Raw genomic sequence first — 72,089 nt, forward strand, 5'->3', positions numbered from 1 at the left:
CAATTATCTTTATTCTTTATTATATTATTTTGAGGCATATCGTCATCTGCCTTTTTTTAATCCAACAGCCGATAAGAAACAAATTTAAAACTGCGTTGTTGCGGCTTTGATGCAGCCACTCTGCTGTCTGCAGTCACTACTCAGTCCCCAGCACTGTCCCACCCACAGCACCATCTGATTGGTTACAAGCAGAGCTATGGCTTGGGAAAGAGCCAATCAGCAGTGCAGTTATTACAGTTATTGCAGTTACATTGACATTTTGAAAAACTTAATTTACTGTAGAAAACTTTAGCTTTTTTAAAATTATTATCTAACTTTATAAAACATGCTGCTAAGCCTGGGAACTGTCTAATAAACTCATGCTTAAAGGTATTTGAATGAAGTTAAGTGTTGGAGTTGGTATTGTTCAAAGTTTTGACACCAATATTTGCATTTTGACTGCAAATAAATATCTGCTTCAAATATCAGTTATAGGCCTCCTTAACTACAAATAATCGGTATTGGCCCGGAAAAATCCGTATCGTTCTATCTCTAATCAACTTTTTGATAACTTCAAAACATTCAACCTAAAGTTTAGCATGTAGGTCAACTTCTTCTCTTTTTCCAGGAGGAATCTATTGAAGCCTTTTTCCTTCACACATTTGAGGTGTTTCTCAGATTTTCAGTCTCCTGTTAACATACGAGTGTCATGCTATGATATTAAATCCTAAGGTATGGATAAGAAGTGGTACAAATCTGGTTGTAAATCCAGTAGTCAAAGAAACCTAAAGTTGCAGATTCTTTTGAAGGTTATTATCTTCGGCTCTTTGCAGAAACTGATTCAGACATGCTCTGATTCAGCTGTTAGTCATTTTGGAGGCTGTTTGTGGAGGTGTCAAATTATATGAGAGGTGTTTTAAAATTTGGTCCACCCTATTTTTATCACTGAGGGTGAACTAAATTTTTAAAAGTGAGCTGTTGTCCAAAGTTTCATGACCTGAAACTTGTATTTTAAATTTTAATGGATTTAAATCCTTTCCTCATCTTCATGACAACTATCCCAACACAGTATGCTGGAAATACATAAAGACACCAACCACTACTGGTCAGACTGGACACCAGTGGCATCTGCAAAGTTAATCATTACCCAACCAATCATAGTGCTTAAGCTCAAAGTGTAACATGAGTCACACTGAAAATCAAAATCCCTCAAGGTAGACCCAACGCCTGCCGGTTGACTTAACATGGTGGATAAACAGATTTTTTTTTCCTTTTTCTCGCTTGGTATCCAATCGTACCATGCTACAGAAAATCAAATGGGCATGAGGAAGGAGAGCAAATACACCTTGTTTCTGCAGAACAGCCTTGGCTGGATGAACAGGTGTTACAGCTGAATACCAATGAAACTTCAGAGAGGAAATGCTGCGAGGCTAAATCCCACACTGCACTGACTAATTCATTTCCAAATAAGCATTTAAGATCACTAAACTAAATCAGTAGTGAAAAATGCATCGGTGAAAAATTTGCATCCATAAGAACATAATTAAAGCGCAGCCTCTCACAGTGTACTAAATCAGTTTTACTGTCTCTTGAATTAAACAGAAGAGAAGGGCCCAGGTGGTGAATTTCATCCAGATTTTTCCTTCAGCTTTCAGACCCTTGAAAATTTTAGTGAATACTTTTTGAATGCTCTGTTTGTCTACATAGTTTATTGTCTGCTGTTAGTCAAATCAATGACATATACCTGACACCGTGACGGCATGCAAAAATCACTGTACCATTACAACCAATTTAATCAGAGTATGAAAAAAAGAAACTACGATCTGCTTTTTTCTCTCTTAATTTTTTTTTCTCTTTAAATCTGCAAGAGCATCTGAGATTACCAGGGAACACAAATATGAAGTTATTACTGCTGCAGGCCCAAAAACTGAAAGTTGTGTGCCTCTGCAAGCTTGTTGCAAAAATATTATTGTCACCTTGAAAACTCCATGTATGGCCCAAAATACACCAGATGTGTCTCTGGAACCTAATCAGAAAGGCTTCTATTTAAATCAGTGTGTCAGCTCACACTGGAGCCACTTTGTTGCAGCATGGCTGCATCCCTGCTCCGGCAGGTTGCAGCAGATACCCAAGCCTCCTAATTTTGCCCAATGCTGGAGCTGTGATGCAACAATTAACAATTTACAGAAAATGTGGATGAAGCTGGACAGGAAGTTGTGCAAAAAAACACCAAATGACACCAAGTGACTTTCAAAATAAAACTAACAGTTTTGAAAACAGATTGTTTTTAGCTTGACTACAACAACAAACCAACATAATAAGCGGAGCTAAAAAAGGAGAAAACAGGTTTGAGGTTTTACAGCCCAACATGAACAAAGAGAGGCCCAATAATGGAGTGGGAGGCACAGAAACTCTTCGGCCTTGTTACTCAGGCTGTTTGAGGTCCTGCAAGGTGCCGGACTGAATACACAGCCGGTGTGAGTTGATGGATGAAAGAGTACAATGGCAACACGCAACAGAGCAGAGACGGATGGTAGACGCATCTATTGTATTCCTGGCATGAGAAAGCCTAACTGAGCATTATACATTACAGTGCTCCTTTGAGCCTTCAGTGATCAGGCTCCTCTCCTTTGGAATCATCCACTAGTTAGTGTCCAGGAGGAAGGTTGTCTATCTACTTTAAGAGTTGGCTTAAGACGTTCCTTTTTGGGAACCAGCTCTTGGTTATGCTGCTACAGGCTTAAACACTGTGTCCACTGAGCGGTTCAGTTCGGTTCGTCTCAGTACGGCAAATATTTTGTAGTGTGTCCGCTGACTAATCCCAGGACAGATCCTCAAATAGCCATGACGAACCGCCCCACTTTTTGGGACCCTTCCATTAGGGTGCCAGACATACTGATCCCAGAAGGTGATCCTAGAAACACTGCAGTCTGTTGCTTGGTCGAAAAAATTGTCACGTATTTCTCCTGGCGGCACACAGTCTTCTCTGAAACAGCTTGATTGTTCTTGGTGACCAAGAGCCACATGCCAATCACGAAGAAGACGAATTGCTGGATGTGTTCATCGTTGCTCTTTGTTTGCTGTGTTGCATTTTTCTTCTTATTAGCGGGGCATACTCTGTTGCACTGCTATGGTGTCACGTTATAACGAAAGTGACGCAGCTATTGGCATCCGGCTTGCACGCCACCTGTCAACAGGGGGCATGGTTGGCTGTGGAAACATAAACAGGTTCTAACCCATAACAAACTGTACTGATCCAAACCGGACTGTCTGGTGGAAACAGGGCTTAAAACTGCTTCTGGACCAAGCACACTGCTCTTTTCTTCCTCTGCTTTAACTGCCTGCATGTCACTAACTTTAAATCCTCGTATTCTGCTACAGCTACGAGTAACAAATATTTAGTGATTCCCCTTGAATCACTAAAATTAGTCTAATCCTTAATCATGATTGGTATAATGTTGATAAAATGCTATCTCACCACTGTTATTACTAGGGTTGCACCGATATGAAAATTTTGGCTGATACCAAAATTAAAATTGCTGTTATGGCCGATAACCGATATTTAATGACATATATCGATATTTATCGTTATTCATTGATATCAATATTGGTTTAAGAAAAAAAAACAACCTGAGATGATGTGTCCAGGTAGTTTAGAGAGAAAGAGCGGCGTGATCGTAAAAAAAACCCACCATGGAGAGGATCAAAGGATGTAGCGCCCAAGATAAACACGATCAAAAAAAGTCTATTTTTGTCTGTTTTTTTTTTTTAACAAAAAGAGAAAGAGAGACATTATAAGAAAAGATTCCACTCTTCTTTGGTAGTTTTGGTGTTTACATAGTCAGAGAAGACAATATTATTTGTGACTTGAAAAATTGTTCAAGATGCTCTGAAAATGGCCGGTTGCTAATGAGTAAATATTGGCCCACTTTTACACATTAGCTGATTCGATATATTAGAAAAATGACCAACATCAGCCAATACCGATATATCGTGCATCTCTACTTATTAAACAAACAAAATCTTATCTTGATGTTGGATCTTGCAAAATGTCTTAAGCCAACAAACACTAAGAGAGTACAATCTAAGTAAAGTTTGATTGAGTGATCAACTGTTGACTTTTTAAAGTGTAAATCATTACATCCTTCAACACAGCTATCTTACATGAAGCTTAAGACTTTGCATAATCTGCCTCTTTATTACTGTGGGCCTGACATGTGGGTCAGATATTGTGTCCATGCTGGATCCAGCTCTGGTGTGGTTTGGCAGTGAGTTGATCCACCGAACATATGAAAGCTGTACCTTGTTAAACTGGCGTATAACCAGTTCAGACATGTGCTGTAGGTGGGACAGAGGGCTGGTGATGCTAGCGCTGCTAATGTGAATCACACCCAGCAAGCCAGGTTAACATAGTTCACCCACAGACTCTGTGATGCTGTGCTAAATGTGCTTAATTCTGACTTTTTTTTTCTGGGTGCAACCATATCTTTAAACGGGTCAATTAGTCTAATTTAAATTGCTCTCTAAACGATGAGGAAATTAGTCACTCCAGGATGTCGCTGTGTGAGGTGAGAATTTGATTGTAATGGTCTTCTTGCTAAGTATGATGGGATTTGGTTTCATCACTTCATTAATGAAGTCTTGTTCAGTAATCTCCATCAAGATGTTGTGATCACATCAACTGCAAATAAAATCAAAGTCAAGCATTCTGAAAACGTGTTACTCGTGTTTTCTTATAAAACTACTGGATGTACCAGACTGGTAGAGACATGTTCATATATAAATATAATCATCAGTACCTCACTATTTTTACATGCGAGCAAAGAACAGGAGCAATAGGGCTGCTAAGTCATTGCTGTTGCCCTTTAAGAGAGCTACACGGTGCTTCAGCATGATGTTCTATTTTTATTTTAATTAAAAGTTTGAGTGACAAACTGTTCACCTCAGGAAGGAAAAATGTAATTTCTTGAATTCTCATCAGATCACTTCCACAGAGACCGATTGGACTCATGCTGGCTCTTTAACTGCCGACACCGGTCAACAAGAAGACTTTTTTCCTCTCCATGGGTGTTTCTCAACTTGAGATGGAGAACATTGGCAGGACTTAAATTGGTGGCATTTTGTGGTCTTTAAAGAAAGGGGACTCATTATAAGTAACCCAGTGAAGCCTTCAAGTTTCCCTACATCATTAGCCACTGTAAGAGCAGATAAGAGAAATATAATTATAGATCTGGGTAACTCGTGTTGTCAATTTAAAAGTGACAGAGCAGCAAAATCCTCAACCTTGTAATTGGCTGACGGCCCCTGGATCGTTATCCTCCTTTTAATGAGTGTTAGCCTGCACAGAGGTATGCTCACAGCACCGGTCACTACTAATACTACCACTGTTGTGAATCACTTGTCACTTTCAAGTCTTGCTACCTATTTGTCTAATATGACTCACATCATATCATATAAATATGAAAATGAAAAACAGGGTGTAGGTTCTGTAAATGCAGGGGCGTCCTCCCAGAGTGGCCCTCCCCAGGCCCAGGGATGCTGGGGGAAAAAAAGTTATATATATATATGTAAAATATAGACAAACTATAAACGTGTACATTAACATTTTCTGTCAAAGTCACAAACCAAACCAAAGTCTATCTCACTATCTCATCTCACTAAACTACCTGTGGACTGTGCATAGGCTGCTTATATAAAGCTAAAGCTCTTTACATTCTGCAGAAACTCAACACCTCTTACAGCTGATGTCTTTAAATGAATGTTTTTATCATGATGTGAAAATGTAAGAGTTCAAAAACACGTCAGAGGACACAAGACAAGACACAAGACTAAAGTTTTGAAATGAAACATAAAAATAGTTCAGACTGCAGAATGCAGAATAAAAAATGCTAACTGCTGAAAATCAAAACAGTTTGAATATGAAAAACTATCCTGAAAAAATCCAGATCCTGATCCTGCCATAAAAACAATTCTGACATATTTCCCCATATCGCCCCCTAATGGAGAACATGTTTCTTGGTCAGGAGCAGAGTGTGCTGATGTTTACTCAGCACGTAACACTGCAGAAAACTGACCACTGATCATCTGGGATCAGAGACACCTAAGGGACAGATGAGCTTTGATTTCATCAGACTGAGATGATGGGACAAGGAGGTTTGGGCACTAAGAGACTGATTTAGCAGAAATCAGTAAAAGGGAAATAGTTAACAAAACAGGCATCCATGTGTTACTTTCACTATTAATTAATTTGCAAGTAAGAACTCTTGAATTGTTTCAACAAAATCAAACGTGAGCTGCTATGAAAGAGCAAACGATCCTGAGTTAACCTAAAATTCAGTCCATGTTGACTCATTTTTGCCTTTTTTGTGCTCTAAAAATGGATATGTATACTGCACAACAGGTATAGGTTAGAGGCAGACCGATATATCGGCCGACTGATATATCGTGCCGATATCTGGACATTTGTCTCTATCGGCCATCGGCCGTATGTTCTTTTAAAAAGCCGATTTTTGATCCGTTGTATAAAATGACGCAATTTTTTAACAGGCACAAAAAAGATGAGCACCTCAAACTTGTGGAACCACTTGGATACATTACATACTTTTGTTCAAATTATATTAATAAGTTTAAATTTATTTTTTGACATTTTAAGAAGAGTGTGAATGTTTACTACTGCTTGTTACATTGTGTGTTTACTCAGACAAAATATTTCATTGTTTTGAAAGCTGAATAAATGTTCAGAGGACTGGACACGACTTGTTGTCATAGATTTCTTTTAGTTGCTCAGAAATTGCTGCGTTTCACAAAAATGTGATAAATATATATTTATTTAACAATTGGCCTGAATATCAAATTGGAAAAATCGGCTATGCATATCGGCATCGGCTGCCCAAATTTGGAAAGCATCGGCATCGGCACCCAAAAAACCCATATGGGTCAACCTCTAGTATAGGTGCAGCCTTCTAAATTTAAGGCAATAAAAAGGTGGTGATATCTCACAATAATGGTACATGTAGCTGGCAGGGTGAAAACAGATAGTACCAGAAAGAGCTACACACCTGGATAGAAGCTGCACATTGCTGAATGGAATGGAAATCCTCATACATGACCCCTTCTTATGTTTATCCTGATGTGAGACTGAATTTGGAAATATGGAATCTGTTAAGATTGGAGACCATTCAAAGCACATTAAAGTGTTGAAACTAGAATGTAAATAACTTTAATTAGTGTTAACATGATATACATAAAATTAAATCCTTGTTTAATTTTTAATTGTTAAGAAAACTTTAATCTCAGCCATGAAACACATTTCTTCAGATTATTTGTGAAACTCTCAGAGTGATTACACATTAGAGGCTACAGCTCAAGTAGGCATTTTACCATAAAATTGCAGTCACCCCTTGAAAATAGATCAAAAAGGGAGGAAAAAAGGAGCTACACAGTAGCCCCACACATGTGGTCGAGGGTTTAAAAAATTAGCAATGCTCAACTGGAACGGAAGTGGCTCGGTGTGAGTGCCACAGCAGAGTTCCTCTAATCATATGTAACATCTACCTCTGGAACGGAGCGGAGGGAGTTTACAATAAGCTTAACCCCAACTTTTATATTGCACTCAGCAGGTTTCCCCCTCCATGTCGGGCACTTTGAACACTATTTTGTTATTCTGACTTCACTTGGTTTAATAATCCGCAGTTCCTTTTTCTACGTGGCAGGGCTTTGATGTTTTGTGGAAACCCACTGTAGCCGCTTTAGTCGGCCGGTGTTTGATGGGTTAACTATGAAAACCTCACAGCAGCAACAGCAGCAACACTTAATGGAGAGGTTAAACTTCCTGACTCGCTTTCATTTCCGACCAACGTTAAAATAAAACTAGAATGACGTAAGCGTGAAAACGGAAGTGTTTGTAAGGTCGGGGACGGTAATTTGTTGATGGGGAGCTGGTGAGAATTAGAAAAGTCCCCTCCCACCGACCCGTTTGATATCACACAACGGAGGTTGTATGAGAATTTGGCAGCCATCGCCGTACGGCGTGTTTAGCGAGGGTCAAACTTTCAGGAGGTCTGCTGGAAACGTGGGAAGGAAGAGAGAGCTGGAACGTAGACGGGGATTAAATGAACTCTGAACATAAATCTGAGTCAATGGCCTCCTCTGTCCCTGTGCTGAGGACTGAGACAGAGACCCGGTTCGATTGCTCAATATTCATCTACATTTTTTCCCCTGGATAGGCACAATATGGCGGGCTTAATTAACTTCTCTCAAAGGTGAAGCAGTGCGCACCATCTGCTGTGAGACAATCACATTTGTATGCCTCTCTGAATAATCCCGTTCCTCTATTAAAGGAAAGCAGAAGCGGGGGAAGAGAAGTCTGGGGAGAAGTTGTGAAACTTCTCAGTTTAATTTTGCTTTCACAACCTGAGCAGTCATTTAAAAAAAAAAAAAAAATCAGATTGTGGTTTTATTTTGTTCACACGTTACTAAGTCGAAATAATTGCTGAAAATTTGAATAACGATTGAAATCTCAAGAAACCAGATGAAATATTTTAACACGAGATGAGTTTCGTGATCCATCTCAGCGCCAGTCTTTTTTCACTGATCATTTCACACACATCACCGCGAGACAATTTAAATTCTTTAATACATCCAAAGGACCACACATCGCAATCAAGGGCCTGCTGAACTTGCCCCAAAGCCGGGTCATTATTTGATCTTTGTGCATCTTAATCTGATTATCTCATTGTGGAGGTAAACTTCAGACTCAATCTTGTTAGCAGCTGGCCAAGATGGATTACGACGGCCAGTGAGGTGGAAAATGAACTGAGCAGTTCAGCTTTGGCCTTGCTCTCTTTCAAGATCCTCGCCACCACTACTTCAGCTCCTTCTGCTTTTCTTTCTGCAGGCCCTTCAAACGAGATATTATCCTGAGGAAAAGCATCGGCACCCCCCTCATTCCTCCCACCACACACACACACACACCCTTTTCTTTACCTCTGATGCTTTAACCAAGTGAGGACAATGGTGAAAAATCCTGACCTCTCTTCAACATTGAGATTTTCAGACACACCGTGTTATGAGAGAGATTGTAAAGTGGCTCAAACCTCAGCTCCACAAAAAGACGAATCTCACCCTGAAAGGCTTAAATTCTCAGACTCAGTGTTTGAGCTGTTGTTGGGCCATTTTGACCAAAACACGCAGTAACCCGATAGGTCGAGAGAGGTATGCACTGCCTCGATTCTCATCTTAAATGAAGAGGGTTGGTTTTTTGCCTTTTCTTTTTTTCCTTCCCCTCCTTAAATTATGCAAATGCCTTAGATGTGTGGTCCCGCTTAAGACACTCAGTTTTGCTTGTGGTCTTATTGCGGTATTGAGTGCCTTTACAGTGAATGCACACCACAGTCCACAGCACAAAAAGTCCCCCTAAAGGCTGAAAGGAGTTCAAAGCATTGAAAAGACAAAAAAGACTAAGCTGGGATTTTTTATGTACACTGAAAAGAAGAATAAAATATAAGTTCCCCATTGCAGTGGCACCCATATTAAAGCATTATGTTAGGACATAAAGGCTGCATGAAATTTCTTCTTGCGCACCATATGCGCAGAAGAAATGGGGATAAGTTAGTCAGGCGGCGATTTTGTAACACGAAGCGCTGAATGCTCTTTTTGACACTCTATTGAGGGAACAAGGAATTCAAAAGAGGTTATATTCGATCAGGTTTTCTGCCTCAATAGGTTATAATCACTCCTAAAGTATTGAGCACTACACAGAGAAGAGAGCTTCTAAGGAGGCTAATCAGCAGGTTTTCTCCCTATTATCGTTTCCCATCTGAGGGTAACAGCGCACAGAAGTACCCCCTTCTATTGATTATCTGGACTGGAATTTAAATATTAATACACTGCCCGGCCCTGCTTGGCACTCTCTCCAGAGCTGGCCTGCATGGCAAAGCACTCATTCCCCAGATTAAAAACCCCCTCGTCTTTTTTTTTTTAAAGCACAATCCTGCTCTCTTTTCAGCTATAAGAGAAAAAAAAACTTCAAGGGGGAAGTTGAGAGGAGAAAGGGGCCAGAGCTCTGTGTCTCTGCAGTGAATTCAAAGACGACACTTTTCCTTCAGGCCTGGGTCTGCTGAAGATGCACGAATCACACAGCAGCCATTTAAGCACTGCTGTCTGCCATAGGAAGAAAAAAAAAAGAAGCTGCATGGCTCTGTCGTCTGTTTAGTCCAAAAAGTAAGGATTCAAGAGCATTTAGCCCATTTTAGCACATGAATTAGGCTGAAACATAAGAGTAAAATTTAGTCCAAGTTGCAGTTCTCTAAAGGAAAGCTGCAGACGCTGTAAAGAAAAGCTGGCAAAATCAGTTCAGAAGCAGCCAACAGATGTAATTTGATTTTTTTATTGTGTGTCCCGTACATTTCATCCCCTCGACCTCCTGAATGAGCACATTTGCCTTCAGGGCTGGCTCTACGCGGGAGGGGACAGAAGCGTGTTGACACCAGTATTGGTGGAGCCACCCGAACACACAAGTTACGGCCCCACTTGACACAAGAGAAGTGAGCCACGGCGGAGAATCCTCGCACAGCCTGAATGAGACTTGTGTGGTCAGAGAGATAAAAGGGTGAGGATGAAAGTGGAAGGACAATGGCTCCAAAAAGTTTCTGAAACAATCTCTGTTTGTCACTGAAAAGAAAAAAACACAGTCCAAAAAGTGTGTTTAAGAAATTTCTTGTCAAAATATCACTTTACTCTGAAAACATCTGCTCCCATTTTTTTCTTTGTGTCTTTTAACAGATCATTGTGTTGGATGAGTTAATTAAGTGAATTTGTGCTCCCCTTTTCAAGCAGAGCATTGCACTTTATATTTACTACATTTATATATTTACACCGTTAAAGAGGATCTTTTTTTAAACTTTTTTCTTTTTTTTGTGTGTCCACTGCTGCAAATGAAATTTTCCTTTCCAGGGACAATACAGATCTGAACTCAACTGAACTTTCTAGAAAATCTTTATGAATGAGTGGAAACTATTGTTGCAGGTGAGCACACACATTATTAGACATTTAGACCAAAGACAATGAAACACAATTCAAAGAGTTTTTTTTTCAATATGGCTGTCTGGATTTAAAAAAACAACTTCATTGTATAAAAAATTAGGTATATGTTCCAAGGATTAGTATCTGGATAGGAACACATGCATGTTCCTTTCGATTACAGCATCACTGAACAGTGAAAAAAACAGATTTTCTAAAGCTACATTATTAATTGCTGCAGAATTTTTGTGCCACGTTTAGTTAGCGAGTAAGTGCAAGCAAGCAAAGACCATAAGCACTGTTGGCTCCATAGACTGTATAAAACATGGACTCGACGCCACTCATCTGATCCTGAAACAGTGTAAGGGCCCATTTCTCCCCCCTTTATGTGCAAAAATGTATCCGTCTGTTTCAAACGGTGTTATCGTCACTGCTCACGTACTTCCGTACGTCCTTTACGTTGGCATTGCAGTTAACCAACACATCCACCAGGAGGGGGTTCAGCCCAGAGTCAAATTTATGACAACGAAACTCAAAGACAAGCATGGCAACTATGGAGGAGGTATTAATAGTGTTCCACTTGAACAAAAGACAAAAATGGAGGCAGCGTCATAGCAGGAAGGGTCGCTGATGCAGTTAAATACATCCCGAAAGTTCCGCCATTGTTATTTCTTCTTCCTGTCTCACAAAAGCCTTGTATCGGGTAGTAACAGCAACACTGCCCCAACGGTTTCCAGTGGTACTGCTCTGTTTGGTCCGTACCTGTAAGCTTCATGGAAATGTGCAAAATTACGAATGAAATGAATGCAGAGCATGGACACTGGCCAAACGAAATGGACTTTGGTTGAAGCATGCCTTAGCAAGGTAAGGATTGCCTGTGTCACCACAGCCTTGATTGAAGACACAGATGTCAGAAGCAGAAGAAGAAGCCTGCTATAGCCCAACCTGGTCTATTAAGCCTGTATGCTCTACCTCCCCCTACCTACCCTCAATAATGAGAGAAGAGATAAAAATTAAACAGAGAAAAGTTAAAACTGTCCTAAGATCTTCTAAACCGCAGAGATAGCTGCTACCCAGATGGACTAGTGAAATATTTCCGTGGCGGATATATGAAACTGTCTGTCTGGCATGTCATGTTAGGGTGTGAACGTGACTTCCAGTCTTTCTGCAGCCAGCTTCAAGCGGATTCTCGATGAACAGTAACTTTTTGCCATTCCACATAGGCTTCATTTTCTAAGCCAGATGTTGCTCCTTGGTTAGCACACGACATACAGAACAAATTGATATCAACCCTCACACCCTTAGTTACCAATTGTTGACCAAAATTTAAATGCTTTATGTCCACATTAGCTAACTGGTGCTGCTGCTTTGCTCTGTGGGGTAGCCCAGGAAAGGCAAGAGTGGGGAAGATGTGTGTTTCTACATGGATATGTATGTTAAGTCTTGTGTTATGTATGTTTGTGTCATGTTTTCTATGTTGTGATTAGAGCTGCTGGGGTGCAAGGTAAATCTGAATTTTTTATTTATGATGTTGAAGTCAATCAATCAATTAATCAATCATTATTAATAAACCAATCAAAGCCCAGTTTAACACCTTGAGGATCCCCATAGAGAATAATGGCAATTGTTTTTAAACTGTTGTACTGTTGCTGGTAAATGCAGGCACCACAGGGGCTTTGCTTACATCTAGAGTCAGCTTTTCATTGTTTTTCTCAGACGGAAATCAAAGTTACTTTGAGTTTTCTCTCATTCACTAAAAATCTCAAGGAAAAAGGTCTTCCTGCTGCATTTTTGATGTGCAAACTTGACAGCCTACTTTCTCAGAGTCACTTTCGTCATTAGCAAGTGTGATGTTTAGCTTTCAGTCACAGTATAAAAAAATCAAGTGCTATTTTGCGCGGGCTGCCAGGAAAATATAAGTTACTATGGGCTGAGATTTACCTCTGTCAAAACGCACAGCCACATCCAGCTACCAAAAGGGACAATGCCCTTTTATTTGGATGAGCTTGTTTTGGGAGATGCCTGTTAAAAAAATGTAAGATTAGGAGACAACTTATTTTAAAATGAGTTAAAAGAAAAAACAAACACACTGTTTTTGACTGACTCTTCTGCTGTTATACTCCACAGCACCCAACTGCAGCACCTTTAATAAAAAATATCCATTTTTCTCGGTGATGATGGTCAGACTTTGCAGATCTTAGCAAGACATCAGTATTAAACTAATACTTTATATCCTGTTAAAAAAATTACTTATAGTGGCTTTAAACATTAACAAAGTAGGTAACAGGTGCACGTGTTTTCAAAAATTCAAGAGATTTATTACCATCCCTTCATTTCATTTCCCCGTATGGCACTTCAATATACACCTCAGGGTTGTTTTCAGCATTCATGTTATGAGTCAGAGGGATCACCAAAATCCTGCAGTAATCCTCCATGAGCCATATAATGAAGAGATCAACCCAGAGCACAAGACAAACAATTTAGCATAGCGGTAAGTCCCCGTCTCATACAGTGAGAGAGATGTCCATTAATACACCTAGCCTGATTTGCATTCGCTCTCGCTGAGGTTCAGTGAGAGGAAGAAGAAATGGGCCCCTAAGTCCACCGGCTCTTTCACTATGAAAGTCGGATGTAGAATACATAAAGATTTGGCTCTCTGTATGAGCTGTATTAAGGCTGTAATAGAAACTGTTGCTGCATTTGTAATGACAGACACCTCTTCATTCAGACGGCAGCAGAGTCGCTGTAACATCAACTGGATTTAAAGACAAAATTAAGGAAGATAAAATAAAACAAACTCCTTTTAACCGGGAGCCTGTGGACTTAGTGTGTGTTTTATCGATGCTTAGAGCAGCTGAGCTGTAAAACATTTACAGAATGGGCTCGTTTGTTGGGTGAGTTAAATAAAAACATCAATGTTGCATCATTACAGAGCATGGCTTTTTAAGGAAAAACTGTTTACAGCCTCTGACACGGGGCCTGGTTTATTCTGGAAAGGTTAGAAACTACAAGAGAGAGTGTGTGACCGTTGAGGAAGTTGCTTTTCATCCAGTGTTTGATGTCAGTGAGGCAGTTTGTGAGGGTGGACAGAATAACAGGAGATCTTTTTTTGAGTAGATGAAGAGCTGGGTATCATCGACATAGCAGTGGAAGTGAACTCCATGGTAGTGTGTGATGTGGAAGGGCATGCAGAGGATGAACAGGAGGGGACCGAGCATTGAGCCTTGGGGGACACCATGTGTAATGGGGTTGGGATGGGGTTTGCAGGTATTTTTGGAGATGTTTTGAAATCTGTTGAAAAGAGAGGAGCGGGCTCTTAACATGTAAAAACACTATATCATGTTGGATTTATTGAGCCAAGCTTGGGAATTTCATCAGGCTAAGCTAACTATGCTATGACTCCAGCTCTGTACTGCCCAGAATTTTAATCTTGGTTATGTTTCCAATGCGTCTTTTAAACCTCCCCCAGATATACAAAGCTTAACCCACACATTACAAGCAAACAGGACTAATGTGCCACATCCGTAGCCCTAATAACTTCACAAACAAACAACCTCTTTGTATCGTAGGTGATTACAGAACTTTATTTTTGACAGAGCCACTGTGAAAGTTGCTTATCCCTGCACGTCCTAATTATCTCGCCTCATTCTGAGCATTAGAGGAGCTTTTCTGATTAAACTGTCTCAGAGAGGTGAGGACCTCTTCATACACCTCTGCCACATGATAATGTGACAGCAAAGGCCATTAATGCAGGAGCACAGAGGTCATTAGCATCGCTCCATGGTGTAGCATAAAGTAATCACCTCGTGAGATCTGTCTCCTGTGACTGCCGTACTGTCTGTCCTCCCCCTGTGGTTATTCTCAACACGTGTAAGGTCACTTAATGATGCTGGACAGAGATATCTGACCAGGGGAAGGCTCTGGCAGCTGATTATGCGCCGCTACCGACACTTCTTAACCAGCCAGGAGATGACAAGGCCGACACTGTTAAGGATTTTTAACATTCCCCGCTGCTCATCAAAGATTTGGCAATGAGAGCTGGCTGATCATAAATTGAGATTTAGCTGGTAGGTGTGAAACTCTGGCTTTCCTGCAACGTCTCTGCCTTCCAAAGAGCTTAATGAACGATGTCTTGGCACAGCAGAACATAAAAATAACATTTCCTGAATCATTTTTATGTAAAGCAGTAACTGTGAATTTTATCCCAATTTATCCATCCGGTAATTGCCCAATTTAATGACTCAACTTTGGGGGAATGAAAATATGGCACTGGAGTAATGATAGAGCCTGGAATCAGGGTTTACCTCAATTAGATTTAGCTATAAATGACAGTGCTAGTTTTCTCATAATTTACTTTAAAAGTTGCTGTTTTTTTAATACCAAACAATCTTAAGTCCAAACATTCAGACTGAAAAGAGTGAAGTGAGGCCTTCGTGGTTCGATGGTATGTAAGTATTTGGAGCCTTAAAGTGATAGATAGCAACCTGGCACACCAGACGGACAGTTTCATATATCCGCCACAGAAATATTTTACTTTTCCATCTGGGTAGCAGCTCTTCAGATTTGTTTTCAGAGGCAGGACCTCCAAAAAGAAATCAGCAGCTGGTGATTGGACAACCGTTCTGATTGACGCACTCACCATAGACCAATCCACATCAAAGCACGGTATGATGTAGCTTATGCACACAATAGACGAATGACCACAGGAACATGAGAAACAGCTGTGATAATGGCATTAGACGACTGCTGCTGTGTTTGTAAAGTTAACTTAAGAATCAAAGGAGCAATGACAAGTATGAAAGTCTGCTGACATCACATCTGCTCGCCACTCGCCTCCCTTCCCTGATTGGACTGTTAAGAATTTAGCAGAGTGAATTTGTTGGTCAATGGAGCCTGGCAACATAGATCTGCAGGATTTCAGAAACTGAATCAGGCAGGTCCATCTGCTCTGCAAGGTTAGATAGATAGCACAGCCCAACAGTTACTTCAGTTTTTGTGCTTGGCCTTTTGAGTTTGTATTTCAGTTTCCTTATGCACCCAGCCGATCCCAAACTGAATCTGACTGTGTAAACTGTAAACCTCCATTCTTAGATTGTCGCTTATTTCCCACTAAATCTTTCCCTGGCTCTAGTTGGGCAGATTTTTGTCTTGGTAAGGGAAAGGGTTCAATCATATTTATCAATACTGACACCACTATCAGGGCTCATTGAATGAACCCAGGTTTTTATCAAACCCCCCCCCCCCCTTTTTTTTTTTCCTTTTAGGGATGCACCGATCCTGTTATCGGGTATCAGCACTGATCCAGTCCCCCTGTTAAACATTTAAAGACTCATAATTTGAATCAACATAAACTTCAGTAGTTGCATGTGTACTCATTTTTGTCTTTTAATCAAAACATTACCAGTATATTCCCACAGTAGAGCATGCAGGTTTTTATTAAACACAGTGTATCAGATCAGGATCGGTATCGGTCGATATCCAAAGTCCAGGTATCAGTATCGGGACCAGAAAAGGCCGGATCGGCGCATCCCTAGTTTTTTTTTTTTTTTTTTTTTTTTTTAATCCAATGGAAAGATGACAAAACATTTTCGAGACATTTACATGTCATATCTCTCCCAAAACTAACAGCAACTCCCTAAACAGGGATCATGATGTTTTGGCGAGGAGCAGCAGCAAAGAGTGAAAGAGTAAAAAAATAACTACCGCGCAAGGTGAGAAAAAGTCAAATGTTTATAACAGAAGATAAGAACTAGTCCTACCAAAAAAAAAAACCACACAAATAACTTATTCAACCAGCTGAAAAACAAGACAATGCAGTTTGATGAGTGTTTGAGGCCAAGAGAAGCCGTGTTTAGACATAAAATAGCTGGCACATTACCCTTCCAAGTCCCTGAGACAAACTTATCAAAACAAACAAAAAAAACCCTGATAAAATCACTTTTCATTTACTTTGATCATGAAAAAGTTGTAAACAAAGCGGGCCTTTGGGAAATTGAAAACACACACACAACACACAAGAAAACTTTTTAGTATAGTTTAGGTGGTTTTGTTATTAAAGATACTCCTAATTTGAATTCACAACCCAAATTATTTTAAATTGATTTATTTTTAATGCAAAATTTCTACCTGCATGAGCTTAAAATCAATCAGACGGTGTTGTCCCCTTTATTCTAAAGTGAAAGTTCAAAACAAATGAGTCTTTAAAGTTAATAAATTAACTAATAACAGATAATTCTGATCTAAAGATAATCCAGATCAAAGCCTTGTCTATAATCATGAAGTATCACTGTATGAAAGTTGAAAAGAAGCTGGCTCAGTAAGTTAAATCTAAGGGTTAGAAAACTGCTCGCTCCACATCTGTGCTGTTGAATTGGATGTGTCACCTCATTGTGTTGACTGGATCGCCTTAAACCACCGGTGACTGATGTGTGCTTATTTAGCATTAAGTGGCTTGTTGTGAAGTTGGAATGGGCAGCCTTGGTGTCTTGTCATTCAGTCTTTTCCGAGTGTGTGGACTGAGCATCAAGGACGTGATTGGATCAAAGTAGACGAATGCTGCAGATCTGAAACCCCCGAGTTCCTTTAAGCACCTTCAAGAAACCCGGAGTGGCGTGTTAACATCCCTGTTGCTGCGAGGAGACCAAACAGAAGGAGACAGCAGTGACAGTTTAGCACGGATGACAAACAAAGATACAAAAGAGAACATCACACCAGAACAATATATCACTACAGCTGATGGTTCTCCTTCACACAAATGGCATCCCAGTCATTTTTCTTTGAGATGTGTGAATGATGTTTGCCACCATCCATCATAAAAAGACATAATGGAGGTTGGGGAAGTCGGAAAGAGTCGGGCACTCCAGGGAGCTCATTACTGGACCTATTAATCTGTTATTTGACCCCAGTGAGAGCTCCCTCCAATCTAAAAAAGACCTATGCTTCCTTAATCCAAAGATAAAAACAAAACCTCCACTGTGTCTCGGGGATCAACGCTCCAATTCAGACAACAAAGCAGAGAAATAACATCAATGCCTCAGATTGGTTTGTTCTCAGTGTTAGATAAAAGCAACTTGATACAGTTTTTCTTCATCCGACTGAGTGCTTTGAAAATGAACTCCAAGCAAAAGCTAAATTATTGATATTCAAGAGAAATCTTAATGTTGATGCCGGTGCTGAGCCGCAGTGCAAATATAAAGTGAAGCAGGAGAAACAGAGCGAATGGAAACAAGTGTCCGGTAAAGCTTTGTTATCACGGCGGAGTTTGTGACCGGTGGAGTGTCGGGTGGTGAGTGCTCAACACTTTCACTTTAAAGAAGAGTCCTGCTGCCATTCTGTGCATGCATCCTCCCTTCAGGGGTGATTGTCTCCTTGTTAGTGGTCTGCTGTTGAGCTCAGCACTTTGCCAAGTCAAAAACAATGTCATGCCTTGGGGGGCTGTGTGTGTCTCTCCCTGTCCTTTAAAAAGGCTTCTGCTCGGCTCAATTAAATTCCCCATAAACAGCAGACCACAGACACAGGTATCATCAGGAAATCCCCACCGTCTGTTATTGTTCCTTTTTCCTCAGAAAGACACTTTCATGTACGCCTGTAAATAATTTTGTTAAACAGGACAGTTAAACAACCGTTCCCATGTATTATCATTCTCAGCCTGTCACTTCTTCCACTTTGATGTTAAAAATGTGTGACAGAGACTACATCCACATATACTCTCTTAATTGAACCCATTTCACTAATATCCTAGATGCTCAAACAATGATTTGGAACCCAAATGACTGACAAATCAAAACAACAATTACAGAAAACTTGAAGAAAGCTGTCAAAAATTAGCACAGTTATAACATCACAGCTTAACATACGACCTTGTGTGTGTGTGTAAACTGGTTAGCAGAGTGTAGCTAATGTTAGCAGAGCTAGCACCACTGGTCTTTGATCCTTTTTGCTGCCCAACCCTTTGTGACCTACCATAACTTTATATTTTTATATGATGTAGTGTTTTCTTTTCACATAAAAGTTTTGCAAAATATCAATATAACCCTTATATCCCAACTTAAATAAAATGTGTAGACTTTTGTCTAAGCTAGCAATATAGATTGCAACAAAAAGTGCTACACTTCATAAGAAAATGAAAATTTTACACATTTACTAGTATTTTTATAAAGAAATTTTATTACTGTATCCCTTATAAATATAATGTAAAAACCAGGATGATGTCTGTTAAATGTAGAAAGTGTCGTGAACAACTTTCTGGGTCATAGTGTTCTTGTTGTTTTAAACTTGATTTCTGTGAACGCATCAGTGAAAGGAAACAGCACTCTGGGACATGTTAAAAAAAGCAATATGAAAGTGGAACTCCACAGATTTTACACAAAAAAAAGAATGATCCATCTGTCTTATCTGGTTTTGAATCTGCTACCTATTGAAACTGCAATGCAAACTGTAGTATCAGTGCTATGCTAGCTGCTCTATGGGGTTAACATCCACATGTCTGCTCCAGCCTGGTGTTTACATTTCATTTTAACCTCTCGTGGAGATAAAACTCCCTACACACAGTTTTATCTCCGTGCTTTGGATCAAAATACCGTCCAATGGTACTACACTACGCTATGAGATCAAAACACGTTGGCAGTAGCCTCTCATCAGAACTACAGCCCCAGCTAATGGCAGGTAGTTGTGCGTCAGCTGAGACACAACATGTCAACCAAACTTTGGACCTATAACTGCAAAAAAAAAATTTAAGACAAGTTCCACTAAACAGTGAATCTGGTGCTGACTAGCAGAAGTGAAGACATGTAACTGGTGTTCACGGTAAAAGTATTCCTGTTGGTTTTTGGGTAACCTTGACTGCTTGACTAGGCCGCCAAAGTAATTTTTAGAGGGTTTTTTTTTTACATTTGAAAATACAATGTGTCTCAACATGTCAAGTATATTTGTTCTTTCAGGTCATTTTTCCTAGCTTGTTTTTATAGACATGACTTGATTTTTCAACATGGTGGCTAATGGCAACTCGTGTCATTAAAGTCATTGTGGTTACAGATTACAACTACACACTCTCCAGGAGTGAAATAAGATATAGTTATCTATTCAATATGTTTATGGACAAGCATAAAGCACCATTTGATCTGAATCAAACCAATTTTAATGAGCTCAGAGTCACACAGTGGTCTAATGCGCAGAAAAATGGCAGATAAAATTTTCCCTTTTGCCCGTTCCTGTTGTCAACAAACAGATTTATTTTTCACCTTTCATACTTGAGTAATTTTAAATATGTGGTTTTTATTTTTTCCCTTTTTTTCTGACCAAAGAGACATTTGATAACCACAGTTTCCTCTTGTCAGCAGCCAATTACTAGTGTCAACTAGACCAGTTTTGTTAACTACCAGCATGTCACTCTCCACCTTGTCAACACTATATGCTGTGATTTGTCACACCAAGAGATGTTCGCCTGGAGCCAACGTTGCAAACTTATTCTGATCGGGCTATTGAACATTAGTGCTCCCTAAAACATCATACATTTCTACAACGTGATCAGCTAAACACCTCCGAAACATAAGACAGGCAACTGGAATGAACACTCCACTTGACACAAAGGAGCAGTGTTAGCTCAAAAGGAAATTCACTGTAAGTGTAACAAACATGACAGTTTAGTGATTCTTTGAGCATGACGACTAACGTGAAACGGCTCGTCAGTTCCTGATATACTTTGAAATACAAAGCTTCACATTTTAAACTCATGATGACATATTCTGACTCTATCTTGGGATGTAGAGATGCTACGGCTAAGCTAACAGCGACGCTGGTGTTTTGGAGGTCATGCAGGGCTCTGTGCGAGGCAGCAGGTTAAGAAATGATGACACTGTGCGGACACTCCATTTCAAACTGACTCACTCAGGATCCCCGTGCTTTGATTTCCACCTCAGATGGCTGGAATGAAAAGGACAGTTATACATATTTCAAGGCGCAAGGATCCACAAAGGGACTTAGGAATAAAGAGGGATGAACCTTTGAACTAAACAAAGGTCCATCACCCATATTTCACATCAGAAGTGCTGTGTAGCCCTTGTAAAGACGTGGCTGTGGAAGGGAAAGGAGAAAGGGACCAGCATGCCCTTGCAGACAGGTTGTCTGAGTGTTGTCTGACTGCATGTCCCATGACCCCCATCTTCCCCCCGTGCCTCCATCTCTAACCCACACAGCATTTGTTGCCTGCAGAGGTCTGCGGAAAAGCCTCCACACTCTCCTCCATCTGTGGGCCTCTTTGAATCGGACCAGGGTCTCATAACAGCAGGCAGTATTAGTTGCATTAAGTTGATTAAAGTGGTCGGCGGACACAGGCACTTGTGCTCTCACAATGCGAGATGAAAGAGCAGCGCGGCGGCAGCCCCTCTCCTGGTTGTCAGAGAATCCGCCTTTGCTCTCAGCAGAGGTCAACAAAAGACCAAATAAGACGAGAGTGAAAGCAATCGAAAGCTTCTTTGCCAAATGATCTCTAATTGGCCCTTTCTTCCTCGTGGATCAGTCGTATGACGGTTGATAGGTGACAGTCGACTTGCCCACAATTCTACCTTTAAAAGCTTTTCTTGAAAGTGGACTTCTTGAAAGTACTGACCATTAGCTACCTAAACTACAATTGTTGGGACAGAAAAAACCTAAGTCCAAAAACTAAAGGCTTCCACTTGCTGAATTACATCCATCAGAAGCAATTTATCACTGAATTGCTTCTTTTAAATAAGGGAAAATATTGCAGTGAAAGAGAGCAAATGACACATAATTAAAAAACAGGCTTCTGAGAATTGACGATGTGCTTCTGAGACAAACTGTTCGTAAAAAAAGAAAAAAAAAAGAAACAGAATCTGATCAAGATCTGACAGCACTTCGGTTCCATTTATCAGCACTCAACTATAATTTATTCAAATAATTACGATGCCAGATGCCATCCCCTCTTTAACCATCAAAACAAACTACAAGCTTTGTCCCTCCCATGCAGCTGAAGAGGTGTCATGTGAGGCAAGCTTTTTCCTTTTCATTACAGACACCATTTGAGGAACGTGCCATATTCCACTTTTGGAGAGAAGTGGAGACAGAAAGTGACAGTATTGTTCTAGTATCAGTGTAGGAGAAAAAAAAAACAACAAGAGGGAGAAAACAAACAAAAGCTTTGGCACTAAGGAGCTGTTCCAGGGATGATAACAATAAAAAAGGCGAGGTGATCAATGCTGTTCTGGATTTTGATAACACGTTGCTCATGCCTGAGACAAATGATGGAAATTCTTAAGGAGAGAGGGCCTGCAATGTGCCAAATCTGCTCCAAATTAGCCTTCAAGAGCCGCTCTCAGAGTGTATACGGGAGCTGCGCGAGTAAATAAAGGGCCAGCATAAATTACCTTTGGATGTCAATCGTGATAGCGCACCCTGTTTTTCTTTTTGTTATCGTGTCGCCTATTCGTCTCGCTGGCGGATGACATGAAATGAAAGTCTTCTCTCTCTAGCACCACCACCAGTACTCAGAGCGCTTTCTGACACTTGAAAACGCTACGGGTTGGTGAAACCACAGCTGGGCCCCCACTGATTGGCTCGCACACAGGCTGCCACTAAACTTTCACTGCTTGAGGAGTTGTCTGTGCCGGGACAGGTGGTGTTTATGCAGATGAATGAACACATTACTGTGTGCTCTTCCTTTTGGTTTAAACATTAGCGTTTCAAATGTGACAAATCAGATGTTCATCTCCTGCTAGATGCAGCCATTGTGGATGCTGCTGGGAGACCTCTGTGTATGAATTCCCAGTGGGTGTTTATGTGCACATCCATCCTGTATGGACAACATATTCAGGCTGCTTTATGCTTTCACTTTCAGCACCAGCGTTCAGGCACAACAGTAATCCTGGAGTGTTTATATTTTTACATGATACTGCACTATACATTATAATTCTAACTAGAGGCTAGCTTTGCAGTAAATTGAGCGGGCTGAAATGTATTTTTCATACATGCAGCAGAGAGGAGATTTAGCTGCTGGGTCTTCAAATGAGTACTGTGAACACCATGCAATTATCTCCCCATTATCACACATATGTTCTGTTATAATTGGGCCTCTCCCCTGTAGTCATGTCAGAGCAGTGTGTCGCTGATCGCACATAACTATCTCTCCTTGTGTTACATATCTATATCTACATTTCTATACTTGCTGAAAAAAACGAAAGGTCAAATTTAACAGACACTACTCCTGTCTGTAAAGGTGAAGGAAACCAAGCTCATTTATCCTCTTTCTTAAAAAAGGAGCATCTATATTTCTTCATATGTATTGGTAATTTATTTCACTTTAGCTTTGTGGTCGTCACATTACAGCTTCTCATCAACTTTCTATTTTTACAATTGGGGACATATCCAGACCTGTTTGTGTAAACCTACTACGCTATGAAAGCCTTTTAAAACTAGATAAAGGGCTAATATTTGTTTTTTAGTATTATTTACCACTCATGATGTTAGTAGTATCTGTATAACGAGTTATATTTTTGGCTTCAAAGCATGGAATTAGGGAAACTGATCATCTTATTCACCATTAGTCCACATCAGGGGTGTGTCTAGGCTTTTTACACAGGGGGGCCCAATTGGGGGCACTGACTTAGGCAGGGGTGGAATAAAGTATGTGCACGGTTAGGAAATAAAGGCATTTATTTACAACCTCTCTCTCATTAATCATACTTAGTTTAGACACCAAAATCAAGTATTGTTATTAAAGTAATGTAAGTAAATGTGCAGGAATCTGCTTGCAAATTTGTCGACCTTATGTCCTGTACAGCAAGATCATAAATAGATGTTTTCTACAACTTTAAGCACAAACGAAGAAAAATGTGATGAATTTGAATTTAGAAAACTACTGACAGTATGAAAAGTGTATCGTAAGTCACGCCTATGATGATGCAATTAGCCAATCACACTTAAAGCTTTTGGGACAGTAACTGTCAGATTTCAAGAGAGGCCTGTGCCGCCCCTTTAGACATGAGTAGTTCAAGCTAACATTTGCGTACGGCTTTTTTTCATAAGGCCAGGACTCAAAAATAAAACAAACATATCCTGCTTGTTCCTGTTGAACTCATAAAATAATTAACCCTTTGATGCCTGTTTGCGCAAATTTGTGACAAACCCTGTCAGGTCTTGATGCAGCTGAGATGACCTTTGTATCTCATTATTACCCATTGATTCACATTCTACACAAACCAAAGATCGTCTTAGATCCACTATGTCACAATATATTGGGGACAGGGGATGAACTTCTCATGTCTATACATATATATATACATATATATATGTATATCTATATGTATATCTATATATATATCTATACATATGTATATAAATATATATATATATATATATATATATATATATATATATATATATATATATATATATATATATATATATATATATATACATAATTTTACTTTGTTATAAATATTGTGTGTACTACACTCAAATTTACAACTTCCACTTAATGTAACATCTTTAACAACGCAAAAACACATAAAAGCAATTCATTCTTATGATTTTTTTATTAATACAGGCGGTAAGGGGTTAATAGTTACACCAGAAAACTAAGAGGGTGTGAGGCTATTAATTGAAAAAATTTTTTTTAAGAACTGACTTTATGTTTCAAATGGTTTTGTTATAGTCAAAAACGTTCTTTAAAGAAAGGTTGAATCTTTTTTTTAACTTCATATATCCATTAAACTTGCACAAAATATACAATTATACATGATTATAGAATTGTAGCTCCTTAACAACTTAAGTTGTTTAAGTCAAATTATCACATTGTCCTGTTTCATTGCATGTTTTGTTATTGTGAAATTTAAGAGCAAAAGGTTTCTTTGAAAATGAGGTCAACAAATAGCTTTAAAAAAAAGCTTTAAAATATATTTTTACAAGTTTCTCCAAATTTCTAAAAAGAATCAGCACGAGAAAGCAGACCACAGTATTTTGAGAGATATAGATTTTTTCTTCTTGGTCCAGGAAACTCTGAGAAAGGATAAGAGCCGTGCTTGATGAGAACCAGCAGATTAGAGCGGACATTTATAGACTGAGGCCACGACTTTATGAAATGTTTGCTCCACTTGCAGCGAGCTGGCTTTGTTTCTGCGACACTCTGTGCTGTGGGTGAGACACTAAAGTCCCTATTGTCTGAGTCAACTTGACCTGACCTAGCTGGTTAAGCTGAGGCATTGTGAACAGCAAATCGCTTCAACTAGGGGGGTAGCTGCTTTGTGTGGCTACGGGGAAAATAAGCTAATAAAAAGCCCATAGCCATAGTTAATGCAGAGAAAGACCAGTTTTGTCCCTGAAAGAGCTCTGTTTATTTCCAACTGCCAGTGAAAAACACAACCATTGTCTCTGTGTGCCGTCCTGACTCCCTTGGTGATCTGATCCTTCCTTATCTATTTAGCAACACTTTTAGCAACTTTAATTGTTTATGCACACGCATATGTCCAACTTTCTCACCACTTTGTGTGCAAGAGATACAGACATATGTCTTCATATGCACGTGTTAAAAATTCAGTCATTCTGCTTCTTGCAGGAGACGGGAGTTGTGAAAAAGCTAGAAACATGACACCAATCAACATGCGTTCTGGCCTGAAGCCCGCAGCAATAAAGTGGTGAGAGGGCCAGACAGCGCTTAGCACAAGCTCCTAATCACATTTCAGCACTCGGCAGGCCTGTGCTTGCACATCGCAGGTACTTGTAAACTCCTATCAGTCCTTCTCTTCACACCCCGGTGTTGCTCTCAATGTCACTCCTCAGCAAGCCGATCTGGAGCCGGCGCTTCATTTAAAAAATGTAATTAACTGTGCCACAACACAACCTCCAGGAAGCACCCGCTGCGTCGTCTGTGATTCAAAACAAAAACAAACAGTGTGATGGAAGCGAGGTTAACAGCAATAACCTGGGTTTGTCATAATGGAAGAGCAGATCCGGCTCGGGTCCTGTTTCAACAAGACTTCTTTAGCTGCTTCAGTTGATATTATCCATCATTAAACCAGTGTCTGATGGTTATTTGCAGGGACCCATTTAACAGTCATCAGTGAGCTGATGAGAATCGTTTCTTCGTTTCAACTTGATGCCCTATATAACACTTTAAAATATATGATTCTGTCTGAAAAGGACTCAAACGTCCACAAAAGACACTGTTCAGTCTATTAAAACATAAAAACCTTCACCAACATGAGTCACTCTTTGTGCCTGCACACACTTGATTAACCAGCAATCAAAAGCTGGATTACTGGTGGTTCAGGGCAGACCAGTCCAAACTTGTATGATTGTCTGGACTGGGCACAGCTCTTGTTAGTGGTCTCACACTGACTACCCAGTGGTCACAGAAGGGGGACAGTCTTCCTCTCCCCATAGGCCCACTGCCACCCCTTCATTTCCTGCTGGACTTCACCACCAGACACCTCCCTGCCTCTAATTACCGCAGCGTTAGCTCCCGTTCCAGCAGCAGCAGCAGCAGAGCCGTCTTCCCCCCCAGCAGCACCTTATCCCTGCAATGAACTGCACGGCTAATTGTTCCATTACATCAACAATAACGCATCTTAAGAAGAACAAAAGAGAAAAAAAGAAAGGAAAAACACAGAGGTAGGGACTAACTTGACATGCTAATTTTCATTAACCCTGATCTTTCTCTTCTTTCATCATCCGCCCTCCTCCCCGTCGTCTTGCTCATCCAGGGTGGCGAAGCACTCAAATTATCCACAAGCATTCCAGCTATCGCTAATTATCCAAAGAGTTCCTCATTAGGCTATTTCAAATCCAACCTTAGATCAACACTTACTCAGACCTCGGGGATTCTTGATTCCCAGCAGCGGTTAAACAAACAATCAGTTCAAAGGATCAGGTATTCTACTTTAAGAGGAGGAAAAAGCCAAGGGTAAACAACTGCTCATTTGAAAGAGACAACTCCAGCGGCACTGTGGCGTGGACGCTGCGATCTATAATTCAGTTTGCTCAGATACATTCGATTCCTCTCTTAATTTGGGTCACTGACTTATGAAAAGGTCCAAATACAAGGATGCTAGCTGAGACCAGATAGAGGCAAAGCTCTCCACTGCTCAGGCTCACTGTCAATGAAGCCGTAATCAATCATTTGAATGGTTGAATGGATTGATGAACACACAGGAAGTTAACGTACATCTATGGATTTCTACAGCAATTAATTTAGTTTGGACATTTTTGCTCATTGTTTACATCTGTGGAGCAAACGACTTTGCAAGTTTTGGTTCAGACTCCAAGCTCCTAAAGCTTTGTATGCCACCAAATGACCACCAATCAATAGACAGGACCAGGCTAACTTCTGGCTCATCAATCTTCTAATCCATCCGCTATTGATTGACAGAAGTTAAGCCTCTGATGCTAATATTTGGGGCTTTTGTTGCAGTACACCAATATCTGGTTAACTGAAATCAGATATCAAGATAAAGTAGAGTCAAGGCTTCCTGTTTTGTTTGCTAGTTGTCATTTACGACTGCACTGTTTCATGACAGGTGTGCATAAGTGTGTTACTAAAGAGCGCAATTAAAGTGTTGCAACATACAAACACATACACACAGATAAAAATAAAAAAAATGTAAACATGATGAAATTTCCCACCCAGATTATGAGTGCTGACACCATGCACCCCGACTAATCCAGGCAGCCAATCTCAAATTTTGGTCAGTTATAATCTGAAAAGCCTCAGTGGACACACACAATAGTGAGTTTAGATGGATCAATGCAAACAAATCAATATTGCTCCCCTACCTTAAACTGCACTTCCTTACAAAGGTCCTGGCTCATATTTCAGCCATGTTTTCTATTAAAGAGCTATTACAAAGATTTTTAAATCATATGTTTTCTATTTGTTGGCAGTGTTGGACAGTGACATATCACAGTAATAATTTAACTTTTACCACTTAGGTGTAACAAATGTGGTGTAACAAATTACTCTTGAAATTCCAGTAATAGTATTACAGTAATCATGGAAAATTAAGTTATTACTCCTTTAATGATGTTATAAACCCACTAATGATATAAATTCAATAATTAGCAGGTAAAAACCATTGCGCATGTTGCCCCAAGCAGCAAGGTACCTGCTTCATAGTTGTCCAATATGTGGTTTTCCTTTGGAGCATCTTTTTAGGTGCTGCCGCAGGTAGGTTTTTTTTTTGTTGTTGTTGTTTTTTGCGATAGGCTTGTTTTTTCAATTGTTGTCGAACATACCTAGCAACTCAGCTCGCTTAAGAGATGGAGGGGTACGGGTTTACGTTCAGAAGCTGGAAATACACCCATCACTTTAGTTTTGTTGAGGAGAAAGATAACAAAAACATTGTTGTCAGATGTAAATTGTGTCCTGGTACAAGGTCTCTTTCAACTTTGATCAACTTGGACTGGATTTCAAAAACCCTTTCGCTCGTTCTCAGTTGAACTAGATGTGTATTTCATATAGCCTGTAACTTAGATGCATTCCTAGGTTGCAGAAAAAAAAAACACACACCAACCGCAGTTTTGCTCTTGACATTCACACTGAGGCCATGTGTAAACTCAGAAAGGAAACAATCGATAATTTTGAAAAGCAAATTAATAAAACCAGTAGTGTAATAAATTACTTTTGGCAGAGAGTAATAAGTTAGAAATAATAAGTAATGGGTAACATGTTACTTTTTTAAGTAACGGGTCCATCACTGTTTGTTGGGTTGGGTTGAGTAAATATGAGCAGGAAGCTGTTAGTGACACGTGACAGAAAAAAACTGTTGTAGATTAGAATGCTCTGGGTTGAATTTCAGGCAATGAATATCAACAGACTGGCTTTCCTGGTAACCAGAGCCAGATAATCAACACCACTCTGAGAACAAACTATAACCAGACAGAATTTTTTTTTTATCCTCGTCTTTAGATTCTGCTCAGTAGTCGGTGGAGACCAAAACAGAGCCAAAATGAGGGTTGCTATCGCACTTACATTTCCAGGATAGCCAAAAAAAAAAAAAAAACACTCTAAATAATTTATCATGTTCATAGATGAGTGTAAACAAACAGCTGTATACTGATATGTTCAACCATCTAACAATTAAGCTAATCAGATAGCATTATGTGGTACAGCAGAAAACTGTAGCCGTACTCCTACCCCTAGCATGGTCGCTAAATCAATGAAGGTATTCAGAAAATAAATTAAACTATGTTCAGTTTTTGACTTGCTTTTTGACTGTGCCTTTTAATTATCAAAGTTAAAGCAGTAGTTTAGAGACACAGAGTGTAGAAATGGGACTAGTAGTGTTTACTAGCATCATTGAAGGGACAGTGGTCTTTGACGACAAAAGAAAAAAGTCTTTGCAGCACAGCTGAAATAAACAACTGATGTTTCAGCCAGTAGCTGTGCACACTATCGGTAACTTCAGTCACCAACAACCTGAAAGGGCGTTGATAAGTGCATGTTTATGTGTCAGCAATCAGCTGTATGAGATGCAGTGGGCCTCGAGTAGCCTAAACCAATGGAGCCGATGACCACTGATAATGTCCATTTATCCCCAGGAGAACAGTCGACATGCGTGGTGCATGTTGTTGTATCGTCCTTTGTTTTCAGTCTCAGAACCAAACCTCGGTCTCCATGTTTGCTCCTGACAGAGTCACTGCTACTGGAACCAATCACAATCCTAAATAGCAGTAATCTGAATTTCTCCTCAGCCCCCATTCCTCCCCAGCTCTCTCCCTGAATGTCAGCTCTGTGCTCTGTGAAACACCACCAGAATTTGAGACTGTCACTTAAAATATAATGCCGTCAGATCTGTTACTTTAACCTTGAAGCAATTAGCTGTTGCTGAGCCGTAATGAATCCTGACATCACTCCGCTGTGATGAAACCCCTAATTGCTCTGTAAAAATTGAAGCTTTTGACATCACTGCTGACAGACTTTTTTCTTCTTGGTTGTGCGGTCGCATGTGACGGCGCCTGGTTGAAACTTGAAAGGTAGCGGAGCTTCTCTGCCATCAGCTGTCCTGTCACTTGACAAAAAGAGAGAGGGAAACTGGCTGGATTTGCTGAAATGATGAGGCCATTTAAACTCTGATATGTCGCAGCTATACGGCATCATTCAGCGGGACGGTTGCAGATGTCCGTGCTAGTCTGGGCTCAGACGTGAGGTGGGTGTTTATGAGACGACGAGCGGATGGCTTACAGGCACCGTGTCAACAAGTCTGAGACTCTGAGCTTTTAAAAACAAACTTAAGCAGCATTAAGTCGAGGGTGCTAAAACATCAGACTCGTTTTTTTTCCTGGTGTTCATTTGTTTTATCAGCACAGGGTGACAGAGGTGACATGTTGCCAGGTCAGAGAGCATGGCAACCCTTTGCATGTATGAAGGAAACTGTGATTGATAATTGGTTTTATGTCTGACCTCTGTGCAACTCATGATGCTCGGATGACAACAAAGCTAGCTGACGAGACAAGACCTTACATTTAAAAAGTGAAAATTATATTCTAGTTATTTTTTATGTTTGAAGTAAGTCAGGTATGTAAAGTTTAATTCATCTCTGATGTTGTACAAAATATGTACTTAAGGGGATTTAGGAAAAGATTAAGAATTTGAATTGAGCTTGAGCTGTTATAGATAAACAATCTCTACATTTAGCCAAAATATTTTAGCATTGGATCATAACTGAAAATGTTTTGGTATCTTGATTAACAACAAGAATTAATGATAAAAATTGTCCATTTCCTCATTTTCAAACACACTCTTGGTGCTGTTGCACATAAAAATGTCCACAATAAATGGAAGAGCAAACAACCTATGTATTTCCAGTAGTAATTCTTAAGTTGCCTGCTTCACCCCTTAGACCCATCTTGCTGCCAGAGGCTAGCACTTACAGCATGTTTAAGATTTGACATTTGGAAAATTGGAAGCAAACCCTCAGATTTCTGTTTCACAGAGTGCTGATGATTGGAAATAGTTAAGGAAGTGCTTGCAGAAAAATATCAAGTCTGACCATCCAGCTCTATTTTCCCCCAGGTTGACTTTGATGTGTTTTGGACTGTGATCAGCCCTTGCTCTAACTTGATGCATGCACTTGTTCAGGTGGCAAGAACAGCACCCCCAGTCAGCCACTCAGATTTTATCTTCCAGCAGAAGCAATCATTGTAAAATGTGATAGGCCTTGTTAACGCTGCTGGTCAAACGCTTATTACGCAGAGTCTGAAATCCTCCTGCAGGCTCTTAATGAAAAGGTTTGTAGTAACGTGCTTCAGCGCACGGGCGGGCAGACAGGCAGGGGAGCGCTCACAGCAGCTGTTGATTACAGGCTACAAGATGTATGGGAGAAGTTAGGGAAGATTTTTGGGAGAAGGGGGTGGGGTTAAATTTGTGTTTAGTGAGTGATGTAGGAGATGTGATAATGAGAGGCCAAGGAGAGCAAGTGTTACCTCATTATTGTAATGAAAAAGATATCCCACCATTACATCAGTTGGAAAAAATGGCAATTAAAGTGCCCAACGAGGTTCCTTGAGGCAAGAAGAAGAAGAAAACGACTCTCTAAAGCCCATCTGTTGTGGATAATATGCGCCATGTAAAAGAAAGGCCTAATCCTCTTTATTCAAGTCTGCTGCGCTTTTTTCCACCACTGATTGTGTTTCCTCAAGTAGTATTGCTCTTCTTAACCAGGATCTCATTTAGGCTTCAGCAACAAATACTTAAAAAATAAATAATTTTAGTTAATTTAACCCTGCATCGCCACAAATTTAAAAAAAAAAAAAAAAAAATCTTAAAAGTTGTGATTTTAAATTTTGACGGTGAAAAATTTCTCGCAGTGCAGCGTCCTCAAATTTCATCTAGCACCGATTTAACTCATAACACAAATAATTTTACATGTATTTCGCTGCTGACCGAGTCAATAACAAATGCAGGACATGCCAGGAAGCCTCAAGCTGACAGTTTAACTCAGCCTCACTGTGACCCATTTTACACTGACTGAAAGCTGCTTTGTCTTGAGCGATACATCTGCGCGATTGCTACAAAAATATATACCCACAAAAAAAAGGTAAGAAAAAAAAAAATTACAGCAACGCCCAAAATTACCAGGTAGCACGAGCAGGCAGCAGCCTATTAATTCAGTGCTGCTGTATATGGCTTAGGCTATTATTAATGAATTGGAACAGCCCGCACAACCGCCGACACCCCCACCCCTCCCACCCGCAGAGTGCAATAAATAAATAATGCTGCAGAAGTCATGCATATGAACAACATGCGTCGGCTCTATACTGCAGTAATGGGCACAAGCTGTAGGGTCAATATGGTAGGCTAATATTTTTCAACAGTGCTGATATAGGCCAGGGATGTTGTCGTAGTAATTTCCAGTAAGGCCAAGAAGGAACGATTCATCCTGCAACGCTCTGATGATGCTTTGCTTTATTATCCATAAAGCCTGATTTTAATGAGAATGGACGCTGTATTTAGTGCAATTAGTCTGAGTGTACTGTACGAGGAGCGCGCCATAATTGTGCTGTGAACACTCGAGCCAATAATAACCGTGATCCCAGTTATTTTAGTTAAATGGAGAAAGCGCGTGTAATGAGTCTAACGTGTCTTTAAAGGAGATGTCCACGCATGCAAGCTGCAGAAAATGAACCCAGCGAGACTGGTGTGCGGAAAATGACACACAGACAGAGACAGAGAGAGGTGTCCATGCAGTGAATGACAAGCAGGCGGCTTAAACAGGCGACATTAACATGTGTTCAAAGTGTTAAGACACAGATCAACTTAAGCCCGTGTTTACTGCTGCAACTGGCAAAATATCATGTGTGAGTTTTTTGGCTGCCGGTCGCTTTGCTTCACAGAAACATATTTAAATACCAAAAACTGGGATTAAAATTCAGCAGTGAGGTATTTTTTTTTCTAATATGATCAGAATAAAACATATGCAACAAAAATAAATAAATAAAAAATAAGAGCTCATAAAGCTCTTTAAAATTTAATGTTGAAAAAAAAAAAAAAACGGAGTGTGTATGGCTACTGCAGGTTTGCATATATGCCTTGCTTTTCATACAAAGCAGCAAAGGTCAATTTGGCTCACTGTAATAATGTTCAAAGCAGAGAAACCCAAACAAACGAGCCCCGAGGCGCTAATTCACACGAAGAGTCTCCCCGCCATATTCTCCGGGGTGCGCGCTCAAAGGAGGCTAAATAAAATCAAAGTGTTTTGATAACATTTAATTTCACATACGCGCTCTGTTTGTATAGTTTTGCTCTTGAAGAAGCGTTTTGAAGAAGCACGGATGCACTTAAGCACAAATAATAATAAATGAAAATAAAAAAAAACGCTGGAAATGAAAAAGGTGATCACTTTTACGCACATACTCTAAGAAAAACTTAAATCCAAGAAAAGGTGCCAATGGACGCAAACACAGATGATGCAAGAGGGATGCAAAAAAAAAAAAATTAGAATGACAAAAATGAAATAATGTGTATGAAGGTCACTGCAGATAATTTCCTCTGAAAACTTCCTGAAACAAGTTCACCAACCGCTTTTGGTTGTTGTGACTGAGAAGATTATCTGCACGTTTCTTTTTTTTTTCCTTTTTTTTCTTGAAGGCTTCTTGTTCTGGTCGCTCACGCTGAGAAATTCAGGCTTATTGTCTGCTGCGCTCCCAGGGAACAGCTGCTAAGCCAAGGCCACATTCCCAGTCTCCCCGACTCATCAAAACCATTCAGCCCACAGCACCAATCAGCTGCTGCGCATCCATATGTATATGTGCTGCTACACACAAACATAAAGGAGAGGAAAAAGTGACCCCCAGTTTGTGATCAAGTTTGCAACTAATTTTTCTTTCAAATTAAGGGACCATATGCTGCCACAGAAAACCATTTACGTTAATCTTCTCACGTCATTTAAATATTCAAACCTAAATAATGTGAGGGATTATCTGGATTGGACGCAAATACAAAAAGTATAAATTATTCAACTACCTACTTTGAAAATTATTGCATAAATAATTTTGCATTAAAATAAAAAGCATAAAAAGCTATAAAATATTTCATAGTAGGCCATAAATATTTTGATTTAACCCCCAAGAAATTATTCAAAGTCATCCAAAATAGATGTAATTTTTAATCTGCTTCTGATCACCTCACGTCTGCTTTTCGCTCCTCCTCTTTTTAAAGTTTGCATAAAGAAATAAAATTTAAACTTTAAACAGAAACGTCTACAGTCGAATTAGTATCATTACTTCTTTATTCATTCCGTTCTTCTCCATCTAATAAACTTTATAAGTTTATTTGCTAATGTAAGTGTATTTGTACAAAAGACAAACAAACAAACAATCAGACATGAGCAGTCCTGGTGTCTGTCTCGGCCCGGACAGAAAGAGTCTTTTTCGGACTGGGCTTTTAGGCCTATATTAAATACCTCCTTTACTTCTGTAAAATGTCTTTAAATGTGTCTTTTTGGGGGAGAGAAAGTCCTGCAATGTGGATCCGATGCAGTTACTCACATCACATCACGTGTTCAACCAGGTTTCTGGTCATCGTCTTTGCTCGTCTTTTCTCGTGTTTTATCGCGGATGCGGTGTGCCGGGCATGGGGTTAGAGAGGGGGTTTAATGCCGGTTGCCCCCCCGGCCCAAGGCCATGAATGAGCACCCTCGGGACCAGAGGTCTCTGGAGGCCTGGATGCGGTGCGGAAGGAGTCCGGTACATACTGCTGTACATGGCCGCGGCCGCCGCGGCTGCCGTCGTGCTGTCCACGGTGCCCAGCAGGCTGGGGTGGTAGAAATATGGCGACGGGAACATTCTCTGTAAGGCCGAGTAGTTTCCTGCTTCAGCCAGGAGCTCTAATCCCACCGCCGTTTGCCTCTTCCACTTCGTCCTGGAAATCAGATCAAAATACAACAGATGAATTATTTAATCACTTCGCTCTCTCCTTAATTCCCCAAACGGCTCTTTAATTGGCACGCAGAGGCCTAATTATGGCGCGCACCAATTTATGCGTAAGGTTTAATTAGGTAAAGAAAAAATGGCAAATACCAAGAAACACGCCTGTGGTACCTTCTGATGATGTGCTGGATCCTAAACTTATCAAAGCATACTTCTCCCACACTTCTGCCCATTAACCCAGACTCTATCATTAAAAATAGCAACGAGCTGTACCTTTATTTTGAAAAGTCACGGGAAAATTATAAAATTCTCAAGATTAAAACTAGGCAATTTTTTTTATTAACGCAAGGACTTCTAGCGCATTGCACAAAAAAAAAACATTTCAGCAAATAAGGTGACACTTCATAAATTTGAAAATGTACAGCAATTAAATGTTTACATGTACAAAGAGACAATATAAACACTTTAAAATATATATATAATACAAACGCATTTTCAGAAAGTTTTTTTTTTCATCTCTCCCCTCTTATATTTTTTAAAACCCCAGATCATTCTGAAAAAATAAAAGCCTAAATTTTTAATTTGAGTTTGTAAATCTGTCAATCTAAAACTGGGGGTAAAATTCAGGAAGATTTTTTTTTTTACACATAAAATAAAACTGCAGTAAATCACGAGGCCTGCTGTAACACCGGGAACGATTAAAAGGGATTAGCACCCTAGTATAAAATCACACACAGACGAAAACATAATAAAAGATTAAAAAATAATAATACGTGCAGAATTAATAATCCATGTTCAATAGTATATATTGAAAAAAATGTGGTCAGTAAAGTGAACAGGTCTGTGTCCTCAGAGGTCAAGTATTTAACAACTTCATAATATTCTGTGATGATTTTTAAAATGATGAAATATTACTGCGCATGCTCATTTAGTTTAAAATTGTTGACATCCATTATTTTCCTAATTAAAAGACCAAAAACGGGCTGTGTTCTTGCACCTCAAAGACCTTGGTCTGTGTGTGTGTGTGTGTGTGTGGCTCGTGTGTGTATTTGTTGTGTCTGCACTTAATGGCTCGCTCAGTGATGAGTCTGTGTTTTCTTACCGTCTGTTTTGGTACCAGGTCTTGACTTGTGTGTCTGTCAGGTTGAGAGCCGCGGCCAGGTCCATGCGGTCCTGCACGCTGAGGTATTTCTGTCGCTCGAAGCTCCTCTCCAGCTGGTTGAGCTGGTGGTCGGTGAAGGCTGTCCGTGCTTTGCGAGGCTTTTTCGAGCGCATCGGAGGACTGTCTCTGCTGCTGGATATCTCTCGGTCTCCCTCTTCTTTAGTCCCTGAACACAGGGAAGAACAGTCACAACACCTGCTTGGAAATATCTTCCCTCTGCTTTTCCAACACTTTTGGATATTTTTATTTTAAACTCAAAGCTCAGGAACCACCACATGCCTCAAGACAAACTTCACAAACTTCTGTAGTAGGCTAGTTCTTCCTCAAAGAGTTGTGGTTAAAGAGCAGAGCAATAAAAATAAATTTGTGTGAATTTGTCATTTGAAGTTTTTTGCCTTTTTTCTCCAGAAAACGAGAAATCAATATGTCAATCCATCTCTATTTGTAGCTGTGTTTCAGTGCTCCATGATCCCCCCTCCAGGAAGAACAATAATCTCTCTAATTGACCCACTAGGGAGGCCTCGCGCGCGGGGAAAATCACCAGGCTTACATCTGTTTTCACATCTATTAGACTAATAAAGGAGGCTGAGACCCAGACAAAGAATAAGGCACGATAAACATGTTGAATTTTTACTCTATTAGTTATCTGTACTAGCTCGTTGTTTACAATATTTTTGGACAAATTCTGCGTAATGTTTAGTTTTGTTGGCTGCACTTTTTGTAGCTTGAAATATTTTACAAATCAATTTCAATATAATGACTGGCTACTGGATTAAAAATACATTTAATGTTCTTACCGTTGCATTTTATTTCGCTCTGTAAATCGTCTCTTTTGTCCAACTTGCTTCTGTTTTCGTCTTGTTCCAACTTGGGCCTGAAGCCGTCCGGAGCCGTGGCACTTTCTGGTTTTGGCGTGTGATGTGGTGAGGAAACACTGGTGCTGTAAGGTGCGCAGGCTGCCAGTGGTTTACTGTCTCCTAAAATGTCTTTGATTAGAAACGAGGAGGTGGCAGACCTCGGGGCGCAGCCGGCCCCGACGAGCGGCTGCTGCTGCGGAGACAGCGGTAAACTCTGCGCCTGGTTGTGGAGGTGGTGGTGATGCTGAAGGCTGTCCTGGACCAGATGCGCATCGGCGGCGTGCTCCATGGTGACCGAGATGGGGGATGAGGGGGCCGTTCCCACAGTGTCTATCTCCGAGCATGGTGACGGGGTCGCCTGGCTCCTGAAATCCGCTGTCCTGCTGTCGCCGAGCCGAAAGTCTCCGTTCATTAGCACGGGGTTACCAGAGTTTGAAGCGCCGGATAAAATAGTGTCTATCCCAAAACTCGACCCGCTGGATGCTTCCATGTTAAGAAAGGAGAAGAGAAGCCTTCATAACAACAGTGAGACGCTTCTCCTCAGATCAGAAGAAAGTCAGCAAAATTAACTCGGAGGTAGAAAAATTTTTAAAAAAGAAAAGAGCTGACAAATAAACCCAGGAGAGAAAGAAAATCCACGTTTAAAAGCGGCTCACGCAGCCGGTGTATGGTCCAGGATGTTACATTCAGGGAAAATGCGGAAAAGCAAAGTGTGGTTCTGCGTAGTCCACGTCGCTTTATGTGTTTGGATATTGAACTTTGTGTTAAAAGTTGAGGCGTATAGAGAGATATACATAGGGCTGACTCCTCGACATCAGGCTCCCCCTTTTTGCTGCTAATCGCTCCAGTGTTGCTCTACAATGACTTCCTATACTGACGTCACGGCCCACGGCGAGGGGGAATTAATATTTTCTCCTTTATAATAAACACTCGACGCCTTTCCTCTCCTCTCCCCCTCCTCTCCTCCTCCCTGCGCAGCCATTGGCTCACATCCTGACCGGCTCCGGCACCTCACCAATCACGGAGTTGTTTCTTTATCTAGACAGTTCAAGCCAACCATTGAGTTGAGTTTAATTCTGGAATAGCTCTTTTTTTAAAAGCTGGGAAAAACAGGCGAGTGCTTTAAGGCCAAGCTCGAAATAGTTTTCTAGCTCCTAAATTTCGCAGAAAGAAATCCAAAAATTAGGGGAAAAATAAGCTTTAAATAATTTGATTCAAAATGAAAAATAAAATCTTGACGTACAGCAGCTATTGCAGAATGAATTTTAAATGTCTCATTTTTATTTACACATCCTTTAATTTGCATTCTCCAAAATTATTTCTCCATCTTTCTAATTTTTCCAAATTAAATAAGATGTATGTGATAGTCTAAAAGGCTCAGTGGCTTCTTTTATGTGAATTAGTGAAAATTTACCCTAGTTTTGTGTTTGGAAAATTATTTTTCGAACTGATTTCGAAAATATGAAAATTCGTGCAGCATCCTGTGCACACGGTGTCACGGATGACATCCCCATCTTTTGGATGTACTCTCAGAGCGCGAGGTCGGCAGATTTAGGCACGAGGAGGAGTGCTGGTGACTGTCATGACAGCGCGTCTTGTTAATAACCATGTCATCCTAATTAGTAAAGTCATTATGAGGTGCTAATGAGCGTTCAAAGGTAGTAGGAAATTCAGCACTTTTTTTCCCCCACCGACGTGGATTTGAGGGATATGGAGGGGGAAAGTGTGCGGCGCGTGCAGCTGACAGAGTGTGTGCAAAGGAGGCTGAGTGCACACTCTCCCGATCATGTGTGTGTTCGTGGGGAGAGACACTTCCTTCAGATAGGTGAATGCACGCTCGTGCTCCTCTGTGTTTTTTTTTTTCCTGCGCGGACGTAATTTTTTTCTTTTTTTTTCAGATCGATTTTTTTCTCTCTACATCAGCCTCCACGCTTTTCCGGAATTTGAGGATGATTCATGCAGCGGGTAGCCTACTACTTTTATTATTATTACTATTATCATTACTGTTCTGTTTCTTCTTCCTCCTCCTCAGCAGGTTGGTTCTGATGATGGCGATTACAGATGTGAAACGGAGTGAGGCTTTTCCACCGGATTTGTAGGTTTGTTTCAAAACTTGACGTTTTTTTCAGAAACAACCATAAATGTAGCCTATTTATTAGTTTTCATCATATTTGCATGAAATGTGCTGTCAATAAATTTACATATTCACGAGGGGAATTTATTTTCGCTTTTACGCATAAAAGAAACAAACATGCGTCAAGTTCGTCACTTGTTTAAGTGAATTTCTAAATACCTTCACATAAATTTGACTGCAAAAAATTAGGATGTTTAGTTTACATGAAAATTGTGGAATTTAATTTTAAACACCTTTTGTGTTCAACGTTTGTTTTTTGACAACACGGTGACATTTTTGGTATTTAACAGATTAAGAGCTGATTCCTTTTTTTAATGTTTATTTTTTTTATGTTAATTTAAAAATACAACCACCGCGTTTTATTACAAGCCTCGCGCTGTAAAATTAAACCTCTTTATTTCAGACACATGTTGTTAAATGTTGCATTAGGAGGCGCGCCAGAAAGGTGAGGTTTTTATCTGAGAGCGTAAATCAGTGCAGAGGACTCCTCTGTGGGTCTGAGCTCCTCCAACATGAGACGCAGACGCAGTTCGAGCACCAGGCGGCGACAGAGAGAGGCCACATTCTGCAGGAGGAGAGAGGATCAGTAGCAAACCGAGGCCTCAGCTGCTCTCTAATGAGCTGAATGACTTCACATTGCATGTTGATTTGAAATTAATAGGGACTTAAGATAATTATCAACCAGCAGCTTCAGTCTACAACAAAGTGACAGTTACAGCAACACGACGAGACCAACACAGAGATATCAGACAGAGGAAACCAATTAGACTCTCCTGTCCTGGTACAATCAGGCCTCTCCCAAACCTTATCGCCTACAAAGCGCTCACATCAGATCAAAGCGATGCTTAAACACGTCACTCAGTGCGCGCGGAGGCGCGCGAGCCGCGCATCCACCGCAAACAGGAACAATCAATCGCTTTATTAGGTTTAAGGGCGCCGCAGGAGCAAATTGAACGCTACCAGTTAGAGGATCGTCTTATTGGCCTCAGCTGATGGTCGATGATGGGCCGCTGGAACTCTGGCTGCCACCATATTGATTCTCTGGCGGCTTTGCGTGTAAGCTGTCACTTCACCGCTGGCGACCTTTAGGTTGCACAGTTACAGCGTTTACAACAGAGACACCCCGCATTTAGACTGTCAGTCACTGCGGGGAGGACGCGGGACCGGCCGGACGCGCGCACACACACGGAGGAGGGAGGAGGAGGTTCATGCAAGAGTGGGGGAATAATAAATAACGATAATATTTATAATAATGACAGGTTTAAGACTGTTTCTGAGTTAAACACCTGCTGATGTGATCCCGCCTTGATTCATCATTAGATATTCTCTTATTAAATTACAGTCTGCGTCATAAACGCAGGATCCAATCAGGAGAGATGAGGGATTATTAAGAGATTTAGTGATTGGTTATGACATAATTATGGACTCAGGAAAATAATTTGTCATTGGGTTACTGAGCAAGTGTTTTCAGCATCTTGTTTTTTTAAGAATAAAAAAGTCTGTTTGACACATTTACAAAAATAAAAATAAAAAATAAAAATCACACAAGTGCTTTAACTCTTTCAGGGACCAGTGTGACAGGTAACGATGAACCATAACTATCTATGTCTTTGCTCAACTTTACTCATCTGAAAAGCTTGAAAATTTAAGGTAATGAAATTAGTCCAAAATTTTATAAAGTTTTTTTTTTTTTTTTTTTTTAAAGTCATATAATCTAAAATGCCACTCAAGGGGGGAAAATATACATATTTCAAATATGAAACAGATTTCAAACAAATTTTTTGGAATTGATATTTGGACATAAAAAAGAAAGAAAGAAAGAAAGAAAGAAAGAAAGAAAGAAAGAAAGAAAGAAAGAAAGAAAGAAAGAAAGAAAGAAATTTCTTTCTTTTCAAGAACAATGTACTACTTGGTGGAAAAAATGATCAACATTCATGTGTGACGTTTTTCTGAATAATTTCAAAAACAGAGTTTAATCAAAACAGGCAAACCGCACAGTCTAATGTCTATGTTATGAGAATTCTTAATCTCTGACATATTCAAGGTGTATCTATGTCAGAGCATCACATCTGAATTAGTGTTGTTTTTGACAGGTATGGACTGAGGCAGGCTGCTGGTGTGTGTGAGGAGGTCACAGTGTCTCATCTGTGTAGTGGACGCTGATCCAGCTGAAATATAAAAGTGTTGATATTCTCAGTTTAAATTTGATAAAAGTCTGCGTGTTAGAATATTAGGAGTCATAACCTCCATCAGACTGCTGGATCATCCTTGATCCAAAAAAATCAAATCCTTCAAAATCCCAGCACCATGTTGGTGCAAATCTGCTGCAACGAAGACTTATTCAAGTGAGGAAAAAAAGTGAAAATGAACCTGAGTGAAATATCCTCCCAGACTGCACGAGCATTTTAACACCTGGACTCAGAGGTCTGTGCATGTGTGTGTGTGTGTGTGTGTGTGTGTGTGTGTGTGTGTGTGTGTGTGTGTGCGTGCGTGGTCCCCGAGGGGTCACACCACCAAGAACAAGAGAGTGTATGGTTTGGGTTTCCAAGAGGAGAGAAAACGTGGGCTAAAATAGAAAAAAACATAAAAACTGTCCTGTCTGTGTAAAAAGCCGTTGACAGGATATCTGAAAGGGGAGGTTACAGAGCGCTTTGTCTCCCTGTGACACTCGTTTATACTTCTAATACCAAGAAAACTGCTTTAAACCATTTAGGTGTTTGGTTCTAATATAAAGATAACTGAAGACAGAAACTTCTGTAGAGCAAGATTTCTCAGTCTCCTCAAGCTTCACTACGTCTTCCTCTATGACTTCAACCCGGTCAGCATTACTGTTCACACATGTGAATCATTTCTATTCTGAGCTCTGACTTCTTCACTTAATAAATGATTTTGAAGCAGCTCACGTTGTATAAGTGACTCTTTTGCACTCTCCTGTAATGGCAGACCTTATAGAATGAACTTTTCAGCTCCAGCAGAACTTCCTGCCTCGTGCCGTAATCGCTTCAGAGGAGGTTTAACAACCTGGATTTGACTTGTAGACATCTTTGAGAGATTGTTTTTTCAACTACAGCAACAGCTTGTTCAACCAAGTTGAATGGAGTTCAGGTAGAACAATCACTTCAGTTTAATTAAATGAAACTTAAGTTTTAGTCTGAGTCTGAATGCAGAGATTCAAAGGACAGATGTTGTTAAAGTCAGATGAGGAGCCTCGAACCCAACACAGAAGTTCTACTGTAACTCTTCAGAGGAGATACAAAGTTTGAACACAGTGGCTTCTCTAAGCTTCATCGATAAGTTTAACCTTAGATTCACCATTCAATTGAGCATGAATAAGTTGTTATGATCAAAAACAAGGACATTAACTGTGTTCACTTGTGTACTTCTCAACAGTTATAACTTTGGGGGTTTGTTGAGACCCTGGTGAGAACTTATGTAAAGTAAACTGCCACCAGAAGCAAATGATGACACAAATCAGGGTAAAGCAAAGGCCGATGTTGTAAAGTAGTTTGAAAATAATAGTTTTTTCATTCAAGAACAACTAAGTTATTTTTTTCAGAGCTTTCAGCTGAATCTAATAATGAGAAACAGGTTGAGTGAAAACTAATAGTGGTGCCATTTTATGACCTACAAAAGAAAATAAGGGCATTTCATTTTTAACATTTTTATTAGGGATGCACAATATTGGATTTTTGCCGATATCCGATATTCCGATAAATCGAAACCCCTTTTGGCCGATACCGATACGGATAATCATAAGTTTGTTTGTTTTTTTCACTGTAAAGAAAGCTAAGTCTATCCTGTACTAGAATTTATATGTTACTCTTATTGTGACAGTCTTATTTGTTTAAGAAACACACATAAAACAAATAAAAAAACATTTGATTTTACCATAAATAAGAAATGTATTATTTTTTCAAACTCAAGACATTCAGTATTGAAATACAGAAAAATATTTTCTTTAGATCACATGAACTTTAAATGTACAATGCATTTTTAAACATAACCAAGTTGCATTTGATTATTTTAGAGCTACTGTAACAACCTGGTGACAGACACAGAGCTCTGCAGTGCAAATAAATGAAGTGCTACATTTTATTTAAGGAGCTTATTTTTCAGATGGAAAATGATAATAATCCTAACTGAATAGCACCTTATCGGCTGTGCATATCGGCAGAAATTTTCATATCTGCCAATACCGATAAACATGTTTTTAAGCTTTTATCAGCCGATACAGATATTGTGCCGATAATATCGTGCATCCCTAATTTTTATTACTTGCGACTCTGCAAGAAGGACAATTGCATGTCAGTCAATGCAATTTTCAGCTGAGCAAAGTAAAATCTTTAACTACTTTCACAGTGAATATTCACAATGAGTGGTGCATCTGACTGTTAATGGAAAACATAATGAGGGGTTTTTTTTGTCTGTAAATGTGTCTTACATGTGAGGAGGATCCCTTACAGTGGTTTCAAAATTGCAGGTCAGGACCCCCTGGGGATATAACAATATATCAGTGAATAATTTAACCTTTAATTGAATATTCCATCTTTTGCTGTAAAAATAGCAACAAAAATTGGTGCAGGGTTTTATATAAAACCCATGCATTCAGTTAATGTTTGATCTAATTTCATTTTCCCGAACCAGAATAAGAACAGTGACATCAGATTAATTTAAAATCACAGCACCTCATCTAATTTTCCACCAATCAGCTAAATCACGCATGTTGGGTCCCCTTTTTGTTGGTTTTTGTCTGGTTTTAGATAAGTCCATTTAATTTCTAAGGCAGGGGGTCACCTGTCTCTGGCTCCATCATTTTGGGAGTTGTGGGATGTAAAGTTTGGGAGATGCTGTTTTAAGGCCCATTTATGTTCAACGTTAAATATGGATTGGGATCCGGACGGAGTCTTTTGCCCGTGCTCTGCACTCATGTCATCTAGTTATGTTTAAATTAAGGTTACAGATACGAGCCAAACAGAGCGCTACCACCTGAAACCATGGGGGCAGTGCGGCTGTTACTATTTGACATGTAGCTCGAGTGAGACAGGATAAAGAGAGAACAGCGGTGTATTTAACAACCTCAACAACCACCACCTCCCACAACACTGTCTCCATTTTTGTTTTTTATATAAGGACTACATCAGCGATTCCTCCACAGTCGCCATGTTTGTTTTTGAGTTTTTTGTTGTCATAATCTTTTTACACTAATGCCAACATACAGGACGCATCGAAGTATGTGAGCAGTGACGGTGACATTATTTAAAAAGAACGTATACATTTTCTTTCGTAAAGGGAGGAGAAATGGGCCTTTAGACCAGAGGAGGCGACAAATTCAACACAAACAAGAAGGCTCTCCAGAGTAGCTTGAAGCTATGAAATACATAACTGTTTCACTGTAATGGCCAGATTTGAAAATAAAGCATCATTAAAGATAAATGTGATACAGTTTATGATGATTGTTTATGTTGAAGGTCTGATTTCACATCAGCTGCTGCAAACTATAAGTTAAAAGTATAGAAAATACACTCATAACTCTATCAAATGCTCATAAAAGTACTTTTCAAACCATCTATTTGGACTTTTTTTTGCCGTTTATGAATCAAGAAGTTTAGTTAACTTGTTTTTAATATAAATAATCCACCAAGGTCAACGATGATTTGGTTTCAAGCATCAAGTTTAGATTAATCAATAACAAACAGAGCATGTGCCAATTAGCAAAGAGCTAACTGCACATCAGCGGTTGTGGTTTTAAAGAAGTTTTTCAAAATAGAGTTGTGTCTAACTGAACAGTCATTTTGGAGGATATTATGAAAGTTAGAGTTGGAGGGGCTCACACCAATTACTCTCTTTTACAACTATATTAGGGATCAGATTACACATGCAGGAAATTGTGCTTCTCCACTGGCAAACGACGAACACTTATCATTTCCATGTGACGGGCTCAGTCACTCAAAGGGCTTGGATGATGTGATGATGGGAATCAAATCTCAACGTAAAATTACATCCTGGGAGCTTTGGAATAAAAGGTTGCAGCGTGAGAGCCATGTGACATTTAGGATGGACAGATTGTAAGTTATTCCAACCTGGAGACATCATTTCCACTCGCGCAGTAATGAAACATTTGACATTCAAGTTCAATCACAAGTGCAGGTTAGAATTATTTTATATATGGAAGAAGACTGTGAAGTACTTTTTTCATCAAAGGGTTCAGATAGTTCGAGCCTGCTTTCAAAATAAAAGACCCAAAAATCTGCATCATAAGTGTGTTTTTGTTGTTAAAGTGCTGAACAAAGCGTTTTGCTGCCATGACAAATATTCAAGTTGCGTCTGTGTTTGTAGACCCTCTGTCTGGGGTAGGTAGAACACATTGATTTGAGTGTGCTCCAAACGCAGACTGGCCCTGACAAGGTTGTTATAACAGTCAGAGGGGTCTATACAATCACTTAATTACCAAAGCTGTCAGTCAAAGAGGGTCGCTGCTGGCCCCGTCCATGGCTGCGAGCGGCGTTTCCACTAGCAGCCTCCCTGAGTGATTGATCCATGCTGATGGCATCGCAAAAATAATTACAAGTCGTCTCCTGATGTGTGATTCCGTACCACGTTCACGCTTCACGAAGGTAATCGGGGGGATCAGGAGGGGTCAGTGCCATTTCCTATTACCTGAAGTCCAAGCGAAAGGGTAAAACAATGCAAAGAGAGTGTGGCGAGGAGAAAAAGGCGGAGGAGGTGGGGGAGGAGGGGTGAGCGATGGACATTAGGAAAAGCAGTGGATGCTTGTGTGCATGATGTCAAACTGTGCTGTGTGTTTTTTTTAAGTCACTCCCCAGAGCGAACAACAGCACACACTGTAACAGATTGATGGTGTCCAACGTGAAGGGAACGGGAATTCAAAACAATCACAAGGTCGTTAAGTTGATTGGCATCACAGTTGTCAAGCTGTTGGAGGCTAAACGGAGAGAGGAGTGGGGCTCATTCACAAGAGGCTGTTTCCATCTGAGAGCCAGATTTGGTGTCAGAAACCCTGACCCTAAAATACACATTTAGCTGCACAGATATCCCCACAAAATACATGTTCTAGGAAGACAAACTTTAGAGAAGACGTTGGGTCAAAGCACACTTAGGTCTAAAAGCAACAAATATTTTCAGAGTTTCAGGTGTGTACACAAAGCGCTCTAAGAGAAAATTACTAAATCACATTTCTGTTGCTTTGTCCTGATAAGATAAAACAAGATTTGATACAAGAAATGAAGCCATACCATGTCATGCAATATGATGCAATACAAAGTCATGAAATGCAATACGACCAATTCAGTGAGACATGATTTGTATCATATTAGGTGTAACCATATTGTGTTGAATCATATTGTTGTAGTTATTTAAGGCAAAACCATACCAAAACACAACATGACGCAACAAAACACAATACAATATGGTGTGGTAGAGTACTGTACTTAATACAACACCATATGATGTGACATGTTATATTATAATATGATACAACACAATACAACATAATGTGATGGGATATGACAGAATAAACACATAAAGGTACACTTATGGCACCCCCCTAATAAATAAATAAATTAATTAATTAATTAATTAATAATAATAATAATAATAATAATAATAATAATAATAATAATAATAATAATAATAATAATTTTTATTATTATTATTATTAATATAAAAAAAGAAAGACAGAGAGACAGACAGAAAAGAAAATACAGAAATTTCTTTACAAACTCTATGAATTTTAAAACCCTGAGGTTAAACTGGTGGTCCAACAACGACAAAATAAAACCACCAATAACGCGCAGTGATATGGAATATTACAGGAGTGATAAAATAGGATTTCAAAAGACACCATATATTAAGAACCTATAGAATACTAGATAGTATGGTACAATGCAATACAATACATATGATTGGTTTTTCAATTTGATATGATCTAATGTGATTTTATTCAATATGATACAATTTTTTATGTTACAAAATAAAAGGAAAAGTACAGTAACGCTATAAAATACGATTTACCCCAATACCATCCAGTAAGCACTGACACAATATCAAATAATACTATACAAAAAGATATGATATGACAGAGTAAAACACTTCATCACTCCAAAAAAGAATTCCCAGGAATTTGTAAAAATAAATGTTGGTAGGGTTTATTCTTTGATACCTGTCATCTTGCACGTTATTTTTGTTTCTAGTCTCTACTTCGATACAAGGCTGTCTTTTTAAGCTGCTTACAGATGGGTATATATTGTCTTAATTACATAATAAGAGAAAAAAATCAATCAACCATTGTCTAAATATAAACATGTTCCAACAAAATATGTATTTTCCTAAAAAAAATATGTAGCTATTAATGACTTTGTTCCTCTTAATAAGTCAAATAAGTAAAAGTATTTGTTTTATATGCTGAACTACCTGTCCTCATATTGATTATGTAGTCACCAGCTACAACTTTTAAACAAAAAAAGTCCAAATCTCAAGTGGACCCTATGGTTTCAAATTCACAGTGAGAGTATTAACCTCCATCAGCTGTCTCCCTGGTCTAGAGACAGAGCTTAAGGAGGAGGACGTGCAGAAAACGGTGCGTTTACACCACACATTACCCTTCCTCTTATTCAGGACACAACTCCTTTCATTGAAACACACAAACAGAGTAAATCGTGAATCAAGCGAGTAAACAATGTACATATGGTTTGTGCACCTGAAGGGACCATCCCATTCTCCCTGTGTTATTGTGAGCAGGCATGAGGTGGAGGCGTGATGTCACTAATGAACCCTGCAAAACACGGCGGTGAATAATGAAACACAACATTGCATTTTGCAACAGAAGGAATAAAAGGTGAAATCATCAGCAAGCGAGGGAGGAAGGAGTGAAAGAAAGCAAGCAATGATTAAATGATCAAAAGCTGGCAGAGCGAGTCTCTGTGTCACTGCGAGGCACACTCATCTACCCACAAGTGAAAGTTAGGTTTCAAGCACAGTGTAATTATAGCTGGGGATGTCAGTTTGACATTAATGCAGCCAGCAGAAATTCCCTAATTGGCCTCAGAGGAGAAAGTGAACCAGAAAATATATTAACATTTTAAAAAAGCATATTTTGCCTAATCCTTTCACTTTCCAACAATATTTGAAGACCAAAATGCCCCAGGCATGAGAATTTAAATGAGCAATTTTGTTTTTGAAGGAAACGGCCAATGAGACAGAAAATAGACTAAAGGGAAATCATTAGTGTATGAGAGATCCTGACAGGCTCGCCTTGCTGACTGGCTGGCCTGTCACTAGGAGTCTGTGTTCTTCAGCTCCACGCTATGAGCTAAGCTGATAACATGAAAAGACCCATAAACGTGCAGCCAGAAGTCAAAGCCTATTATCTAGAAATTCAAATGCGGGGGTAAGGATGTGAAAAAAAAAAACTGGGAGGGGGAGGCCCAGCTCTCCCTGTCTCCTGTAGGGGAAAAGTGGCCAGATCCAGAGATCTTGTAATAGGCCCTGTTATCCGACACAAACGTGTGGCAGCAGCGCTGCCAGGAAATATTGCAACAAATCATAACATCACTCAAAAAGGGGAAGATAAAAGCCAAGAGAACATGGAAGGCAACAAACTGCTTAAAGTTAGGAAGAGATGCAATGTCACATGCGCCCAGGCTGATGTGATATGACCGTATCAGAGAAACACAGCTAAGTGCAGTCAGGAGACGTTAGCCCGCTCCCCCGGTGATGAAGCAGCTGAGGCAAGCATCGCCCCTGGCGTGGGACTGCAGGGCAAACTGCTCAGGCTGCAGAGCCTTGCCCTTTTGAAACAAAACAGAGAGGAATGGCCAGGGGAAGCTGGTCGGCCTCAGCAAAAGGGGGCCAGGTTTATTTCCTCCAGCAATGAGGAGAAAAAAGAATGATTGAGAAGACAGAGGAAAGTGAGAACAACAACAGATCTCAGCGCTCGCGTCTCTTTTTGTGCGACAACAAAGGGCATATGATATTCCAGCCTGCTTTACAGCTGGCTGGTCAGAGGTTTCTTCTGGCACCTCGCGATCCTCCGCCTTTATTCCGCTCACAATCATACAAGGACGGCTCGGCGAGGAATAAGGATTTGATTTTTTTTTTCTATTAGGCTGTTACCCTGAACACAGCAATTTAATCAGGCCCTTTGATAAACATTTGACACAAAGCAGTGGGCTTCTGTCTCTGCTGACTACAGCCCAGGGCAAGAGATTGAGACTGACGAATTTTCATCCACAATTTTCTCTATTTTAACTCCACCTGTCAAATAGTATGCCAGTCAGAGTGACACAAAGATGGGGGAAATCAAAGCCTCTCTCATCTTAGAGGAACACAGGCGAGCAGAGGGCTGCAAGTTTAACAAGGATTACATCGGCACACAGACAATAAACCCGTGCAGATCAGATTTTTAAAAATACCAGAGTTTTCTGCGTGGATAAATACAAACAGTGACATAAAGTTAATCACCAATCAACAGCCAGCTCATTCTGTATTCACACGGAGATGGAAGCACAATCATCTCCTTGAGCGAAATATCAAAAACAGCCCCCTCCCTGCCAGAGATACCTTCCCTGCTATCAGTCTGAATCCTCCCACTTCTCAACAGTCATTTGCAACAAACATCTAACTAGAGGAAACTACAAACTACAAACCATTTGACCCTGCAGCACAGAGTATGGAGCAGCCCTTCCTCGCCCAATGGAAGCAGGTTCAGGTCACCCGGGTCAACACCTTCTTTACTGAGCCTACAGCAGGATGGAAGCCTCAGACTCGTGCAGACGGCAGGGGACTTAACATGGCCTGAGAGCTCTGCCGACCTGCAGCAACGCTCCCCAGAGACGGGGTAGGAAGTATGCGCGAGCTACAACGAGGCAACACAGGCTGCAGATCTAAATGCAAAATGTGATTATCTATTCATTAACTCCTGTAATTGAGGTGAACGGTGCTAGTTACAGGAGTGTCATAGAGGCTGATATTATCTGGCCCTCTGGTAGCATCAACACAGAGAAGCAAACATAACACATACAGCATTCCAGAGGCATGGGAATAAATGATATGACCTCTGGCTATAGCATGGCCTTCATATCTAAATCCCTACCTGACTGGCAAGAATCATCCCCCTTTATTCATTCTTCCTGCATACCAAATACAGCCCGCGCTGAACCTCCACCAATCTTTTGATTCCTTTCAATCAGTTTCAAGGACTGTAAACAATGGAGCCACGGATGTGATAGGAAGGGAAATCTACCTCAGCTCAATTAAGGAGCTGCCCCGCGGCCTCCTGCGGCCCTGAGAGATAGGAGCTATAATTAGAAGAGGCCAGTTAACTTGCAGACATTATTGATGATCCGCTCCTGACACCTCCCTCATGTTAGCATTAGCATTTTCCCTGAGCTGGGGCTCATGTCAGGAGAGGCTGGTCTCTCCGAGTCCGTGTCAGCAGGGGGGCCTTATATGAGCTGCACAGCGAGGCCACTTTATGGCTGCAGAGAGGAGGGGAAGGAGAAAGACACCCCAGCCCTCCTCCGGGCCCCTCTTGGTGCTCGTCCACCTGATGGGAACACGGAGACTTGGCTGTTCTCCGCCTCATCAATACAGCAGGGCTCTTTTGTCAGTAATTTGCAATAAGTGTCCGCGCCACATCTTAAGGGACCTGGAAATCATTACTGGCTGAGGCCCTGCTCTGCTACTAATTGGATGCGTTGGGCCTTATCAACTGAGGATTTTCCGAGACCTTTGACAGATACCAATTCGAAAATCATTGTTCAGTTGTCAATTTAAGAGACCGTTAAAAGAGCTTATTTTAATTTTAATTGGAACTTCCTCCTGCCTTCACAGTGTGCTGCAAGGATTAAAAATGAGCCCTGGATGTGCACGAGTGTGTGTGTGCGTGTGTGTTCATGCTCCCTCGGAAGAAGTAGGAGGAAAGTATGCAGGTCAAATTGACGGGTAACAGTTCTGACCAGCGTACGAATGAAGACAGCACACACACACATTTAGTTTTCAAGAATCCCCCCCGCTTTCCTGGGACTTCATCATCAACATCAAATAAGTCGGAATCTGAGCTGCAAAGCTCCCAATTAAGCAAAAACCGCATCCGCTTAAGATGTTTGTTGGGTGAGTGTGCTGGGACCATCATCGATCACCTCAGTAAACTGACCGGCTGATAGTGCTGCCCTAACATATTTATGTGTTGCACTCTCTCAATGACCCTGAACTGGAACGCCTGCTCGGCTTTAATAAGGCCTGGGAAGGCTCGGCCCTGACTATGTATGCAGCTGCAACGGGGAGGAGGGGGATGGCTGCGAATGCTGGCAGATGCGGCAAAAAGCTAATATGCGTAAACGGGCGTAGTGGTCGGATGAGCCGCTGACGGTGACATGGCCACCCAGGAGCAGAGGGCGCAAGGCTGAGGGCGAGGGGACGAGGCTTGGCAACGAAAGGGAACTGAATCGTTTTGACACCGCTGATAATTTAAAACGCCAGCGATCTCTTTTTGAACTGGCTGTGAGGGACGCCACGTACCACCCAACATACTAGCAGTCCAAAACTGCACAAACATGACACAATGCACACGGAGAACATGCCAAAAAATTGCCTTCCTTTCTTTTCAGCAAATAGAGCTGTCATCTGATAATAAACCCGGCATTAATGTTAATTCTACCATCTAGTATTTGCAGTATTAGAGGCTTAGAGCACGAGAGCAGCACTGTTCAGAGGGTAATAAGTGTCTAATTAAGGACGAGACAGGAGGGAAATTGCAAAGGTATAAAAAAGCTTTTTTTTCTCTCTTCTTCTCTCCTGCTTTTCACAACCACATCTCTGGGAGCCGCAGTTGTGTTTGCCGGCTGTTTTACTTGCTGTCAGAAAGGATTTGAGGCGAGGAGCCATCTAAGCATGCGTACGAGGGGATTCATTTGACCTCATTATACATCAATAAAGAAGGAAGCCGGTTTACTAAATATCACCATGCTGCCCGCACTTCATGTCAGATCATGCAGGAGTGTGCTAAAAAGATGATTCCAGAAACGTCTGGTGAACAGAGAAGAGGCAGAAGAGGCTGTGGGAGGGAGGGAGGGAGGGAGGGAGGAGGAGGAGGATGGTGGTGGTGGTGGGGGTGAGGAGGAGAAGGAGGAGGAGGTAGAGGATGGAGGGGGGTGGGGGGGTTGAATCCTGACTAGCCAGCAGGGATTCTGACAAGCACAGAAAAAAAGCAGATACGCAAAGCCCTGTTTAAGAGCAGAGCAAGTGAAGAAAAAAGATTTATGCTTTTAATTAATGGCAATTAAACCATGCCTGTTGGGCTGGCCTATGGCAATTGTTCTCAGTAAAAAGGAGGCCGAGCTGGTGACAAGCATTTGAATCCACTAAGTTCTACCAGGGGAGCTGACACTGCAGGCATCAAACCTAAACTAAATCAATAAAAGAATTAAACTTTTATAAATTGCATTTTGACAAGTATCAGATAGCGCTAAGCTTTGATATTACGAATTCCTCCGAGGTGATGCAAACAAGGAGAGGCACACTTAGAGATCCAAACAATCAAAGGGTCTCGTTAGCGCGCGCTGTCAGATGCAGCAGTGCTATTAATTACTACAAATTAATGTGACTCTCTCCACCTCTGCTGATTGGAATGATAATCAAGCTCGGCTCTGCGCGGGGAACATATGCAACCCTGCCAAAAATAATAAGGACACAAAGCAACAGACGCTCCTCTATGCTTGTGTTTACAAGCCCAAAATGCTTGTTGCTTATTTTATCCTGCAGCCACACACACACACACACACACAAGCGCACACACAAACACATAAATATGCAACTCTTCCTCGCTTTGCTAATTTGCAATGTATGTACATAAATGTACATAATGTGGTTTTTCATTTGATTTTCCAATGAACCCAGCAGAAGACACAGACTGACTCCAAGGTTGCTGATCGTTTACTTTCTCCACCTCCTCAGAACACACACATATGAAACACACAAACACAGTTTTAGGACTTAAACTGGGCAATATGTGTTTGGACAAAAGTAGGCGCGACTGAGGATGGGGGGGGTGAACAAACAGCGAGTGTTCAAACTTGGCATGACAGCTCAAACGTCCTGTCACTTAAATCTCTGCTCATCTCAGCGCTTCACAAATCCAGAAACTCATCCAGCATCGCAGTGACATCATGCTCCCAAGCGCCAACAGGCTTTCTAAATGAGACTGAAAGCAGTAATTACTGTACAACCCCCCCTCCCTCCCTCCTTCAGTCGCTAAATTGTTTACCATGAGACTGATCCAGCTCGCTAGTGCTGCTTACTCACCCAATATTTCATCCTTAATGTCGAGATCTTTCATGGCATTCAGCGAAAACACTCAGAGTGGGGCACGCTGGAGCTCACACCAGTATAATTTGCTCAGCACTTTATGTATTATTCATTATTATTCAATGCATTTTTAGAGTGATTTGCAAATTCTATCAGTACACTTAAGTTTACACACATAATACAAAATGTAAGATTTTATGTTTCCCTACAATCGCTTTAAGGGGAATACATTTCACAAAAGTTGGCAATGTAAATTTAATGGCACAGATAAATGGATGCTCTGCCTCGTGAACATTAATATGTGGAGATTATTTCGAGGTGGTAAATGCCCAGCACAGCATTTGAAGGCAGAGACTCTCAGAGCGATGCAGGGTAATGAACTGAGCTGGAGACACTTCTTTCTTTCTTTGTTGGCAGGTGAGCGCTGTCAGTGCCACGGAGCAGCAGCTGGCCTCCAGGTGTCTGCCCTTGTTGGTGGTACTTTAACGTGTCGCCTACATAGTCTCATTCCCTTAATAAATATGTCCCAGAGTACACCTGGCTTTGGTGACCTCTGACCCCACCAGATCTGTGCACCCCAGAGGATTCTAATCAGGACCCCAATGGGGACCCAGAGCACACACAGCATGTTATTATTTACAGTTTGTGAGTGTGTGGAAGGGTTGGATTATATGGATAAAATTTAATCACCTAATTTTTCCCAAATCTGACAAAACTATAACAATCACATATTATTAAAAAGACCATTTTAAAGCTCCTGTGAGAAGTTTTTCACTGATTTTTAAACAGACTGCATTTGATGTTTATGTCCCTGCATGACCTTTAAAATTGAACAAGACCATCATCAAGAGGAGCAACTCTTTCGATACAGTTATTTTTTATGTATTATGGAACCACTGATGGGGGGTAGGTGTTAGAGCAAATGACAAGCTGCATAGTACTCATAAAAAAATATGGCGTAAGATACAGCCGACTTGAAATACATAAAGAAAAGTTTTAGTTAAATATATATATGACAGGGCTGACAAAGACCCCTTTGTCCATAGGGGGCGCCAAAATCAACTCAAACCCAAAGTTCTTCACAGGAGCTTTAACCCTTTAAAACCTTTGAGGTAGCTTTGCAACAAAAGGCATACATGAGGCACTTATCATGTATAAATAAAGCCATGCAATCAGATTTAACAAGAGAACCTTAGCGACAAATGCTAACAAGTCATATTTCAACCAAACTATTTGAATAATACTTAAGTTATTGTTATTTTGAACCAGTGACATACATACCATTGCAGACACCTCTGAATAAATTTAACAGCGTCCCCTATGTTATGACACCAGGATGATTCAAACAAACCTTGTAGACGCAGAGATATGCTCTCTTCAATCTGGGTGTGTCATTTTTCTTTCAGAGACACAAACATCATTTTCTTACAAGGACAATATCCAGAGTTATTAATGAGAATATGGCTAATGTACGGCTGGTTTCAAGGTCTATGATCCTTGTAATGAAAATAATCACAGACTAATAAAAAAAAAAAAAAAAACACAGGAGAAGCTGAGAGCTAAGATAGTGCTAACGTTAGCTTAGCGTTCTTTGGCTTAAAAATGTACAGTGTTCATTGTGTACCATTTTTTTGATGGATGTTTAATTTTTAGTTGCCATCTTTTATTTTCAAAGACTAAATTAAGCAAAAGCTAAAATTCTGTGGCCCTCCAAAGATATTCAGCACTGCTAACATTAGCCGGTTAGCTTCTTTTGTAGCTCAGTTTGTTTTGGCTGGGGATTGTTCTAATTTCAGCAATCATTCTTCACAGGGTGTTCAACAAGAGCTGTGTTATCAGCAGACAGCTTCTCTTACACAGGTTAAAGACTGGGATGTTTGTTTATAATTTACTTTATTATTTTTTTATTTACACAGTTTAGCTTGTTTATGGGTCATAATTTGTAAAATGCTCAGTCGTACACGTTTTTAAAGTGACTTATATTTTCCACAGTAGTTCTCCTTTCCTGTTATTAAAACCTCTAAAACCTCTGAATAAATTAGCCTCAGACTGAAAACAGCGTCTCTCTGATGTCCAGTGTGAGGGCTGCCAGCTAGAGTCCTGTGAGAATTTGCTGTGATTTTTCTCTTTAACTATTTCTTAAGTTTGGAGGACAAAGAGAGTTCACTGTTCACTTTGAAAGAAAAGATACACTCTTTAAAAGCTTCTGTGAGGAGCTATGTTGGTGCTGATTTTGGCGCCCCCTGTAGACAAATTAATAACCTTGATTTTTTTACTTTTCATTGTGTTTTCTGTTGAAATTTTGCATCAAGTTATCTTTTAACGGTGAAATGTGTCTTGGTCTGTCACCTTCCTCTTCACAGAATTTACAGACATCAAACATCACATCATAGGGATGGTTAGTTTTGTTTTGGATGGTCTTGTTTGGCTTTTTTAGGTCATGAAAAGGCTTCACTGTCAAAATCAGTCTTTTTATTAACATAATAAGCTGTTAGATGAATCCACACTGAGTGCAAATGCCCAGATATGGTCATTGTTTTTCACATTATCTTATCCCTGTTCCTTGACTAACTGTGTCTTATTGACCAGTCAAAGTGTTCGGCTCTGCAGAGAAGGAAAAACTGCAGCGATCCCACTAAAAACAGAACCTGTCAAGGTCCCAGCGGCTGAGAAGATAACCTCTGCTCACCCATCTCTTCCTCAGGAACTTGGGAGGGACGGCTTCCCTTTCAGGCTAATTTCTATGCAATTCTCACCCTCTGATCTTAAGTTAAAAGACAACGTCGACACTCTTAAGAGCACGCTCAACCCTTTTGTGCATAATGTGCTTCAGATTCAGGTCATCTGTTGTATTTTTAATTTTTTTGACAAAGTATTCCACCTTTATGAAGAAGAGCCATGTAAAACAAAGGCATGAAGAGAGGACGCCTCTGCTCTATGATTACCTATTCTCACTGTCATACAGGCGTGTTAATAACCATGAAATGTGGTACGATGCAAATTAATGCAACAATATGGAGAGAGGGACCTATAAAAATATGTAACTACACAGACATACTGCACAATTTGTGATAAAAAAGTGTATCTTATTATGTGTAACCTCTTTCTTTGGTTTTAATGCTAAGCATTTATATGCAGTTAGACCTCATTATGATAATTTGATATTTTTGACTGAATGGCTAGAGGCAGGATTATAAGAGAAGTCTGTTTTAGAATGTTAATGTCCGCCTTTGAAACTAATGCATGTATTTATTGATTTTTCACCCTTAAATCTATCCTTCTTAAGTTGTCATGGTTTAGTCGGCGGAGGAGGAGGAAGAGGAGGAGGAGGAGGGTGGAGGGAGGTGTGAGTGTCTTTTTTTAACAAAGTGGTCAGGGCCCAAACTGGGGAATGCAGGCGTAATCATTAACATGGAATCCCTCCCAATCGTGTGTTACGCCTCATCTCTTTGCTTTCTTTTTTTACGCTCCTCTTCAATGTCACATTTCACAGATGTAGCATTAGCTACAAGACGGCAGTAAAAGCGGGAACGTGGCGGAGAAAAACCTGGCGGTGGAGAATCTGAGAGACAGATTAATGCCTGGCTGGTACTTCAGTGTATCAGGACAAGGATTACTGCGGTAACAGCTGCGCCCATGAGTCCCCTGACTGAGAAGAATTACAAGTATTATCACCTACATCATTAAAGTAGGGTTCATAGATGTGGAATGGCTTCAATCAATTCATCCCCAGATAACACCGAGCCAGCTGGACCCCCTGCGTGAGAACTTGACTTAATTGGCCAATAAGTGGTGGGGAAGGGTGCTCGCTATTTGATCAAATTACGGGGCCCCAGCGAAGGGATTACAATTTTCGGATGAGTGCAGAGGGAGGCTGGCGGCGGAAGGCTGCGGGTCAGGGCTACCGTTAGCGCGGGCCCAAATAAGCTTGTCCGTGGCTAAGTGTGAGGCCGGTGAAAAATGGTGGCCCACTTGGCACAGGGGAAGGGGAGGAAGGAGGCAGTAACCAGGTCAGCCTTTTGCTTGGGGAAATATACTCATTCATCATCCCCCCTTGGCCTCATTTCTGGATGGTGATACTTGTAAACTAATAAGTTCCTTGTGCTGTTTAGTTAGGATCATTACGCTACGACTGCTGCAACTTTCACTTCATTCACACAGTGAGGGGATCAGCAGAGAGGGGAGGATGTTAGAGAGTGAAGGAAAGAGCTGAGACATGATGAGGAGGGGATGAAAACTACTGATATTTTTACTCTACAATAATAATCTACAGTTTTCCACAATAATGAACGAGCATTTATATAAAATGAGTTTATGGTACATGGATTTTTCTTCACACTGACCACAACAGCAACAAAAATATTGTATTTCTTGTCAATTTTCAGTTTTATATATGTATAGATATATATAGATAGATACATAAATAGATGTATAGATACATAGATAAAGATACATGAAAACATAGATACATAGATTTAGATAGATGTATAGATACATAGATATAGATACATGAAAACATAGATAGATACATAGATTTAGATAGATGTATAGATACATAGATATAGATACATGAAAACATAGATAGATACATAGATTTAGATAAATGTATAGATATGTAGATATAGATATAGATACAGATCAAGAAACAACGCAAAAAAAAAACTGTGGCATGAAGTTCTGAAATTTTTCAGAGCCGAAAATGAAATGAAAAGTAGCAACGTTTTTTTCCCCCACAACACAAAGTCTTTAACCAGAAGTCTGCTAAATTATAGCGTAATTGACCAAAAACGAACATCTTTTCATAATTTAAAGCAGCAAATAGCAAACATTTAACTCGAACACTTAAAAAAGAATTTTAAAAAAGACCGATCGTCAATATAGTCAGGGATTGGTTTTGTTTAAGATAACTATTCACTTGCGTGAAACTCCTCCAAGTAATGACCAAAAGTATTCAGGATGCATTACTTTTTGTTTATGTTTTTAAGAAATGATAAAATGCACAAAACTTGTGTTTTTGACATTACTTTGTTCAGCTACCTCTCAGAGTTTTATGCAGTCAGTCTTAAAATGTTCATCAGCTGTGTCAAACAGGTTTGAGCATCTGCCATTAAAAAAGTCAGTGTTTTATACCAGTATTTAAGGTGGTATAGGAGATTTTTATTTCTTGCATGTCTCTCAGTATCATTTGTAAAACAGCCTTGTTTTTCCACAGATTTACTTTGCAGGATCATAAATGTAAAAGTAATATGACAACATTTGAATTTATGAAGATAATGTAATGTGAAGTGATATGTTCAGGTTAGTCAGTCATGCATTGTGTTTTTTTAATTTAATGTATTTTTTTTTTTCTTATTTTGGAAATTTGGCCTTTACTTTGAAAGGGTAGCTTGAGAAACACGCAGGAAATGTGGGAATGATGCACCAAATCCTTTCAGGATGGGAAATCGATCCTTTGACCAGTGTGACAAGAACCATAACATCCACAAAGATGTCTGCTCTCCCTCTCCCACCTGAGCCAAACTGGTTTCCTGTTAGTTACGTCTTAATGCTGGGGCTACAGATTGGAGAAAAGACTCTCAGTGGAGATAAATTTACTGTGCATGAGCTTTATTGTCTAAAAGTGTAATTAAATAAGACTTATGTTTGCTCCTGTTTGCAGTTAGAGTTCAGATACAAAGATTTTAGCCTCAGACAGAGCAGAGCAGCACGTTGCAGTCCTGTTTCAGCTGATTATTCAGATGTTTAATTAGCATTCAGATGTATGGTTGGGCTCTTGTGGCCATAATACATACACAACTAAATCTGCTCCAGCGGCCATAAAACCGGCCAAAAAGTCGAGGAGATAACAGGAATTTAAATTAGTTAAAATGCCAACGCTTCACTGAAATTACCTCTTTGCAATATTCATGGCTGAAATGGCTTGGCTGAGAGGCATTTTCATTATCATTATTCCTAAGTAGAGTACAATTTAGTCATCAGTGCCCGGCTCGGTTGCAGTTCTTTTCGGAGGTGGGAAGAAATTCACCTCTACAGGACATGAGGGTAAAGAGAGTCTAATTAGTGCTGGGCCCTGGAAGGCCATAGGATATCTAAAAATGGGTCGGACTGGACTCTTGTTTACAAAAATGGGGATTCATGATGCAATCGCAGCTTGTGTGTGTGAGTGTGTGTGTGTGTGTGCGGGAGGAGGAGAGCCTCTGCAGCCATTTCTCAGGATAATTCCATGCTGGAGAGCATGTTTGTCATCGCTGTTAAAGTGTGCTGCACATTAATTCTAGTTTTGCTGGGGTGTAATTCTGGCAAAATGAGCGGCCCTCCAGGGGGCCCTGCATGTAGACTAACTACTGGACAGAATTAGACTCCACTGCTCCGCTGCTATTCATAATGTCATTAATATAAAGGCAATTAAATGAGTTTTTAACCTCCAACCTCTTATCGTTATTAATGAACGCGCGCATGGAACAAAAACCCACCCGAGATGAAGCCGGTAATTATCTTTGCATCAGGCCTTTGAAACAGGTTTGAAAATTAAAGCTTGGCGAAGGAATCGTCGAGGGTTTGTTTCCAGGCAAACCCTGAGGGAGATGATGTGGTTTAATTTAATCACATGATGTCGTACCAGGAGGGTTAATTAGATGGGTTTTTACTGTCGCTGGGCTCCGTGGATGACGCGCTGGCATCCTCAAACACACACAGCATCTCCCCCTTTACGACTATCAAACTGTCAAACTGGTCATTAGTAGCTCATTGGCTCTCGCCGTAAAGAACACTCGTGCTGAAAAAAGCAGTATGATCAGCGTAATTAAAAAAAAGGATGGCGATGGAGTGCCTGGAGGTCATGTGTTTCCATGTGCTCATTATGGCCTTATTACAATAGTAATTATGTAAGTGGTTGCGCAGCTCAGCCAGCGTTATCGAGATCCTAACACGCTGACATTGTGAAGCTCTGCGGGTCAGTTTCACAGCCAGGAAGAAAAGACACGCCGCTCTCTTCTTCTCTGATGTATTTGAGGGAATACAGCCGGACGGCGGAGTCACAAAACTCGTTTGACCAGGAGCAGGGAGCCAAGAAGCAGCGCGGATAGGGCAGGTTTTTCTTCTCTCACCCCTCACTGCTCCCCAGACGGTGTGGGTGAGGGTCAGGGGTCATTGTCACTGTGTACCCAGTTCTGCAAACAGCTCATTAGTGAGTCGGCGGTCTCACAACAGACAGCACTCTTGGGAGCGGGGTCGCGCTGGTACCTGCTCCACGCCCCGTTTGTTTAGAGCTCTCTTTAGGGACTCTTTCATGCTTTTCTCTCTTCTGCTTCATGTTTAATTAATAATTAACTTGTGTCAACCGCTTGTTTACCCACATGGGGTAACATACAAAAAGCAATGAAAATGCTGGGACGTCTTGACGATGGTAATTCACATTTATTGTTAGCTTGCTAGCCCAGCCCTTCTGCCCTCGTAATGCCTGCCCTTTGGTTACTTCCTTTGACACAAAACGTCTTATTTATGGATCTTACAGAGAACACTTTTGTCTTTTATTGAAACCAATAAACTAAAACACAGGAAATCTTTAATTCAAGGTCAGAACTGGCTCTTATTGTGGAAGAAGAAGACACATGCCCGCTGGGTGCTGCTGCTGAAACTGGAACCCCGGATTAATCTCACAATTTCCAGTCTCACGTCGCCTGCATAGCTCTCAGATTGGAAAAATAGGTGTGAGTGTGATATTTCACAAGTCCTTGGACTGCTAACTAAGCTGTCAAACGGGTAAACTGCGCTCCATCTCGCTGACAACAATCTGCAAATGAGCTACAAGTAATTTACTGTGATTATGCCGGCAAATGAGTCAAGTTGTGTTTGGAGACAGCTCGTCTCCGTCAGGAAGACGGAAAGGCTACCCTTCAAAGTCTGCTCCTCACCTCATTTGGCTAATGCATTTGTTTGAGATCTTTATGTTATTCCACCATCATGACAATTACGGGTGAAATGAAGAGTGACAGGGGTCAGAGCCTGACGTCTTTATTGCGGTTGTCTGCGATCACAGGAGGCACGGCTGCGGCAGCAGCGGCGAGTCTCGCGCGAAGACTTGACAGTGTATAAATCTGTCTGTCTGAAGGTCAACAGAAGTGAAGAGGTTCCCCAACCCCGTGACCTGCAGGTCCAACTTGACAACTCTATCTATAGCCTGAGCCCATGACAAAGGCATGGCTGACAGATGGAAGGAGGAAATAAAAGAGCAGGCTGCACTTCAGATGACCTGGAGGTGTCTTTTGGAGAAGGATAAGCACACGGTTAAATGTCACTTCTATAGATTGACTCTTTGTGTTTGTTAAAATGTCTCATGGAAATGCACATCTTATGTCAGGAGAATTATCTTTACCAAAGAGTTCATTTAAAATGTGTGTGATGTGTAAAATGTGTAAAAATATGTAACCACGGCAGTGACTGTTGCGAAATAGAAATGAAAATGCACAGACTGGTGTTTCATGTCATTTAAGGCACTTGACCCGAGAATCTTTAAATTTGACACTTTAACTTCACGTCATCTGGAACAGCAAAGCCATTTTTAATTTGACAACTTTTATGAACCGAAATCATGATTTTGTTAAATATTATGGATGGCAAAAGTCGAATCAAGATCAGTTTCTTCTTAATTCAACAACTGAATACTTTCTAAATTTGATGTGTAATAAAGATGCAGGTATGGTGATATGGTTGTCTTGAAATCCCAATAGTAGGGGTGCACGGATTGCAATTTTCTGGCTGATCACCGATCTTTAAAAAGCTTGACCTGCTGATACCGATTTGAGCTGATACCCATTTTTATTTTTTATAACTGACAGCAAATACCTTCAATGTTCCAATCTTGTTTCATTGAAAATCATTGAACAGTACCTGTGAAACAATTTAGTCTTTTTGTTCTAGCTTAAACAACCAATTAAGTGTCCTGAGTTTTAGGTCTTAGAGCAAAAAGCAACAATGGCTGGCTGTCAGACCTTCCTGGAGGTATATAAGACCAGTTTCATGTGTAAGGATGGGCCAATCACCAATCCTCGATCCTCCAAAATAAAGGAAATTGGCAAAGACGGAGCGACTGTTCGATCAGTGCATGTCTACCCAATAGTTCATCAAAATGAATGATTTCTAAAAGTTAATCAATCTTTTCTTTTGTTTACAGTTTGTTGGATTTTACAACTCCTTTCCATTCTGTATAAATGAATGCGAAGCAATTCAAGCCGACCTGAGGACATCTCTTAAAACAGTGTCGGACACTGCAGACAGCTGCTGCCCAATTTAACCTCATGTAGTTGACTTCTTTGATTTAGTTTCATCAATGAACCGTTGACCAAGACAACCTCCAGTCTGAATATGAGACAATGCTGAAGTGCTTGAATCTGCTGTTCCTTGAGTGTCCACTTGAGGCTGGTTCTGAAAGAATCGGAAGTCACAAACACACCAAGCCAAAAAAAAAGGCCAAAGTTAAAACAGAAATGAACCCATTTACAGCCTGGTTCAAAAAACATCTCCTGTCTGAGTCACTAATTTCACTATCAGCCCACACTGTACAGGGGGTGAATTTTCTTCTAACTCAGCAGTTTAGAAGACATTAAGGTTGCCATTTCACCCAATCAGAGGCACAGCTCAGCTCATGTGATTGACGGGCGCCATATAGCTGTTAGTGTGGAGACTTAAACTCCACCCTACTTCCAATATGGCCGCACTACCATATTTGCTTCAAATATCTCTTTCAGAAACAAACAGGTGACGTCACAGAGACTATGTCCATTAACTATACAGTACAGTCAGTTATACAGTGTGATTGACACACTTCAAAAATACAGCTTTGCAGATCTCTGTGATGAGGTATCCTGCTAACACCAGTCTGATTAGCTGCACCTGTATGCTTACCTCAAATTTGTTTGGTACTTTTTACATGTCAACTGAGTTTTTGTAGGAGTTTCTTGAAAGGCGCCTTGGCCACTATCTGTTTGGTGTTGATTGCAGTGACACCTTCACCTGAAATCGGTTGTGTTTTTCTACAGTAAAGACTTCATTTCCCATAAGCACCATCACTCACTGCTTACAAAAACATGACTCTTAGCAAGACATGCACTTATTTAGGAGAGCAGATCTCTTTTTAAATGCTATTTGTTCAAGATAACTTTTCCCTGGATGCAAAGCAAAGACATAAAGTATTTAGTCGCAGTTACATTGAGCTGTTGTCCGAAAGGTGACAACAATCAAACTTTGTAAACTCAGTTTGTAGTTTAGTGTCCAGAAGGTGAGCAGTCTATCTGTTTAGTGTTCCTCACAGCCCGCAGCTCTGAGACGTGTCAGTAATGTCAGTGAATCCTGGTTCTGTCCTACCAGAGGTCATCTACCAACTCCAACCTCACCAAGCAGAGCTAACGTAACCTCACTCTTCATTTTATTGATGGACTCTCAAGTTTGACTTGTGTGATTCGTGAGGCTCTGAATACTTTTAATGTGTTCAAATTATTTCCTCCATTTAAGTACGTTTTGCTGTTAAATACTTTATACACTGAGCTCTTGACTCATTTTTCAAAAGCTGATTTCAACAAAAGTTTTTGTACAATTTGTAGGATAACACCAAAATGATTAAAATATGAAACTGCTTACGGTCAATGAAATGTAAAACTGAATTAACATCCAGCCTTTAGTTTTGATATATACTATTTTGATGGCAATTTAACTTCAACTGCATTAAAGTCTTAATGACTGCCAACATCTTGACCTTGGTTCTGTTATTCACAGAGCTAAGGAATCAGATGTACACTGTGGTCACCCTGTGGTCCTGTGAAAAATAGTGAGCTCACCTTTGACAGAATATCTGAGAAACTGTAGATTAATTGCAGCCACACTTAGAGCAGAAAGTGTCCTCTGATGTGTCTGGGTATTATTTTGCCGGCACATGCTCCTGGCTCTGGCCCCCGTGGCTCTGATGGCTTTAATTGACTGTCTTGCTGTGATTAATGGTCACATGTTAAACATGCACATCGTGGACATTCTTACACAGATGTGGACGGCAATTTGAGGGAGAGGGGGCATCTCTGGAGAAGCACTTATCTCTGACTGTGAGCTCAGCATTCAGGACGGGATGGGAGAGGGGAGCTCCGGTCTGCAGGCCCCTGAGCCGACCTACGCCGCATCGCTGTGACATTGAGGATATTTAAAGAAATGGCCTCCCCCCGCTGGGCTTCAGACAATGGGCTGCGGTGGAAATGAAATTCATGGCTGAGGCATGATAAAAGGTTGGAATAAAGAGGGGTCTATGGTGTTTGGAGATCTTCAACTGAGTTACAGCAGCCTGATGTTTCAAATCGTCTCCAAACATGACACTTTGGGTGATCCCTCTGAAGAGTCAATCCTGGAAGCTCTTCTCTCCTTTACAGCCTGATTTAGAGTTAAAGTGCGATGATGTAATGCATTAAAGAGGACAAAAGTCTGCATGTGTCGGTGGGTTGGACAGGTCATACAAAGACTCTTACCTTGGAGACCAGGGTTTCTAGTCCCTTTAAACTATGAGCATGTCAAATTCTTAGTACAAGGTGGGTTATCAAGTGATGTAAATCCAGCAAATATGTTGTTGATTTTTTTTTGTTTGTTTGTTTTTTGCCGTCTCTGGAAAAGTTTTTACAATTCTAAAATCTGCATAACGATGCTGGGTTTGATTATGGTACTTAATCTAGTTGCTGTTGCAAGCACCTTTCACATCCTCAGCACAGCTTTGTTTTGAAAGACTTCTTTAGACTCTATTTCTTTTAGATTTAGATGATTTTCTTGTTTTCTTCTCTTGGGCTACTTACAGAACATGCTTTGAAAATTGCCAATTGTTATTTTCTTTGAAAACAATGAAATAGATAAAATAGATATGTGAGGGTCATACTATGAATGCACCGATCCAATCCTGGCATCAGAATCGGTTCCAATACAGACTCAAAAAGTAAGATCTGAAATGGGTGATGAAGGGACAATCCATAGGACAGATCTATTCAACTTAGTTCTATGAAAGATGACTACAGTGGCTCAGCAGTTTCGAACTAAAAGGTACTTTTATAGGTTCTGACCAAATTCTGTTAGAAGTACCGGTTACCAATTCACATGAAATCAAAAGGTATCGTGTTTTGGTACCTAAACACATCCCTGTGACTGTGAGGGAGAGGAAGAGTAGGTGGTTTTTCATGCTTAACATGAACACAGCACTGCAAGGTTATATATTGAATAACAAATATGTTAAATTAAAAAAAAAAATCTTAAACAAATTGATATTCTTCACCACATGAACGCAAAATAGTACCAAAAGTTGGTACTGTTGAGTACCAGGTACAGTATCATTTCAAATGTGAAAGGTACCCATCCCTAGTTTCACCACCAACTGACCACAACTTTCATTATGTGCAAGTTTTAACTGCAATTCTTATCAGTGTTGGGGATTTATTCAGCACACAATCACACCTTTATAATCCCTCAAAAGAATAATACAGTCAGTCTAAATATATTTCATTTCAGTGTATGAAGTTAGAAAAGTCTAAAGTTGATAAGATATAAGTTTTCAGCCTTGTTGCATTAAGGAATTGAGAATTTTTTATCAACACAGGAATCAGATCAGTATTGGTATCAACAAATACCACAGCCAATGTATTGTTATTGGAATCAGGACTTATAAAGTTGGGTCAATGCATTTCTAAGTGTAAATCATACTTAAAATGTTATTTTTAGTTTCTTGCCACCTTTCTTTCTTCTTCTCATTACAATCACCTACTAGTAGAAATTAGAAGGCATCTAATATGTAATTAAAAGCTTTAACCCTAATCAGATGGTCATATCAAATAAGATAAGATACCTGATTAATCAATAATGAAATATTCCTGTAATTCAGGGTTAGGTTATTAGACAATATTAATTGCAGTCCTGCATGAAATAACCTTTGCTCCACTTTAAAGATTTTTTTTTTTACGAGTGAGACACCTGTCTGTTGTAGGGAAGCATAAGGGAGATGTATTTTCAAGCTATGAAGCTGCACCATGAAATTTTTCTTAGGCTAAACAAAGTACCTCTTGTGCAAAACATCAAAAATGATTGTTGCATGGATAAAAGTTATAATATGTGAAAACATGAGTAAGCAACATAAATATAGAGTCAGGGACAGATTTTTTTAAGATTTCTTTTTTGACGTTCTTTTTTGCAAGTCAAACTGGATGCTACAAATGTGCTTTTCTTCCTCAGCCTCTTCACTGTGCACATGCTCAACTGTAACCAGGATGATGCCTGTGCTTTTATACTATGAGGCTCAGTGTCATCGATGAAGCTGCTGCATTTGTCTGTTCAAACAAAAATGTGTTGAAGATTGACTATTGTGACTTATTTGGCTGTATTCAACCCAAAACTTAATCTTGAACAACCCGAACGTTCAACATATTGTGTCAATAATCCAGTGTCTGTATGTGATCCCGGTCCCGTGGTCCCCCTACTCCCCTCCGTTTGGTCACGCCTGCACATCACAAAGCCTGCCACTGATCCAGGCTTTAAGGAACTAAGAGATTCACCACAGTGACAGTGTTTACACAGTGGGGTCCACATGGCAGGGCTCTGTATGAAAGCACAGGCCAGCATCAATCAAGCGAGCACCAGGCAGCCACCAGCCATCAGGACCAACCACTGCTCAGACTGATTATCAGGGTAGCTTTTATATCATTAGCCCGGCCCCTCTGCGCTCCCTCCCCCACCGCCTGACGACCAACACGGCTTGGCAGACCAGCCCTGAAATGTCTTGGCCAACACAACCAAGGACCCAGTTTTACCTGCAGCCACATAAACACCAAACAATTTGACCCTGGCTGCCGGGGGCCGGTTGATGCAACGTGCAGAGAGGATAAAGAGCAGCTAAAGACAAAGCCCTTGAATCAGATAGGTCAGTATTGGAGCATGTGATTGAGCTAATTGAAATCAACATCCATGATTGGACACACAGGCTGGGGCACTTGGCAGCACGTCTCATGCCAACATCAGTCACTGTTCTCACTGCCCTGCCGGCACTGAGGGCAGCCTGCTGAGGAGTGGCAGGGGTCACATGCCTGTCATGAGTTTACAGAGCGAGGGATCATAGAGGAGAGGAGCGTCTGTGATGTCACTGCTGCGCCGGCATCAGCGCTCCTTCACAAGGACATTCAAGATATGGATCCAAGGGAGCTCGGAGCCCTCACCCCGAGTCTGGACCTGACTGGGTCTCGAGCACTCTCACCTCCCAGCAGGCTGCCTATGGGCCAGTGTTAATGGTGGCTGCTTCACAGAGCCATGCCAGCCCCCACACTCCCCACAGCGGCTCTGGCCCCACACTCGCCCAGGGCTGCACACATTAATGCTACACTAATTAGCAAAGGAGCTGACCAACCAATTATGCACAGTTCAGTCAAGATTCAGAGGTTAAAGGGTATTCTAATGCCACATCACCCACACTTATAAATGTTCTGTGCAGATTAGCCTGCTCTGGGCCTTTCACAGAGCATCTCAGTGCTGAAATCCGAAGCCAAACATGGTTCAACTTTAGCTCAAATTAACCACAGATTTACTTCAAGTTGTATAATGTCAGGATCAGATCATGTTTTATAATAACAGGTTTTGTTTAGCCTGGATAATTTAACACATAAAAAACAAAACCTGTCTGCAATAATCTTGTGGTTGAACAGACTATCCACTGAAATAAAAAGCTTTAAGTAATCCAATTTACCATGATCTTTTGGTTAATTGTTGAGATCCATTTAATTTTTTCTTTGTCTGTTAGCATTGTTTGGGTGTTTCATTGTAACCTGGAGAAACAGAACAGCTCCTCTATTTATCAGTCTTTGCTTCATTTAAAGGCACCAAAATGCAGTGACCCGTTTCTGCCACATGCTTTTGTCAGGGACTGTTACACACTAACAGTCCGATCACAGAGGGGGTAAAGTGTTGATAAAATGTGACAGAGCATGTGTCTTTGTTTGGATTCACTGACTGACAGCTGACCCAGTCCATGTCTGAAACCAAGGGATTGTAAAAACACTGGCCCTTAAAAACGGAGATTACTCGCATCATGAGATGTGTAGTGCAATGAAAAACAACGAGAGCTGAGCACTTACTTTGAAGATGTAGACTCTTCTGGTTAAACTTCTGATCAGTACATGCTGCATCTGAAAATAAAATAAAAAACAAATAAGTCTTTTTGCAGCAAAGTCAAGCATTAAAGGTTTCTAACACCAACACATGACATTAGAACTTGGGCCAGTTTCATAGGCCCCATTTACACGTTTCATCCAAAAACACGAAAACGCAGTGACAAAAAAAATCTGTGTTTAAACAGAAATGCTGAGGGATTAAAAACGCTGCAGTAAGCATGCCAGGCCTGTAGTTGGCACTATAACTGTCTTCTCCAGAAGCAGCTTTTGGTAGATCTCCACTGAAGTACAGTTGAGTCGATCGTCTGGTGTATTGGTGAATGCTAAGAGCAGAAGTGGAGCAACAGATGCTCATTTTGTATAAAGACAGTCAGCAGATTCAGCGGATTCAGTAGCACAAGCACAACATGGTAGTCCACGACGATTGTAACAATGGTATTGTTGGACTGTTAAACACCAACTTGGTGTTTACACAGCAACAGTGGCAGAAGTGTTTCAGAAAAATTCCACTCTGGAGGCTGTTTTCAAAAGTTTGCATTTTAGGTCGGGTAAAATGCCATTGTCTTGTGAATGTGATGCAGAAACGCAACAATACCTTAGTGTTTCACCCTAAAACTGTTGTAGTGTAAATGTCCCTTTAAATCACTTGAATTATGTGGCAGAGCTGACCTCATCTGCAGTGGTTGGTGTCAGTGTTAGGTGCCCTTTCACAGTTTAACTTTGTTCAAGAGCAGTGGCGGCTGCTGGTCAGTCAAGGAGGGGCAGCTAATTTCTTTTGGCCTACATCATAAATTTGTTTATTTATTTAAACGTAAATTCTACCCTATGTTCCTTTTCAAGAAAATGGTCTGTGACCCTGTCGTACCAACCAGGTGTTTTTTCCAGGGATTTTACCAGTGTTCTCTAAATGGCCAGCCGAGCTAGACTTGAGCCGCTTTATAGAGGAGAAGCTCCTCTCTACAGAAGATGCTCCGGTGGAGGGTTATACTTCAAGATCGCTGACTGGCTCATTTCACTGTCAATCAAAAAGGGATTTGGCCTCAGACAGATCATCCAATCATCATGCAGAAGCCCAGAGTCCAGGCCAGCCCACTGCCTCATAGACCCCCAGAGACGCTGAGCGTCTGATGGGCGGGACAAAGCCCAGTGTTTATCCAATGACCGTCCAGTTCCCACAGTGGAACAACCCACTCTACGCTTCCCCGCTGAAGGCAGAAGACGCTCAGCGTCCTACTGTGGTAAAGCACTGAGATGCTGCGGGGCTGAATGAGAAGGAGGTCGAACCAGTTACCTGTGATAGGTAGCTGATTCTGAACAAAAGATGGAGGAATTCTAGCGCATGTTTTGTCAATGAAATATACACACAACAGTACATATCACCACTTTGTGGGGACATTTTAGGAGAAGCTGAGCTTCCCTTGCAGTCTTAGAGTAATCACCACTGTTCAAGAAAGTGCCAGATTTCCATTGAGCCTTCTCAGTTAAACACAATATAAATGGGCCTTAAATATGTAGGTGGAAAATACACAGAATCTGGCAACACCAGCCATCACTGAGTCACACTGCTGCACATCATGACTCCTCAGAGTTGAGAGTGATCTTTTTGGCTGTGTCCAACATAAAACCAAGAATGCAACTGCTTTGTACAAACACACTGGCCCAGCCATCCCATTAAATCATAGTTAAAGTCATTTGGCTGTCTGCAAAAGTTTTTTTTAAAAAGACATGAAATATTGTTAGGAGTTTTGTTGTTACAAAACATAAACATCTCTGCAGGGACAGAATGAGTGGAATAACAGTAAGATTTACAAAGACCCTAAAAACCCTTTTTTAAATTTCTCTTTCAGTTGTTTTTCATTGTACCTGCACTGTTTTTGTTTCAGCACTGCGGATAGTGTTCATTGTCCATTTTTACCAGCATTGCGCGCATGGTTGGGAGAGGGGGGTGGGGGGGTCACCTTTGCTCGTTAAATTTGGGGTCACTACACTACAAAGTTGAAAACCACCACTATAGTGGACAACGAGCTAAATCCATCCGTTCATTCAATGATGATGTATCCTTAGAAAAGGCAAAAGAAATAAAAAATGTCTGTAACTAAATAACTTAAAAACGGCTACATCATGAATACAGCCTTATACCGTGGAAAAGGTTTGATGTTGTAAAAATGTTATGGGTAACAAATACCAATAGGTGTAAAAACAGGACAACACAATCAGTGAGCTACTCCTTGACTTGCTGCCTCTCTGAAGACCTTCTCATACTTCATATACATGACTATGAGTGTGCTTTTTATAGAGCAGTGAAATCAAACTTTGCGTCTGGCAGTGATAACCAGGGGAAAGCTGGTCTCCTGAACACTTTCTGAGATCTACCCACAGCCCAATTAGCAGGGATGTTTAAAAGAGCAGACTTGTGACCAGAAGGTTGGAATCCCAGCTGGGACGCTGCTGTGTATCTAAGGTACTTAACCCGAATTGCCTCAGTAAATATCCAGCTGTATTAACCGATATAGGACATACAATGGAAGCACACTTACCCTTCATATGGGATTTAATGGGCAACATGAACTTGTGTCAGTTTTGCAGCTTTCTGCAAATAACTTCAATAACTTTGCACAAATGAAAAGTTTGCCGTCATAAAAGCAGCCGCAGCAGAAGGCTGTGTATTATCCCAGAGGCGGCCGTTACTGTGCCTTTGTCCTAACGGGATCCTCAGTTCATTCTATCGGACTGCCGTCATTTGTATTCCGTCCACACGGCGCTGATCATCTGCCACCATCTGCATAGTTTTACTGCCTGTGATCATGGTGCTGTTCTGAGGGGCTGTCATTATGCTTTACAGCATTGTTAAAGCCTGCCTGGCTGCAGCTTCAGAAGGAATGGCTCATTCAAACACGGCTCTCCCCTCTCCTTCCCTCTGCATGGATCTAGATCAAGGGTTAAAAAGTACACCGTTACTACACCCAAGTGCCCAAAGAGAAAACTGACCAACTCTTTACAAAGTGAAACACAGAGCAGCTGAGGCCAGAAGGGATTTGAAGGGTCCACATCCTTCAGAGCTGAGAGCGACAGGGACTTCTGACTTTATATTCTTTATTAGGCAGTCACAACAGACACGGACATAAAACACCATCTCAGACAGCCTCAGCATCATCATGCAGATGCCTATGTATACTGTAAATTGCCTCACTGTGAAATACATCAAGCCCAGGGTTATGATATGTAATACCATATTACCTATTCAGGGTAGATAAATCATGCACTTTAGTATGCTATGAAAACAAAAATACAGAACTTCTTTGAATAATGACTTTCCAGTGATTTAATGCTCATCTACTTCCTTTTGAGAGTCCCAGGTGCTGGCACTTTGCATATTGTTGTGAATAACATCCGTTTGTGTGATGGGGGAGAACCTAGCATTGCCCCTTTGGCAATGTAAAGCAGTCCTTTAGTGTGAATCACATAGCCGGAGGTTATCGCTTCAAATTATTGAAGTTAGAGGCAAATCAAAGGCCTGATGTAAATGTAATTATTCAAAAGACAGTCAACTATTTTGTATAAGTGGGTGTTCATCC

The 72,089-nt window shown here is 40.6% G+C and overlaps 1 protein-coding gene across 2 annotated transcripts; it reads right to left on the reverse strand.

The window, feature by feature from the left end:
• Positions 1-34,227: 34,227 nt before the first annotated feature.
• barhl2 (BarH-like homeobox 2) lies at positions 34,228-37,793 on the reverse strand. 2 transcript variants are annotated; one of them, XM_074668387.1, is made up of 3 exons: positions 36,832-37,793; positions 35,975-36,191; positions 34,228-34,864 (listed from the first exon to the last, which is right to left on the reverse strand). In XM_074668387.1, the coding sequence occupies exons 1-3, from the start codon at positions 37,379-37,381 to the stop codon at positions 34,552-34,554; spliced, it is 1,080 nt and encodes a 359-aa protein (XP_074524488.1). In that variant the 5' UTR covers positions 37,382-37,793; the 3' UTR covers positions 34,228-34,551. The 2 variants fall into 2 exon arrangements, with proteins under 2 accessions (XP_074524488.1, XP_074524487.1); XM_074668386.1 differs by having other exon boundaries at positions 35,975-36,200.
• Positions 37,794-72,089: the final 34,296 nt, after the last annotated feature.

The sequence above is a fragment of the Halichoeres trimaculatus genome, unplaced genomic scaffold (genome assembly GCF_033239565.1).
Source record: "Halichoeres trimaculatus isolate MK-OKI-2021-1 unplaced genomic scaffold, fHalTri1.1 fHalTri1_scaffold_4, whole genome shotgun sequence".
Taxonomy (NCBI): domain Eukaryota; kingdom Metazoa; phylum Chordata; class Actinopteri; order Labriformes; family Labridae; genus Halichoeres; species Halichoeres trimaculatus.

What these genes read in the sequence shown, in the direction of transcription:
- barhl2 (XM_074668386.1), bottom strand. Translation starts at nt 37,381, where the DNA reads ATGGAAGCATCCAGCGGGTCGAGTTTTGGGATAGACACTATTTTATCC. An exon ending in GAGCGAAATAAAATGCAACG is followed by an intron (nt 36,201 to 36,831) that starts GTAAGAACATTA and finishes CCCTGTGTTCAG; the next exon opens with GGACTAAAGAAGAGGGAGAC. An exon ending in ACCTGGTACCAAAACAGACG is followed by an intron (nt 34,865 to 35,974) that starts GTAAGAAAACAC and finishes TCTGATTTCCAG; the next exon opens with GACGAAGTGGAAGAGGCAAA.